Below are 72,089 nucleotides of genomic sequence, written 5' to 3' on the forward strand. Positions count from 1 at the left end.
TATGTGGAACAGTTAGGATTTGCTGTTTCCGAAATAATGGGCTCTGTTCGCTTTGCAGTACACATTTATCAGAAAATTTACTTTTGCAGTTTCACTATTAGAGATACAGCAGTTAATACAGATGCACGGCTGCGTATAGGCGCCGGCTATCTAGACTACAGATAGGGGCCGCACAGCAAAATTTAACATAAGAAGAGTCTCTATTTTAATTCTGGAGTGCGGACCGAGTAACAATAGTAAAAGACCTAGATGTAATTATATTTATGCGTTTATTTGGCTGCATTTTACAATGACCAGCTGATCTGAATTGGCATTCGCATCAACAATCACGCACTCCCTTATGTGGAATTCCCAGTGGTGCCGATCAACCTCGCCCCCAACTGGAGTTATGGGAAATAGTACGAGAGTACAGCATCATCATTTATTAACGTCAGTTCATAGTTTGCATTCTGTAACAACATCAAGAAACACATCGACTCAGTCATTAGTACAGGAATGAGAAGAATCACGCAAGGATCCGACGAGGATGTGCTTTATTGCCCACTCTGTTTAACATGTGTATGTGACGGACACTGGCGATAAATGACAGAAAAAATAGAAGATTGCTATACACCAAGGTGCCCAGGTTATACTGGTGGATACGAAACATGGCCTTCAACGAGCTGTATGTTCCTTACATTCGCTTGCAAAATAATATAATTTTACCCCATCCACAAATAAAATTAAAGTTATGGTAATTTGTGGAAAAGAACATCTTAGAATTAAAATTGCAATGGAGAATAACATGCTAGAACAAGGCTACATGTTCAGCTACATTGGCTCTGTTACCTCTTGGCCTGAAAAGCAACCACAAAGATACATAAACATATTACGTACAATTTATAGAAAGCTCCTGAACAAAACCAAGGTGTGTGTAGGCGCTGAATACGGCCTGTAAGGCTGACTGTATGAATTTCCTCTCGGACGCTGTTTAATTCTAACAAAAGATCATAGAAAACAACGACAGCTTCACAATACAAGACGTATCCTTTTATCAGGCCGTACTTGAAATGATGTTTATTGGCGTACAGCGCATATTCAGCTGCTCTTGAAGAGTCTTTTGATGAAGGTCTTACAACCTATATTTTAAGCAATTTTAATAAGGTCAATGGGTATTGCTATTTTAATACCTACAACTGTAAAGCTGTGCTAACAAATCTTTTTATGTATTTCATATCATTATTGGTTCATCGGCTACTAAACACATGCACAGTTGTAATCGCAGCGTTGTTTCACTGCTCGACATTTAACTGAAAACAATATCAGTTTGTGAAAGTTACGACGTGTTCAAAATGTAGTAAAAATCTGACAATGAGTTAAGGTTTAACATGGATATTCGCTCCTGTCTCCCAGCCCCGCGACACCGCCTCCCCCCCCCCCTCCCCCCCCAAATCCAAAAACGGACGGTGTGGCACCGGAGAATACCTGATGCAAAGTAAATGGATCGGATGAATCGTCCTGACGCCTACGCCATGTACGGAAATGTGTATGGGCTCTCATAACAATAAGGGAAATGGATTACACAATCCAGCCTCTAAATACAGTCATCAGCTTCTCTTTGCAGGCGATGAGCTGTGAGATAGTTTTTGTTTATGACAGTAAGCGCTTCACAAGATAGCTGTCACAACGACTCTCCGATATCACCGGCAGCGCTACCTAACCAGCTTGATATTTTGGACTGTCACTTCCTGAATATGCTTCTCCGCGATATATCTTTTGTCGCCGGAAGTGGATAGGAGTTATCTGACAGCGCGCAGGCGAACGAGCGAGAGCACTGTTGCTAGCCACTCAGAAGGAAGAAAGGAAGGTTAGGGTTTAACGACCTGTCGGTGACGAGGTCGTTAGAAACGGAGCACAAATTCGGATGCGACGAAAATGGGGAACGAAATGGGTAGTCCAGCGCTTAGTCACCACTCCACGCACTTGGTTGCTCACCCAGGCCTTTATGTTAATTCCCATGGCTTGTCCAGTCGGAACACTCGTTCGACCTATACTTGAGTATTGCTCATCAGTGTGGGATCCGTACCAGATCGGTCTGACGGAGGAGATAGAGAAGATCCAAAGAAGAGCGGCGCGTTTCGTCACAGGGTTATTTGGTAACCGTGATAGCGTTACGGAGATGTTTAATATACTCAAGTGGCAGACTCTGCAAGAGAGGCGCTCTGCATCGCGGTGTAGCTTGCTCGCCAGGTTTCGAGAGGGTGCGTTTTTGGATGAGGTATCGAATATATTGCTTCTCCCTACTTATACCTCCCGAGGAGATCACGAATGTAAAATTAGAGAGATTAGAGCGCGCACGGAGGCTTTCAGACAGTCGTTCTTCACGCGAACCATACGCGACTGGAACAGGAAAGGGAGGTAATGACAGTGGCACGTGAAGTGCCCTCCGCAACACACCGTTGGGTGGCTTGCGGAGTATAAATGTAGATGTAGATGTAGAATGCCAAATCATTGTTTTAAACGACTTTTTTTGCTTCAAGAGCAAGATGGGCTACCAGACGTATAATTTTAGGACTCCATTAGAAATATAAGTAACAGAAGTTATTAAATTATTTTGAGAAAGAGAATGTTTGCTTTTCATGTATTAAGGAACCCTATGGCTTGTAGTCCAACTTAAAACTCCGCAAACAGTCAGACTGCCTCTATGTAGTATGAGAACAATTGGGTCAGAAATTCGATAAATTCGATGGAGGTTAGGTCACAGTAATGGGGAAAGACTCAAAGGGAAGGAAAATAAGGAACATGTGAATGAGTGAGTAGGTGGTTAAATCCGGTATGGGCAATGCACATGGGAGAGTATTCTGTGGTTCGGGACTAGAGGGTCCCAGTTGCGCTGGCAGAGGATTCAAACACTAAGATTCAAAGGCTGGAGTGATGTAGATGCGGTGGTATAAAAATGTGGTAACTAGGCACGGTTAGAATAAGGGAAGAAAACAAACCAGTTTGGATGTTAAGTTTACAGCAGGTAAAGATAGTTCGTAGATGTTCAGCTTAGAGAAGGCCGAAGAGAAATTCGATGAGTTGGTAAAGGATTTCTTTTGGGGTAGGTAATAGCCAATAGGATTCGTAAAGTAATATGCAGGTAATGTCCTTCTGGGATTTGGAGAAACTAATAACTTTCTGCAAGGGAGGGACAGAAGTTCAAGAAAGAATGGTGTAGATAACGATCAGTGAGATCAAAGATACATAGACGTTCAAGATTGATGCTATTCCCTTGTTCTGCTGATTATTAGTTGTAGTAGTTTTACCCTACTGTTATCTTTCTGTCGAAAGGTTTGTAGACGGAGGTTCCAATTTAGCTTACGATCGTGGTTTGTTCACAGGTATTTTAGCGTGTTATTTGGATAGGATGGCTGAAAGTAAACGTTTTCCCTGTATGTTTCGGTTCATCATTATGTTTGTATAATTTCTCGTTTTTTTTTTTTTAATTTTTATTATGTGTCTCACGTCGAGGCACAGGCCACTTCGGACGAGGAATGCCAGTTGGAAATTTAGCGTTTGTTACTGCCTACAAATCACCTCACACACTGTGAGAGTTAAGGCAGTTAAATCGCTTTCAACTATTATAAGCCACAAGGAAATACCAGACCCTAAACTGATATGGAAACCTCCTGAAATACTACATATCCTTGCCGCGCCTGATTAGCCGAGCGGTCAGTTCGGCGCTAGCGGCCGTGCGAAGCGGAGGTCCGATATTTCCGCCTGTGCGGCGCGTGCGAGTGTTTGTTTACTTGTGGACTTAGACTGCGCGCGAGCTAGTAACAACGATCATGGCGAACAAGTACAGGAAAACTACATTACGGTTCAATTTCTGCAAAGACTACGAACGACCAAAGGCTTTAGCAGTGGAACGATTCATTCGAGAGGACGTCAAGATCCCGCCAAACGATATTGTTGGAATTCACCTGTCCATCGTTAGTCCCACGGTGTATGTTAAGATGGTAAATGACGCGGCGTGTGAGAGAATTCTACAGGCGACAAAAGCAGGTCTCCGATTTTGCCATAGTGACGGGAATGTCGGCACGGTAACTGTAGAACATGCTGGTCTGGGTGTACGGACAATACGTGTGTTTGAGCTGCCATTTGAGCTCCCGGCTGACGAAGTTATCGAGGCTTTTAAGCCATACGGCACGGTACATGGTCACACAGCAGAACGCTGGACACAATTCGCCACGTACCCTGTTCTTAACGGAGTGCGACAGATCACTATTGATCTTCAGAAACATGTACCGTCCTATCTGACAATTGGTGGTTGTCGGGCGGTGGTGATTTACGATGGTCAACCACGTACATGTTCTGGCTGTGGCCAGGAGGGACACCTCAGGTCGAACTGTATGCAACGGCGGATTACGCAACTGCCTTCAGGTGTGCGGGAGCCGTCGCCAGCGATGACAGTACTACCGATCACCTATGCCAAGGCCCTCACTGCGTCCACTGATGACCGAAAGGACACAGCCCCGGTGGAAGATCAAGATGGCACTCTCCGAAACCTTGTAGCAAACGTCGGGATGACAGAGGATGCTACTCCATCGAGCTTACACTCTACGGCGACAACATCAGATGAGACCGAACTCCCACCAAGCACACTGATAGTAAACGAAGCAGTTCCAACCACTACGGATGCTGTTCCGTCTGGAACGCACTCTGAGACGACAGCATCAGTTTCGACCGAACTCCCGCCGAGTACAACGATGGGACTCGAAACACTTCCTGTTCCTACGGATGCTTTTCTGTCGGGCAGCCGTGATTCCTTACAATCTGAGGACACGGAAGGAAGATCACGCAAACAACGTTCCCCGAAAAGGAGGAAACGGCGTCGTCGCACGACATCTCCTAGGGATGACTCCCCTTGCCCCGACGACGATGTGCCTGTGGACCAAGACGACACAACAGCCTCTACGAAACAGGATGAGGCAATGGAAACTGTTCGATCAGACCCGCAGCGGTCTCTCACATTGCCGATACCGGGACGTGGTGACGCTGAAGAGGAAGCACAACCAGTTGGCGCTCCAGACGCAGATGATGTGGCAATGGACACGAACATATCACTGCCTGCAAAGATGTGGTATGACGATATTGAGGAGGCGCCGGACGTCATACAGAGGCAGCCGGCACTCACAAAGACAGCCTAATAATTGCTGAAGGTGAAGGGAGATGGGCGAGAGAACGTCTTCTAACTCAGCCCCCAGCGCCGATGCAGGGAGATGTTTTTGCGCGTCGACAGAGTGGGATTCAACGCCATGCGAACCGTATTGCGACATTAAATATAAATGACGTGCGTTCACCGGCCAAAATACACCTACTGAAGGAAACGATTTGGGCATCTGATGTGGATATTGCTTTGCTGCAGGAAGTCCACATAGCTGCACTCCCATACATCGCAGGCTACCAATCCTATTCGTCACATGGAGATCACAATGGGAGTGGGGTGGCAGTTTACGTGCGAGATGGATTCCCAGTGGAAAACGTGTGTTACCTTCCGTCGGCCAGGGGAATGGCTTTCACGACGTTTGGGACACGCATCATCATTCTTTATGCACCGTCGGGAAACAATCGGCGGCGGGAAAGGGCACGATTTTATGCAGAAGACATTGCCCCACTTTTCCATGGACGTTATGAATGTGTAATAATTGGTGGAGATTTCAACTGTGTTCTCAGTCAGAAAGACCAATGGCCGCAAGCAAACATCAGCCAGGAGTTGCGAATCGTTGTCAACGACCTTGTACTTAGTGACACGTGGGAATTACGACATGGAGATGCACCGGGATACACCTATGTGACCAGTCATTCGGCGAGCAGGTTAGATCGCATTTATATCTCGCGGGCTCATGCAAATGATGTCCAGGACGCGGAACGCTGGCCATTGCCATTTTCGGATCACAGCGCTTACATCTGTACGGTGCTTCTTCCCCGTAGAGAGGTGTGGAACAGTAAGGCCCCGTGGAAATTAAACATTCAACATCTACATGATCCTGAATGCCGTCACCGGATCATTGAGACATGGACGATGTGCGAGCGAAGGGTTGGAAGGTATGCGACGAAGCTTGATTGGTGGCTGACTTGTGCTAAACCGGCGCTTCGCCGTACATTCATCTCATATAGCAGGGAGATGGCAGAATGGCGCCGCCGTACGACCGACTTTTATTTTGCAGCACTGCGCGACCTGGACGATGGCCCACCGGGACAGGACGTCTGGATCGAACGCAAAAGGATAAAAGCTAAACTAGTGGCTTTAGCTCGGAAACATCTTCAGGGAACCATGGTGCGCGCCAGATGTCACGATACGATAATGCACGAGATTCCTTCCATGCACCACGTCGTGAATGAACGAAAACACCGACGACGCGTTTTGGTACAGGAATTAATTACCCGCGAAGACCGAAGAGTGACGCGTCAAGCGGACATTGTCTCTGCATTCGTCGACCATTACCAACACATCTATCGGGAAGAAGCAGCCCCTGTCGATGACCTCGACCGTATAGCCACGTACGTCTCCCGTACACTGACGGTGGAAGCAGCGGGAACCTTACTGGAAGCCATTAGCTGTGAGGAAGTACATGATGCGATCGCAAAGGGTGCGTTGAATCGGTCCCCAGGCATTGATGGACTTCCTGCTGAATTTTATCGAGAATTTCGCAACGAAATGGCACCGCGATGGACGGAAATGTACAACGAGATGTTAAATTCCGATGCGCCTATTCCACCGGCTTTTATGGAAGGCCTCTTGGTGCCAGTACATAAACCGAAGCCAGGAATTACGGTCACACATTATCGCCCCATCACCCTGCTTAATGCCGACTATAAGATCTTTGCACGGCTGCTAGCGTCCCGATGTCGTATGTTAATTCGTAGCGTTCTCTCTCCAGAACAGACGACACCGGGTGGATCGGTGAATGTGCAAACAGCTACTGCCGAATGCCGTGATGTGATAGCGCTAGCGGAGGAGTGCCGGCTTAAAGCGGCGATGGTGGCGGTTGATTTTGACAGTGCTTTTGATAAGGTGCGCCACAACTATCTGTACGCTGTACTGGAACAACTGGGATTTCCAGACCGTTTTACTGGTCTCATTAGAAGGATTTATGGGGGCGCACAATCCTTGGTACAGGTTAATGGGCGTATAGCAGGGCCCATTCAAATTCGACGATCCATTCGCCAGGGCTGCCCTCTTTCGATGCTGCTGTTCGCGATAGCGTTGGAACCATTAATTGGGAGGCTAACAAATTCTCTTTCTGGGATGGAACTGCGGGGCTACACCTTCAAATGTCGTGCCTATGCGGACGACCTCCTGCTGCTCGTTCGTTCTGAGGAAGAGGTGAAGACTGTCCTTGAACTGTTGTTGGACCACAGTGTGACGGTGGGTAGTGCAGTGAACATGAACAAATCGGCAGCAATGCCGGTTGGAAGGGGCCTTACGCCGGAAGAAATCAGTCCGTTTCCTTATGTGCAACGATTCCGCTATCTCGGCATAGACTTTACCTCATCTGTAAAACATACTGCGGCAGTTAACTACCGACGTATTTTACAGACAACACGTACCATGGTCCGACAACATCTCCTACGGCGCCTTGATCCTTTGCAGCGAGTCGAATATCTGAACACATATGTGGTTTCTCGAATGGTGCATATTTCGCAGATCCTGCCCCTACCACTCACGCTCGGACGTCGACTTCAATCAGCACTAGGCTATTTTGTGATGATTGGATCGCCCCTCAAGGTGCGATACGCAACGCTCACGCTCCCTACGGACAAGGGGGGACTCGGACTTACAAATGTTCACTGCCGAGCGACGGCGCTCCTTCTAGCTACGATGTACAAGCAATGGCGTAGCGGGCGTGATTCCCTTACATCCCGCCTACTGGATCTGCTAGTTCCAGCGTCCCTCACACCTCCGGTGCCGGTGGGCAACATTACGTCACATTTTGCGCATGTATCAACATTTAGCGTGGAACTTAGTTATATCAGAGACGAGCTCCCGCGCACGAGACCACCATGCGCGAAGGATTTTTATGTTTGGCTGCTACGAAGGATAAGTCGTAATGTCATTGAACTCAAACACCCCAAGTTGTATTGGCCGAAGATTTGGAGACATGTGCACCAAAAATTCCTTCCTACCTTCGTTCGGGCACTGTGGTTCTCTGTCACCTGTGGAAAGTTCAACACCAACCAACGACTCCATGCAATTGGACTAGTGGACACTCCACTATGCCCGAAATGTCGCCAAGTGGATGACGACCATCACCGCTTAACTTGTATCGCGGTGGAGGAGGTATGGCTCCTAGGAAGACAGATGGTGGCTTGCTACCTCCGTGTGACCCCGCAACATATTACACCTGCTTCCTTCTTACATCCGGAGAGTGACTACTTTCCGGCGACTAAATCACACTCGATCTGGGTCAAAGGTTGGACGATCGCGTACCTCTATGGGGATGCTGCCAAGTCGCGACTCGACTTTTGGTATTTCTTGCAGCAAGCCCACAATGAGGTTCATAGATGGTCTCAATATCGGAAAACCTTTGCCAATTATCTTCAGGCAGTCTTCCTCGACCCCCCACGCAGTTGGGAAGTGCCGGGTGCAGTCAGTGTGCACATTTGACAGCTGATAATGAACCTCACGTTTCTCTCACCGCTCCATATATAATGCACAAACTATACCATGAAATGATCTACATGTTCCTTTTAACAGAGTGATCTTTATGAAAAATAAATAAATAAATACATAAAAATAACATCCCTGTATCCCTGTTCCTTTACATTTGTGATTTGTTTTACAATGATTTTTTATTTTTGTTTTTTTTGTTTTTGCAGAGGATGCATTTCATTTAGTGTTTGTAAAAAAAAATTAATTTCTTATATATAAAAAAAAGTGGAAAAAAAGTGCATACATCGATTCTCGTGAGATCACCGAAGTTAAGCACTGTCGGGAGTGGCCGGCACTTGGCTGGGTGACCATCCAGCTGCAATGCGCCGTTGCATTTTTCGGGGTGCACTCAACCTCCCGATACCAATTGAGGAGCTACTCGACCGAATAGTAGCGGCTCCAGTCAAAAATAAAAAAAAAAGCGGTCTAAGGCGCTGCAGTCATAGACTGTGCGGCTGGTCCCGGCGGAGGTTCGAGTCCTCCCTCGGGCGTGGGTGCGAGTGTTTGTCCTTAGGATAATTTACGTTAAGTTGTGTGTAAGCTTAGGGACTTATGACCTTAGAAGTTAAGTCCCATAAGATTTCATACACATTTGAACATTTTACATATCCATGTTGGGCAATACTCTACAACAACGACGGCCAACCTTACCTACGTGACTTTCTGTCTCTAGGTCGGCGTCGGCCAAGAACTGGGATCGCGAGCCATGCCGTGGCACGAGTGCCATTGTGCTCGTCCTGTCTAGCACACTTACCGCACTGCCACACTGTGCTGTCTGAGCGAGGGGAGGGGAGGGGGGGAAGAGGGGAGAACTGTAAAAGCGCCGCATTTAGATATCCATGGAGTCGCACTGCACACGACTTGCTTTTATGCATTATTTTTGGCGATCAGAAAGGCTTAATATAACTTTTATCTGGCACAAACTGTCGGCATACGGACAGACGCAGACAATTTCACAGAGTTTCACGCTCAGGTTGTCACATAATCATGACTTATTTACTTTCGTAATCGAAAAGAGGTCTTTCACACACATATGTTGACCGACAAATTATTGCACTTTTGCAACCTCGTTAAGGAGAGGTGGAAACTCTCCCTGAGGACGACCTGAAGAATTTTAACGTTATGGGATTTCTCACTGAACTGGGAATTACATTGCAGATCAATCAGTTACGTCTGCACATGCACATGGGCGCTTTCGAGTGAAATGGTAAACGGTTTCGAAAACAGATCGAAAAAATAGTAAGACTGCTAGTGTCCTCAAAACGTTTAGGAAACTATCCTTGTAAATCTTAACTCCACAATGAATTCTTCACACCTCGCGATTTCTTCAATGACAACGAGTTTAGGGAACTGGACTGTGATTGTCATAATGTGTCCCTTGTACAAGGCAATTTTTTTTAATGCATTGCCATCGAATCAGGAAGAAGTTGTTTCTCACCTTTCAGTGTCTTACTGTGGACAGTGTGTAGTCAAGTCCACTTGAAATGCAAGGTCTGCAATCCACTGCATGTCTGGAACTATTTTTGATTTAAAACCCGCTATTGTTTAGTTTATGAGGCAAAAAGGAGTGCAGAAACGAAAATAGAACATCTGCAGTGGATTGCAGACCTTGCATTTCAAGTGGACTTGACTACACACAGGCCACAGTAAGACACTGAAATGTAGACTTGACTACACACTGCCCACAGTAAGACACTGAAATGCAAGGTCTGCAATCCACTGCAGATGTTCTATTTTCGTTTCTGCACTCCTTTTTGCCTTATAAACTCAACAATAACGGGTTTTAAATCAAAAATAGTTCCAGACATGCCCCTTGACTTAAAGAACGTACTTTTCAGTAGTATGTAAAGACTCCATATTCTCCAGTCAGTTCCGTCGAAAAGTGTCGGAACTGACAGTGGAATAATGCGAACGACTTCAGAATTTTACTGTTTGTACCACCAATTTCTTCGCTTGCTGCGTGCCTGACACTTTAGTACAAAGGGCATCTTGATGTACAGAACAATGAATCTCAATTGTCAATCCTTGCAATTTTTTGTTCTTTCAGTATCAACCAAATGTTCAAATTCTTCCTGCATGGTACTGTAATGTCGTTTCATAGCAAATTTACAGTAACCGTCGCTTATGCGACTGCATAATATATATTGCGAATTCTCATGTCTCTCTTATATCATTCCCATTCATTTTTAAAGGCTTGTGATGATTTACCGCTGGACATTCCTTTTTGCGCAAACGACCGCTGAACCTATGAACGTCCTTCATACCAAGAGCTAAAACGAAGGGTAAATAGCGCTGATACCACGATTCTACCGAACTGAAGAGAATAAATAACTATATCTGTGACCAAGACGTCTCCAAGAATTTATTACATGCCAAGTCTGAATGGTCGTATACCTTAACTATATACTCGTACCTAATTTGCATTACCACGTTAGTCAATGTTATTATTCAAATTTTGCCGTCGTATGGTTTATCGAAATGAACAACGAACGTCAGGGAATTAGTGAAACTAGAAGACGAACCTACGCAGACTAAAAACAGAAAACATTTCCGCTAAGGAAGAAAATTGCGGAACGAGACCTCGAGATCCGGAAGGCATTGGCCAATAGTGTTGCTTACTTGTTCTTTACTTCAGAGGGGTTGAAATGAAAGGTATAAATGAGTTTTGCTGCCACGCTTTCCCTACCAGCAGCTTAGAAGACCTCACCACATGGTCTTTTGGATCGTGATGGCGTCGCTTTCTTCTTCTCGTACCGCAGGGATTTCGATTGCTGATTGAGATTAATTGATTAGTGGAGAGAACAGGGCGAGACTTCAGACCAGTAATAGACATGTAAAAGAAGAGCAGATATATTCTTGTAAACACATGGAAATGAGAGAAGCCCGCCCCGGAGGCCGAGCGGTTCTAGGCGCAGGCGCTTCAGTCCGGAAACGCGCTACTGCTACGGTCGCAGGTTCGAATCCTGCCTCGGGCATGGATGTGTGTGATGTCCTTAGGTTAGTTAGGTTTAAGTAGTTCTTAGTTCTTGGGAACTGATGACCTCAGATGTTAAGTCCCATAGTGCTCAGAGCCATTTGAACCATTTGGAAATGAGAGGTAGTGTCGATACAAAGAGATGATTTGTAGCCAGTCCACATCTACATCTACATCTTCATCTAAATCTACATGATTACTCTGCAATTCACATTTAAGTGCTTGGCAGAAGGTTCATCGAACCACAATCATACTATCTCTCTACCATTCCACTCCCGAACAGCGCGCGGGAAAAACGAACACCTAAACCTTTCTGTTCGAGCTCTGATTTCTCTTATTTTATTTTGATGATCATTCCTACCTATGTAGGTTGGGCTCAACAAAATATTTTCGCATTCGGAAGAGAAAGTTGGTACTGAAATTTCGTAAATAGATCTCGCCGCAACGAAAAACGTCTTTGCTTTAATGACTTCCATCCCAACTCGCGTATCATATCTGCCACACTATCTACCCTATTACGTGATAATACAAAACGACCTGTCCTCTTTTGCATCCTTTCGATGTCCTCCTCCGGCCGCGGTGGTCTCGCGGTTCTAGGTGCGCAGTCCGGAACCGCGCGACTGCTACGGTCGCAGGTTCGAATCCTGCCTCGGGCATGGATGTGTGTGATGTCCTTAGGTTAGTTAGGTTTAAGTAGTTCTAAGTTCTAGGGGACAGATGACCACAGCTGTTAAGTCCCATAGTGCTCGGAGCCATTTGAACCATTTGATGTCCTCCGTCAATCCCACCTGGTAAGGATCCCACACCGCGCAGCAATATTCTAACAGAGGTCGAACGAGTGTAGTGTAAGCTGTCTCTTTAGTGGACTTGTTGCCTCTTCTAAGTGTCCTGCCAATGAAACGCAACCTTTGGCTCGCCTTCCCCACAATATTATCTATGTGGTCTTTCCAACTGAAGTTGTTCGTAATTTTAACACCCAGGTACTTAGCTGAATTGACAGCCTTGAGAATTGTACTATTTATCGAGTAATCGAATTCCAACGGATTTCTTTTGGAACTCATGTGGATCAGCTCACACTTTTCGTTATTTAGCGTCAACTGCCACCTGCCACACCATACAGCAATCTTTCCCAAATCGCTTTGCAACTGATACTGGTCTTCGGATGACCTTCCTAGACGGTAAATTACAGCATCATCTGCGAACAACCTAAGAGAACTGCTCAGATTGTCACCCAGGTCATTTATATAGATCAGGAACAGCAGAGGTCCCAGAACGCTTCCCTGGGGAACACCTGATATCATTTCAGTTTTTCTCGATGATTTGCCGTCTATTACTACGAACTGCGACCTTCCTGACAGGAAATCACGAATCCAGTCGCACAACTGAGACGATACCCCATAGGCCCGCAGCTTGATTAGAAGTCGCTTGTGAGGAACCGTGTCAAAAGCTTTCCGGAAATCTAGAAATACGGAATCAACTTGAGATCCCCTGTCGATAGCGGCCATTACTTCGTGCGAATAAAGAGCTAGCTGCGTTGCACAAGAACGATGTTTTCTGAAACCATGCTGATTACGTATCAATAGATCGTTCCCTTCGAGGTGATTCATAAGCAATTTGAGTTGCTTCGCAGCCCCTAAGGTATCAACTTGTAAGAAACTCATGCTAGCAACTGTTCGTGTTTCAAATTCTGGAATATTCCATTTTTCTTCCTTGGTGACGGAATTTCGGAAAACTGTGTTCAATAACTCCGCTTTAGCGGCACAGTCGTCGGTAACAGTACCATCGGCACTGCGCAGCGAAGGTATTGACTGGTCTTGCCGCTTGTGTACTTTACATACGACCAGAATTTCTTCGGATTTTCCACCAAATTTCGAGACAATGTTTCGTTGTGGAACCTATTAAAGGCATCTCGCATTGAAGTCCGTGCCAAATTTCGCGAGCCAGTAAATTTTAGCCAATCTTCGGGATTTCGCGTTCTTCTGAACTTCGCATGCTTTTTCCGTTGCCTCTGCAACAGCGTTCAGACCTGTTTTGTGTACCATGGGGGATCAGTTCCATCTCTTACCAATTTATGAGGTATGAATCTCTCAATTGCTGTTGCTACTGTATCTTTGAATTTGAGCCACATCTCGTCTACATTTGCATAGTCAGTTCGGAAGGAATGGAGATTGTCTCTTAGGAAGGCATCTAGTGACACTTTCTCCGCTTTTTTAAATAAAATTTGTGGTGTCACCGGCAGACACCACACTTGCAAGGTGGTAGCCTTTAAATCGGCCGCGGTCCGTTAGTATACGTCGGACCCGCGTGTCGCCACTATCAGTGATTGGAGACCGAGCGCCGCCACACGGCAGGTCTAGAGAGACGTCCTAGCACTCGCCCCAGTTGTACAGCCGACTTTGCTAGCGATGGTTCACTGACAAATTACGCTCTCATTTGCCGAGACGATAGTTAGCGTAGCTTTCAGCTACGTCATTTGCTACGACCTAGCAAGGTGCCATTATCAATTGCTATTTATCTTGTGATGCGTGTACCGTCAGACCGATGTTCACCAATTGTGGATTAAAGTTAAGTATTCCAGAAGCTACGTACTATTTTTGCTACTATAAAGACCTTGTCCTGTTCCAGACCTCACGCCATCCTGCGTGAGCTTAAACGCATGCCCTTCGGCCTCCCGTCCTAGTGGATTGGCTGTCTTGCCAGTCCACAAAAGTTGACGACGAGGATTTTGCGTTCGTATTGATATTGCCCTGATTTACTTGTGTCATGGCTTCGCCACAATCTCCAGATGTACTGTCCGAATTTTATCGCTTACAGAATCAGCAGACACAGGACTTATTGGATGCCCTTGGACAGCTCGTCCAGGGTCATCGTGCAACGCAAAACGATGCGGCAGCCGCAGCTCCACCGCTACTGCAGCCACACCACGCTGTTGCACCACCCTTTCGTCCGATTGATGCTGCACTGGAAAGCTGGACGGAGTGGTCACGCCAATTTGGATTCCATCTCGCCACCTACAGAATTCAAGGTAATGAGCGGCAGCCTTTTCTCCTTTCTTGCGTTGGAGTGGCCACGTACCGTGTGATAGTCAAATTATTTCCCCGACGCGACGTAGCAACTCTGTCCTACGACGAAATTTTGTCTGCATTAGATGCATATTTCAAAGAATCAGTCAATGTAGTTGCAGAAAGGTATACCTTCTTTCATACAAAACGTACGGCCGGTCAAACTAATCGGGAGTGGGTTGCAACCTTGCAAGGCCTTACTAGGGATTGTGCTTTTGAGTGTGAATATGGACTCTCTTATTCAGATACTATGGTACGTGATGCAATTGCACAGAACGTTTCTGATGTTCGTATAAGGAAACAGATTTTGAAACTAGTCAATCCCTCACTTCAACAAGTGATGGACATATTGGATCGGCAGGACACACTTGACTTTGCTCAGGAATCATTTGAAACTTCACCAGCCATGTGTCACATTAACCGGCCCGCCGGGCGAGCTACACGGAACAGTAAACAGCCCTTGCGCCCGTCCGCGCAGTTGCCGCCAAGCTCTCCGCCACGTGTGCCGCGCAAGCAAGCAAATGCCAAGGACACTCAGGCTCGTGACACTTCGCCTGTGGACATTCATGTCGTTCATTCCACTCCGCCCAGTGCTACTCTCTCTCACAGTGACTGTGTTCCTCCCACAAATAGTGTGCGTCGACATCGTCGGAAATCCCGTCAAGTTGCAAGTGCTTCTGTACCAGAGTCAGTTCATGTTGCACAAGACAGTCGCTCTTGTCGTCAACAGGACAATAAACTTTTTGTAGACTTGGACATTGACGGCAAAGTGATACCATTCCAGCTCGATACCGGAGCTGCAGTTTCATTGATCAATCACGACACGTACAAACAGCTGGACACACCTCCGTTGCGTGCCGCAAATGTTAAGCTAACTACATATTCAGGCCTCGGGCTCCCTGTGTTAGGACAGTGCAGCCTTCTTGCCACATACAAGGGACAAACAAAACTTGTGTCATTTTACGTCCTTCATTCTTCTTCTGCTGTGAACTTGTTTGGTTTCGATTTATTTCAGTTGTTTAACTTGTCTACAGTCAATCAGGTCCTCTCAGTGAACCAGACTATGCCTTCAGATAGTGTTTCTCGTCTCTGTCAAGAATTTGCAGACATTTTTGCCCCGGGCCTCGGTTGGGCTAAGAACTATAAAGCACATTTGGAACTGAAAGTCAACGCGCAATCGAAATTTTTCAGAGCGCGCAATGTTCCCCACGCATTGCGTGATGAGGTTGCAAGAACATTAAACGATTTGGAATCACAAGGTGTGATTGAACGTGCACAGGCTTCTCTCTGGGCATCACCCTTAGTAATTTTGCCACAACCTTCCGGAAAATTGAGACTTTGTGTGGACTTCAAGGCAACAGTGAATCCACAACTAGTGATTGCAACTTTTCCTTTACCCTGCCCAGAAGATCTTTTTGACAAACTATGCCCGGGTAAATATTTTTCGAAGTTGGACCTAGCAGATGCGTACTTTCAAATACCGGTGGACGAAGAATCCCAGCGCGTTTTGGTGGTTAACACGCATCTTGATTTGTACCGATTCAAATGACTGCCATTCGGGTGTGCATCTGCCCCCGCATTGTTTCAGCAATATTTACAAACTGTTTGTGCGTCGGTCCCTACTGCAGCAAACTATCTGGACGATATTGTGATCTCCGGAAAGACGGAAGAAGAACATTTAGCCAATCTCAGAACATTATTTCAGGTCTTGCGACAAAATGGTCTTCGCTTGCGGAAGGACAAATGTGTGTTTTTTGCTCGTGACTTACCCTACCTGGGACATGTAATCAATGCCAAAGGCATACATCCCAGTCCCGAGCACCTCCGTGCCATACAAGACTTGCCTTCGCCACAGAATTTGAAGCAGCTACAGAGCGTGCTGGGAAAAATCAATTATTATCATCGCTATGTGCGCCACGCCTCTTCCATTTCAGCTCCGCTTCATCACTTACGCCGTAAAGGTGTTCCGTTCGTCTGGACGACGGAATGCGAACGCGCCTTTCGCCAGTTGAAATCGGCGTCGCTTTCCAATACATGCCTTACACCATTCGATCCCCAGAAACCCCTTTTGTTGATGGTGGATGCATCGGATTTCGGGATCGGTGCTGTGCTTGCGCACAAAGATGGATCACATGATCGCCCTATTGCCTTTGCGTCCAAATTGCTCTCGTCTGCGCAAAGAAATTATTCACAGATCGGGAAAGAAGCTTTGGCTCTCGTCTTTGGTGTTAAAAAGTTTCATGATTTCTTGTATGGTCGTCGCTTTACCATAATCACAGACCACAAACCTTTGACATCGCTTTTTCATCCTAACAAGCCTGTACCTCCACGTACATCGCAGAAATTCATTCGCTGGTCTATTTTCCTCTCGCAGTACCGCTACGATATCTTGTATCGGTCCACTGCTAAGCACGGAAACGCCGATGTGTTGTCCCGTTTGCCTGTTGCTGAGGATAGAGCATTCGATTCCTCCGAACTTGCTTGCATGTTCATTGATTCGGAAACCGATGACGTGGTCGAATCGTTTCCGATTGATTTTCGTCGTGTAGCTACGGCCACAGCTGCTGACCCTGTCCTTGCTACCGTTCTGCGTTTTGTTGCTACGCAATGGCCCTTGTCAAAGTCACGGATCGGGGATCCGTTGGTTCGCCGATTTTTTGCTCACAAGGAGAGACTTTTTGTTCGACGTGGTGTTTTGCTGTTGCGTTCTGATAATGATCAGTCCAGGTTCGTGGTCCCACACTCGTTACTGTCCTCTGTCTTACGGCTTCTCCACCAAGGACATTGGGGTATAGTGAGAACGAAACAACTTGCTCGTCAGCACTGTACTTGGTTCAGAATCGATGCCGCGATTACGAATAAGTGCTCTTCTTGCATGGTGTGTGCCGAACAACAATCAGCACCACCGCGGAAATTCTTTGTATGGCGAAAAGCCACTTCCCCTTGGCAACGCTTATACATCGATTTTGCTCGTCCATGCTGGAATGCTCGATGGTTGGTTCTGGTCGATTCATTCAGTAATTTTCCTTTTGTTGTCCGAATGTCTTCCATGACGTATTCTGCCACCATCCAAGCGTTATCTGCTATCTTTTGCATTGAAGGTCTTCCACAGACTATTGTTTCCGACAATGGCCCACAATTCATGTCCGCAGAATTTCAGTCATTCTGCAAGGCCAATGGTATTCAACATCTGACGTCCGCGCCGTTTTCGCCACAGTCAAACGGTGCCGCTGAACGTTTGGTCAGGACTTTCAAGTCACAGATGTTGAAGCTGCAAGAGTCGCATTCTCGGCAGGACGCATTATTGCTCTTTTTGTCTTCGTATCGCTCTCAGCCCCGCGATGGTCGCTCGCTGGCTGAGTTGCTTCACGGTCGCCCTCATCGAACCTTGATGTCTTTGCTACATCCGCCGCATCAGGTTCCTGTGCAGCGGCAGACACCTGCTTTTGCCCCAGGCGACGTTGTATACTATCGCAACTATCGAGGTTCACGGCGTTGGCTCGCAGGGCGCATTCTTCGCTGCCTCGGCCGCGCTATGTATCTGGTTTTGGGGGCCTCTGGTGAGGTGCGTCGGCATCTCAATCAGCTGCGCCTCTGTCGTCGCACGGGTTCTGCCGCTCCCCGTCTGCTTTCAGCGACGGTGCCGTCCGGTCAGCGCCCTGGGGACCCATCTACTGGCTCGCCTCATCCCCAGGTGTTACCGACGCTGCCTTCCATTTTGCCCCATGGCGACGCGCCGCCGCCTGTTCTCCCGCCGGCGACGCCCGCAGTGGACGCGTCGCTGCAACCGCCGGGCGCCTCCCTGGGTCACGCGCCGCCGATCGCTTCCCGTGACCAGCTGTCCTCCAACATGGAACTCTTGCCCGCTCCGGACCACATGGCGTCTTCGCCCGTCGGGTGCCCCGACCCGATGGAGGTCGACCCTTCGGCCCCTCCTGTCTCTCTACGGGCGATACACCGCATGTTGGCGTGCACCCTGGAGTAGGTTTTCAGGCGTTTCCTAGCTCCCCTCGGGCCGAATGGCAGGGTGCGGGTGGCACAGCCTCGCCTGTTGTTAGGCTCCCCACCGCGTCGCATACTTCAACATGGGGTCCTCCCCACGGCGGGCGGAAGCCTTATAACACGACCGTTCGCCGATTTGCGGGGGAGGAATGTGGTGTCACCGCCAGACACCACACTTGCTAGATGGTAGCCTTTAAATCGATCGCGGTCCGGTAGTACACGTCGGACCCGCGTGTCGCCACTATCAGTGATGGCAGACAGAGCGCCGCCACACGGCAGGTCTAGAGAGACGTCCTAGCACTCGCCCCAGCTGTACAGCCGACTTTGCTAGCGATGGTTCACTGACAAATTACGCTCTCATTTGCCGAGACGATAGTTAGCATAGCTTTCAGCTACGTCATTTGCTACGACCTAGCAAGGCACCATTATCAATTGCTATTTATCTTGTGATGCATGTACCGTCAGACCAATGTTCACCAATTGTGGATTAAAGTTAAGTATTCCAGAAGCTACGTACTATTTTTGCTACTATAAAGACCTTGTCCTGTTCCAGAAGTCACGCCATCCTGCGTAAGCTTAAACGTGTGCCCTTCGGCCACCCGTCCTAGTGGATTGGCTGTCTTGCCAGTCCACAAAAAAATTATTTTGCGTTTGTTTCTGGAGGATTTGGAAGAAACGGTACTGAGCCTAGCTACAACGACCTTGTGATCACTAATCCCTGTATCAGTCATGATGCTCTCTATTAGCTCTGGATTGATTGTAGCTAAGAGGTCAAGTGTGTTTTCGCAACCATTTACAATTCGCGTGGGTTCGTGGACTAACTGCTGGACATAATTTTCGGAGAAAGCATTTAGGACAATCTCGGAAGATGTTTTCTGCCTACCACCGGTTATGAACAGGTATTTTTGCCAACATATCGAGGGAAGGTTGAAGTCCCCACCAACTATAACCGTATGAGTGGGGTATTTATTTGTTACGAGACTCAAATTTTCTCTGAACTGTTCCGCAACTATATCATCGGAGTCTGGGGGTCGGTAGAAGGAACCAATTATTAACTTAGTTCGGCTGTTAAGTATATCCTCCACCCATACCAATTCGCATGGAGTATCTACTTTGACTTCACTACAAGATGAACCACTACTGACAGACACAAACACTCCACCACCAATTCTGCCTAATCTGTCTTTCCTGAACATCGTCTGATACTTCGTAAAAATTTCTGCAGAACTTATTTCAGGCTTTAGCCAGCTTTCTGTACCTATAACGATTTCAGCTTCTGTGCTTTCTATTAGCGCTTGAAGCTCAGGGACTTTCCCAGCACAACTACAACAATTTAAAACTACAATTCCGACTGTTCCTTGATCCAAGCACGTCCTGTATTTGCCATGCATCTTTTGAGATTGCATCCCACCCCATGCTTTCCCGAGGCCTTCTACCCTACAAAAACCACCCAGTCCACGCCACACAGTCTCCGCTACCCGTGTAGCCGCCAGCTGAGTGTAGTGAACTCCTGACCTATTCAGCGGAACTCGAAACCCCACCACCCTATGGCGCAAGTCAAGGAATCTGCAGCCAACACGGACGCAAAACCGTCTGAGCCTCTGATTCAGACCCTCCACCCGGCTCTGCACCAAAGGTCCACAGTCGGTTCTGTCAACGATGCTGCAGATGGTGAGATCTGCCGTCATCTTGTTAGCAAGACCGGCAGCCTTCACCAAATCAGATAGCCGCTGGAATCCAGAGAGAATTTCCTCAGATCCAAAGCGACACACATCATTAGTGCCGATATGTGCCACCACCTGCAGCTGGCTGCACCCTGTGCTCTTCATGGCATCCAGAAGGACCCTTTCCACATCAGGAATGACTCTACCCGGAACGCACACGGAGTGCACACTGGATTTCTTCCCCTCCTTAGCCGCCATATCCCTAAGGGGCCCCGTTACGCATCTAACATTGGAGCTCCCAACTACCTAAGCCCACTCTCTGCGATTGCCCAGACCTTGAAGGCTGAGAATCATCCTCTGAAACAGGGCAGGCAGCTGCATCTGGCTCAGCCAGAGACAGTACCTGAAACCACAATTTTGGTCTACAAAGGCGATCCGCAGACTTGCTGCTGGCCAAGCCACAAATATATGAAAAGATGTAAAATACGAACAAAGGTAAGGACAACTATTCCAGTCCATAGAGAGACTTAATAAAGCTTAATGAATACGAAATTTGGGATTTGAATCACATACTGCGGTAAAGAACCACGGGCAGAAACACGTTGCAGGCACACGGGCGCGGGCAGCACTACAAAGATAACCGATTAAACATGGACAAAGCAATGGGGCTAATCCCTCGCGATGCAAGCCGATATTTGCATCTTCCACTCAGTGCGCTTTGCCAAGCGCTTTCTGCCACGTATGACTTGGTAAAATCTGAGTGCAACTGGGCATGGTTGCATCCAAGGCAGTGAAAACGAACACGTGAATCGCTTGCTACCGTGCGACTGCTGTTCACGAAGTAAAGCCTTCCAAGAACTGCCACGAACTGAGGGCTTCTCTCAGTAGTTTTGTAAAAATAGGATCCTCGCACGCTATGTGTTTCCTCCGACAGCAAGGGATCCATACTGCCAACATGACTGGGGGGCGCGAATGCCGACGGTCGCTTTGGCTTTCTTCCGAGGGACCGTTCGGTCTCTCCACCCATAGGTTGGCGTTACTGGTTCGGTGCCAGGCGCCTGGCCATCGGCGAGGCCTAACTGTCTTCTTGCAACCGTCGCCTTGGCGTGAATTTTGTGAAACCAACGGCCAGTCGGCGAAAGAAATTCATGCGGTTTTACTCAAATGTGAGAAATATATGAATTATCAGATAAGTGAACCAAGAAATTTCTGCATCCGCACTATTTGAAAGTCCTCTGCTCATGGAAGCTATCTGTGATTAGCAACCCGAATCTGTGTTTGGAGCAGTAGTTTTGGTTTTACTCTCTCTCTATCTTTGTACAGAGACTAAGCTAGACCACTATATTGACTTCGACACGTGTTCTAAACGTCTCTGGAAAGTCTCTATGTTTTAATAGCTTCCGCAATGAGAGAGAGATTTCCGTTAATAATCCTACTGTTGAAAAGAAAGGAGGAGCATAGGAAGACTGAAGAAAAAAGAAGCGTAATGAAGCAGCGCACCAACATAACAATCAGTCAAATAATGGTGAGTACTAATTCAAAAATAATAATGGAAAAGGATCAGAGAGATGATAAAATCGAAACAGAACTAGCCTAATTACACTCCTGGAAATGGAAAAAAGAACACATTGACACCGGTGTGTCAGACCCACCATACTTGCTCCGGACACTGCGAGGGGGCTGTACAAGCAATGACCACACGCACGGCACAGCGGACACACCAGGAACCGCGGTGTTGGCCGTCGAATGGCGCTAGCTGCGTAGCATTTGTGCACCGCTGCCGTCAGTGTCAGCCAGTTTGCCGTGGCATACGGAGCTCCATCGCAGTCTTTAACACTGGTAGCATGCCGCGACAGCGTGGACGTGAACCGTATGTGCAGTTGACGGACTTTGAGCGAGGGCGTATAGTGGGCATGCGGGAGGCCGGGTGGACGTACCGCCGAATTGCTCAACACGTGGGTCGTGAGGTCTCCACAGTACATCGATGTTGTCGCCAGTGGTCGGTGGAAGGTGCACGTGCCCGTCGACCTGGGACCGGACCGCAGCGACGCACGGATGCACGCCAAGACCGTAGGATCCTACGCAGTGCCGTAGGGGACCGCACCGCCACTTCCCAGCAAATTAGGGCCACTGCTGCTCCTGGGGTATCGGCGAGGACCATTCACAACCGTCTCCACGAAGCTGGGCTACGGTCCCGCACACCGTTAGGCCGTCTTCCGCTCACGCCCCAACATCGTGCAGCCCGCCTCCAGTGGTGTCGCGACAGGCGTGAATGGAGGGACGAATGGAGACGTGTCGTCTTCAGCGATGAGAGTCGCTTCTGCCTTGGTGCCAATGATGGTCGTATGCGTGTTTGGCGCCGTGCAGGTGAGCGCCACAATCAGGACTGCATACGACCGAGGCACACAGGGCCAACACCCGGCATCATGGTGTGGGGAGCGATCTCCTACACTGGCCGTACACCACTGGTGATCGTCGAGGGGACACTGAATAGTGCACGGTACATCCAAACCGTCATCGATCCCATCGTTCTACCATTCCTAGACCGGCAAGGGAACTTGCTGTTCCAACAGGACAATGCACGTCCGCATGTATCCCGTGCCACCCAACGTGCTCTAGAAGGTGTAAGTCAACTACCCTGGCCAGCAAGATCTCCGGATCTGTCCCCCATTGAGCGTGTTTGGGACTGGATGAAGCGTCGTCTCACGCGGTCTGCACGTCCAGCACGAACGCTGGTCCAACTGAGGCGCCAGGTGGAAATGGCATGGCAACCCGTTCCACAGGACTACATCCAGCATCTCTACGATCGTCTCCATGGGAGAATAGCAGCCTGCATTGCTGCGAAAGGTGGATATACACTGTACTAGTGGCGACATTGTGCATGCTCTGTTGCCTGTGTCTATGTGCGTGTGGTTCTGTCAGTGTGATCATGTGATGTATCTGACCCCAGGAATGTGTCAATAAAGTTTCCCCTTCCTGGGACAATGAATTCACGGTGTTCTTATTTCAATTTCCAGGAGTGTATATCAATGCGTGGCGTCTCTTCTTTCGGACATGTCCGAAAGAACAGACACCACGCAGAATACGCAGCTGTCATACATTATATCGTAAATTGAAAGCGGACAGGGGTAGAAAGGAAAGAAAAGGGAGTGGATCAGTGCTGGCAGCTGCATCAGGACATTACGCGGAATTAGCGGCGACGAGTGAAAATGTGTACCAGACTGTGATTCGAATCCGGGACTTCCTGCTTACTAGACAGGTGGGTTAGCTATTGCGCACTATCTCGGCACGTCTCAGGACCGACCCACACTCCCATCGAGCACCACCTATCCGCACCCCCTGTCCATTTTACACGGATTCGCTACTTAGTGATTCCCTGGATGGCGCAGTGGTTAACGCACCTGCCTAGTAAGCAGGAAATCCCAGGCTCGAATCCCAGTCCGGTACACATATTCGCTCGTCTCTGTTGATTCCGCTTAAGGTCCACGTGCAGGTGAGAGCAATGATCTCCTCCCTTTCCTTTCCTTTCTTCCCCTCTCCACCTTCAATTTACATATGATGTATAACAGCTGTGGATTCTGCGTGGTGAGAGTTCTTTCGGACACCACACTTTCATACAATTTGATCTGCCTAGCTGGGCAATGGACCCACCTTCTTCAGAGCGGATGCACAAATACGTCCGACCTCCAGTGGGGGAGCGAATATGGAGGAAATGGACAGGGGCTGCAGATAGGTGGCGCTCGATGGGACGTGCCGAGGTAGTCCGGGCAGGTGCGATAATGCTATGTCCCGAATGGAGCAGTGCTTAACACAGCTGCCTAGTAAGCAGGAATTCCCGCTTTAGAATCCCGGTCTGGTACGTATCTTCGCTCGTCGCCGCAGATTCCGCGTAATGACCCGATACAGCTGGCAGCAGTGATCCCCTTCGTGTTCGTTCCTTTCTTCCCCTCTCCACCTTCAATTTGCATAACAACTAGTCTCATACAATGTTGAAGTAGTTTGTAAAATCAATACTCCAATCATAAAAACCAAAGTTTTAGAAATGTGGAAAGTATGTGGGATTTACAACGAAAGTAGCAATTTAAACCAAAGTGAAGTGTGAAAATATGAAAGAGTAAAGTCTATGTTTGTGTGTAAGTAAGCCATGTAAAGAGAGTCAGGCGCAAGATGTATAATCACGTTTGTGAATAAGAAACCTGTTTGCCACAGTAGAACTGTATAAATAACCCCACCCCTATATGCATATGATCATTCTCTAAAATAGGTTTCCTACATCTACATCTACATACATACTCCGCAATCCACCATATGGTGAGTGGCGGAGGGTACCTCGTACCACAACTAGCATCTTCTCTCCCTGTCCCACTCCCAAACAGAACGAGGAAAAATGACTGCCTATATGCTTCTGCACGAGCCCTAATCTCTCTTATCTTATCTTTGTGGTCTTTCCGCGAAATATAAGTTGGCAGCAGTAAAATTGTACTGCAGTCAGCCTCAAATGCTGGTTCTCTAAATTTCCTCAGTAGCGATTCACGAAAAGAACGCCTCGTTTCGCCCAGAGACTCCCACCCGAGTTCCTGAAGCATTTCCGTAACACTCGCGTGATGATCAAACCTACCAGTAACAAATGTAGCAGCCCGCCTCTGAATTGCTTCTATGTCCTCCCTCAATCCGAGCTGATAGGGATCCCAAACGCTCGAGCAGTACTCAAGAATAGGTCGTATTAGTGATTTATAAGCGGTCTCCTTTACAGATGAACTACATCTTCCCAAAATTCTGCCAATGAACTGAAGACGACCATCCGCCTCCCCCACAACTGCCATTACATGCTTGTCCCACTTCATATCGCTCTGCAATGTTACGCCGAAATATTTAATCGACGCGACTGTGTCAAGCGCTACACTACTAATGGAGTATTCAAACATTACAGGATTCTTTTTCCTATTCATCTCATTAATTTACATTTATCTATATTTAGAGTTAGCTGCCATTCTTTACACCAATCACAAATCCTGTCGAAGTTATCTTGTATCCTCCTACAGTGACTCAACGACGACACCTTCCCGTACACCACAACATCATCAGCAAACAGCCGCACATTCCTATCCAACCTATCCAAAAGATCATTTGTGTAGATAGAAAACAACAGCGGACCTACCACACTTCCCTGGGGCACTCCAGATGATACCCTCACCTCCGATGAACACTGACCATCGAGAACAACGTACTGGGTTCTATTACTCTCCCCTTACTCCATATTCCACACCATTCACTTTACCTACTTATGAATAACAGTCTGTCTTACACACACACATACAAACACACATACACACACACACACGCACATGCACACAAACCAACAAACAAACATAAACAAACATGCCACACGAAAGAAATGAACGCCATACAGCCATAAGAACACTTAATGGGGGAAGAAACTCCGTGGTTGGCGAATACACCGTAGAAAATGTATATGTAACGACAACAGAGACGGAAATAAGCGCGTTACCACGACACAAACAAAGAAAAAAAAACACCACAACATCAAAAACTGCAAGCAACAGGCTAAATAATCCGATATACGAGCATAGTGATTCACAATCGGAAATGGATAATATACAGAAAGTAAACAAACGTTTTGCTGTTTACAGGTATCAAGTGGTAAACAGTGTATATAGTACATCTAAAGCTACCACATAAACAACCAATAAATTCATGTGTAAACAAAGGGATACATCAACGTAATTTCGAAATATACCTAAAAATAAAACCTTTAGACACATCGCAAATGAACAACACAGAATGCCTCAACCCACTGATACATTTCTCAACTCTGTGCTTATGGACTCTAATGCAATATGTTTGACAATAATTATTCATTTTACGAATGTAAATACTTTGTATCAGAAGTTATTTTGCAGAAAGAAAATAAACAAATAAGCCAACTAAAGATAGCACAAAAAGTGCTGAAGCATGTTTGGGTGAAAACAGAAGTACAAACACAGTGTCTTGCATAATGTGCAATTACTCTCCAACATGAGATGCAATCTAAACATCACCCACGTTTAACAACTGTGGTTCTAAGCGGAAAATCGATCTATTAGGAGACATTTTCACTGCGGTCTTGTTTCTGTACGGCTACTTCCACCGCAACAAGTTTCCGTTTACCCTAATTTTGGCTCTGTTGGCGACAATATTTGAGAATCAATACATACGCACAGCGTAGTCAACGTCCAGAAAACTGGTCAAATCCTCAAAAACATTTCTGTTATCTCTTTTTTACTTATATGTTGGCAACACGCCTTCCGAGGAAACATTTAGTTATCAACAGCACCTCCTGCGCCGGGACGGGAGGGTTCATGTTGTTCAACAAAACTGAGGACTATGCTGGCGTTATCGTAGGTATGAGAAGGGTTAACCAAGTTGAACAGGCGTCGCTAGAGATGTCACATCAGGAATCTGGAAGGGGCAGACCGATCACGCCGCATAGTGAAGCCATCGTTCCTAAGCAAACCTAAGAAAACTTGCCAGCCCACGAGTAGTGATGTGATAATTCTTACTACTGGTCTTACTCAAGGAAGTTCCAGGAAGCTTATAATCGACTATCTGAAAGAAATAATACACCGTCAGACGAACAATGCAAACGAAAATGTCTACGAATTGTAACATGGAATATTGGAAGCTTATACAGACTGAAAGCGGCCAGTATGATAGTTTTAGAAATACATTGACGAGAAAGGAAGATGTTACATCACGAAGGACCGGTCCGTTTTTAATAAAATTTTATGTAGATATTCATCACATGATGGGTGTTAAAAATTATTAGTTTTATCCTATTCGGATTTGATGTCGGTCATCAGCATGAGATGTAAGCCCCACATACATGAATACCCTCTTATATTCATTGTTGCATGGAAGCAAGCAGTCTCCGCATGTCATTTTGAGTGATTTATTGCCATGCCCGAAGTATATGCTGCGTCCTATCATGAAGGCTAATATCAAAGTACATCTCTTTAGATACCAGACATGTTTTGCGGGTGACTAATCAGAGGGCTTTGGAGGCCAATCGAGTACATGCTGGAATACGCCATTTGGTACCCTGGTCATGAAGGGTGTACCAGCAACAGTGGTAGCTGTTGCAAAATTTTATCAGCGTGCTATAATGTGGTGGCCTATAGCCATTTGACTTACAGGGGTGAAACGTCCCTTTTGAATGTAAAGAATGACTGTGCTGGTAAACTACGTTATTTGATTTTCAAACAGCTGAGCAAAACTCAACGTACTCAAACAGTTTTCTCTTTACTTATTCTGATCGTCACCAAACTGACACACAATATTTTTAGCGTAACGCAACCTGACTTTCAATAATCTCTACAAAAGAATGGCCCTGACTAACAATAACCTATACCTTTCATGAATCACTTACCTCACAAAAATCTTCGTTACTCGAACTACTGCAATACAGCGAGAGCCAATACGGCCAGCTAAATAAAAGATTCTAACTACTGAAGGCACTAACTACTGATAGGCATAGTTAACAAATGAAAGATTTTGATAGAGAACAAACAATGTATTTACCTTAATAATGTTCAAAAGTCTTATAGTAACCTCTCAAAACTCTGGCATCTCTCTCTCGACATCCACCACTGCTGGCGGCTGACCTCCAACTGCCCAACGCTATGCGCTGTTCACATCCAACTGCCCAGCACTACACAGGCAAATATTCCAACAATGAGTCCAACCAGCCACAGACTGCAGACAGCGCAGTCAGCGATTTTCATACAGAGCACTACGTGGCATTACCAACATAAAAACCTAAACGGCCTACTTACAAGGGCAGTAATAATAACCAAACTGAATATATTAACTTTACTTACATAAATTGAACTGTTTAAATATATTTAAATTTTGTAATTAATCATTTAATATTTTGAGAAAACAATGATAGCAGTGGGAATCGAACCCAAGCCAACGATTTTGGCAGTCAGTGCATCTGACCATTGGCTTGGGACTGCCATATGAACTGTTGCTCGAAAGTCCCTTATACTCTATGTGTAAATCTTTAGAGAACTTAAGTGCTATTGATGTGTTTACACGTCTCATCCACCAACCCACCAACCCTCTCACTCTTGCGGAATAGCTACTTCCATTTCCCGGTGAATAAAAATGTTTCGAGTATTTATCGTATAACATACGTGCCTCTTTGTGTGCTATTATTTGTAAAAAAAAAAAAAAAAAAAAAAAAAAAAAAAGTTTGTATATCTTGAACTGTTTATGAAATATGACGATTGTTGTGACCACATTATTCTCGATGCTCAGGGACAGAAATAAGCATACATGAAATGAATTCCCAGTTGCGAATATGGACTCCCTACAGTTGTATAATGGAACGGCGACAGTGAAAATCTATGCTGGACTGGGACTCTAACCCGGATTTCCAGCTTATCGCGAGTGGTCGCCTTACCATTTGGCTATCCACGTGTAACTCATGGCCAGACCCAAACTTCCATATGCCATCAACTAAGTGTCCACAATCTCTACCTGTACATTCATTATATATATTCATTTACAGGGGTGACACTTTACTTGAAAGTCGCTTGCCAGATGTCGACGGATAAATACGATATATACAGGATGACAATTATTGAACTATATAAAAGAAAAGTAAATTGGTTACAGACTACGGCGTGCACACACTTTACTCAACATGTAAACGTCACTACAGGTATTCGGATTTACGTTTTGGAATGTTCGATATGCTTGCCACCATTGGCGACGATTTGGCGCAGACGAATAGCGAAATTCTGCAAGAACCGCTAAACTGTCAGAACATCGATGCTGTCGATGACCTCCCGAATGGCTGTTTTCAGCTCAGCAGTGGTTTTAGGGTTATTGCTGTACACCTTGTCTTTAGTATAGCCCCACAAAAAGGAGTTGCATGTGTTCAGATCCTAAGAATATGGCGGCCAATCGAGGCCCGTGCCAGTGGCCTCTTGGGTCCCCAGAGCCAAAATACCATCCTGAAAGTGTTCATCCAGAACATCAAACATTATCCTGCTTCGATGGGGTCGAGCTCCGTCTTGCATGAACCACATCTTGTCGAAATCAGGGTCACTTTGGATAATGGGGATGAAATCATCTTCCAAAACCTTCATGTAGCGTTCGTTAGTCACCGTACCGTCAAGGAACATCGCACCAATTATTCCGTGACTGGACATTTCACACCACACAGTCACTCGTTGAGGGTGAAGAGACTTCTCGTTCGCCAAATGAGGATTTTCAGTCTCCCAAATGCACCAATTTTGCTTATTGACGAAACCATCCAAATGAAATTGGACTTCGTCGCTAAACCAATCCATACAGCACATACTAACTCCCATCATGCCTCGCGGCCAACCGTGCAGGTTGAACGTCCTAACGAAAACCGTTCAGGTGTTATGACGATTTTAATTCATACAGTTCAATAATCGTCACCCTGTATACACATTTCGTACACAGCAACGTATGTGCGAAAATCAACTACACTCAAAGTTTATGCAATACCTTTCTTGTCTGGAAACTCTTTAAAATTTCGTGTAATGCTTTACGTAATTTACGTAATTTGATGCAGCACAGTAGTAATGACGAATAACTAAAATAAATGCAGTTCTTTATCGTGTGCAGATTTCAAACTATAAGCTCTGCAAAAATAAATTTTTTTCACTGAATTGTTTTCTTAAGATCGGATAATGAGTACGTCATAGCGGCCACAACACCATCTCTCAGCGCAGGTAGCAGCATTAGGCGAGCAGTACAGTGAGGCAAATCCTCTCTCAGCAGGGAATGCAGAGAAAACATCTGCAGAAATGAGAGGGTTAAATTTTATATTTAATAGTTTAACACTGCGAGGAATAAAATAAAATGAACAAAGGAGAAGATGATGGTAGCAGCAAGACTCGAATCCAGCCCGACAAGTTGCCAGTCGGTGCACTTGGCCTCTAGGCACTGATATGTCAGCTGCTCCTATAAAGTCTCCTGTACTCTATGCTTGAACAATACATGCAGAGCTCAAAGAAAAATACTGACCTGGTGTCATGAGCAACGTAACACCCTCAGTGCCACCAGGGATGACGTCACATGAGAGCTTGTTCAGACAGCAGTGTTCCTTTTCTGAGTCGATCGTAATGCAGCTGATCATCATTCCAGCACTTGATACTGGTTCCTAGTTATCGCAGAGAAAGGTCAACAAAACATGTTTTCGTCCATTTTATTTGCATGCCAGCACACATTCAAAGAGCATTAGTGTACTTTTCGTGCGATTGCTGGGTCTCATTTGAAGAGAAACAGTGTAATTTTACTGCCATTTCTGGCTACTGACACACTGGTGTCGATGTGACAGCCATAAACAGAAGCCTCCCCTTCCTTAACATTCCAGTTGATTCTGGCTCTACAGGAGGCAAGTTCCCAGAATATTTGGTACGGTGTCAGTGGTAAACAACGCATGGCAACTAGAGATATCAACCCAGCTTCCAGTAATGTATTACCAACGGTTCATTATGACATACTGCCTGCAACTACCACCCAGATTTCAGCCGTTGTCATCTGCCTGTCCATCAAAGCCAGCCGAACTGTCTTACTATCTTCTCATGCGATACTCCTTGTAGAAGGAGCTGTGCCTGCTCTTCTGGCTGTATTGTTCTCCTTACTTCATCACTGCTCATTCTGCAATCACCTCAGCACAGCCAACCCTCTGTGCATAGTATCGGTATGATGCTTCGTCATGCCAATGATCCGACCTTTCTCAAAGTCCAAAAGATGAGAATAAACTGCCTGTGCACATTTCGTAACGATGTCTCCACCTGAAAAGTTTCAGTCACGTTGGACACACTCAGTAGGCATCACGTACTCACAGCATTTATGAGCTGAAGGAATGGTTTATTCCTGTACTGAAAATAAGCTCGCATAAGAATTCGATTAAAATAGCTCATAGAAATGGAAACAATGGACACTCACATACAAACACATGGTCCAGTCACATTAAAGTGACCATCGCCTATATTCCATGTCAAAGTCAAATAATCACTCACAGACTGCAGGTAGCACCACTCGCAGTGGAGGGTATGTAAAGCGTGTGGGAGGGGGGGGGGGGGGGGGGGAGGGGCACACGAAAACAGTGCAGTCGTTGTCGTAATGCGAAAATGGAGTGATTTATCTGACATCCAAAAGGGGTTAATCATTGGTTTTCGGGCCAAGGATGGAAACGGCTAAGTTGTTGTGGTCTTCAGTCCTGAGACTGGTTTGATGCAGCTCTCCATGCTACTCTATCCTGTGCAACCTCCTTCATCTCCCAGTACCTACTGCAACCTACATCCTTCTGAATCTGCTTAGTGTATTCATCTCTTGGTCTCCCTCTACGATTTTTACCATCCACGCTGCCCTCCAATACTAAACTGGTGGTCCCTTGATGCCTCAGAACATGTCCTACCAACCGATCCCTTCCTCTAGTCAAGTTGTGCCACAAACATCTCTTCTCCCCAATCGTATTCAATACCTCCTCATTAGTTATGTGATCTACCCATCTAATCTTCATCATTCTTCTGTAGCACCACATCTCGAAAGCTTCTATTCTCTTCTTGTCTAAACTATTTATCGTCCATGTTTAACTTCCATACATGGCTACACTCCATACAAATACTTTCAGAAACGACTTCCTGACACTTAAATCAATACTCGATGTTAACAAATTTCTCTTCTTCAGAAATGCTTTCCTTGCCATTGCCAGTCTACATTTTATATCCTCTCTACTTCGACCATCATCAGTTATTTTGCCCCCCAAATAGCAAAACTCCTACTTTAAGTGTCTCATTTCCTAATCTAATTCCCTCAGCAACACCCGACTTAATTCGACTACATTCCATTATCCTTGTTTTGTTTTTGTTGATTTTCATCTTATACCCTCCTTTCAAGACACTGTCCATTCCGTTCAACTGCTCTCCAAGTCCTTTGCTGTCTCTGACAGAATTACAATGTCATCGGCGAACCTTAAAGTTTTTATTTCTTCTCCATGGATTTTAATACCTACTCCGAATTTTTCTTTTGTTTCCTTCACTGCTTGCTCAATATAGAGATTCAATAACATCAGGGAGAGGCTACAACCCTGTCTCACTCCCTTCCCAACCACTGCTTCCCTTTCATGTCCGTCGACTCTTATAATTGCCATCTGGTTTCTGTACAAATTGTAAATAGCTTTTCGCTCCCTGTGTTTTACTCCTGCCACCTTCAGAATTTGAAAGAGAGTTTTCCAGTCAACATTGTCAAAAGCTTTCACTAAGTCTACAAATGCTAGGAACGTAGGTTTGCCTTTCCTTAATCTAGCTACTAAGATAAGTCGTAGAGTCAGTATTGCCTCACGTGTTCCGATATTTCTACGGAATCCAAACCGATCTTCCCAGAGGTCGGCTTCTATCAGTTTTTCCATTCGTCTGTATAGAATTCGTGTTAGTATTTTGCAGCCGTGACTTATTAAACTGATAGTTCGGTAATTTTCACATTTGTCAACACTGTATATCATACATGGCAAAACGGCACTGTCCAAAACCGTTGACGAGTAACTTAGGTGCGAATGGGCCATGGACGACAGGAGTGAATGACGGCTGAGGAAATGTGTTCAGGCGAATAGAAGTACAATTGTTGAGCAACTGACTGCCCGGAAGGATCAAGGGGCTATCAACAATGTCTCCTCAATGACCATTCAGCAAACGCTGCTGCATATGGGCCTCTGCAGCAGGCGTGTGGTTAATTCACCCATGCTGACTGCTGCTCATCAGCGATGAAGGCTGGAACTTGCACGCCAGTACCGCGAATGGACATCCACTGAGTGTTGACAGATGGCCTCTTCAGATGAATCACGTTTTATGCTCTATTGGACACATGGCTGTTGGTGTCTACGGTGTGAAACATCTAAAATCAAAGCATTCAGGCTGTAGGAGGGAACGCTATGGTCTGGGGAATGTTTTCATGGCATTCCCTGCATGACATCATTATTCAGGAAGGCATAAGATCTGACCTCACAAGAGCATGCACACATTCGACGTTTTCGTCAGTTTTTGAAGCTGAAAATCTCCCTGAGCGACATTCATCTTCAACATGTTCTTGGCCTTCCAAAAATGATCAGCGCCAGCAAAAAAACTTATGCTCTTGATATGGGATGCTCATATCAGCCTGTTTCAACTTTTTAAAGGTCACACTCGCGTATTCCTCAAGTTTAACGTAATACGTGATGGGATAGCGTTACTCTAAACTCCGCGGTTCCATTTTCGTAACACAACAAAAAAACAACTTCACTGATGCCACTCTCAAAAATCACATGATGGTTGTATGGAGCTGAAACGCGGACTGTGCGTATGGAATAGACGAACACACCGCTCTACGCAAGGAGAACAACACAGCGTTGCCAGATCGCTCACAGTGTTGTCTGTCGCATTACTTTTCTCACACACCTTGTAGATGCGAGCTACTGAAGACTGAAGAACTTCACATTCGTAGAACAACTTGATAAACAAAGATTAGGAGATCTGGGAACAACGCAAAAACGTAAAGTCGTTGTCAGAAATGGGGCTGAATTCCTTGCAATGACAAATGGGAATATATACGTCAATGTGTGAGTAAAATGGAAGCATCCAAGAATGAAAAGAAGGACACCGCTGGTATTTTATGAGCATGATGCAGGCAACGGGAAGTTTTATTCAGGATTTTCATAGTGCCCAAATGTTCCCGAACTTAACACTGTTGAAGAATGGATACAGAAGTGAGTCACTGTGTAGAAAATATCGAAATGGACACACGCTCACAGTTAGAGAAACTGCGTTAAACAGATAGCGCACATGTTCCGAGCAACTGACGAATATAGAGGACGCAGAGAACAGTTTATTATATCTGCAACACATACACGAAGTGCAGTATCAAGTCACTGAGACGTACGAGGGTGAGTCAAATGAAAAACTTATATTTGTAATAACAAATCGAAATTTCGCGCCGTTATCCTGTAAGTTGGTAAGCGTGCTACAAACAGCGTGCAGAATGGCCTGTAGGTGGCAGCATAGTGCAGATGCATACATACCGTCGCAGTATCAGTATAAAGATGGCCGCCCCACTTGCGACTTGCACCAGGGAAGAACAGCGTTCTGTTATTCGGTTTTGCGTAGTGTAGGTGTGAAACCTATTGAAATTCATCGACGAATGTAGGTTTAGAACGGTGATGCATGTTTGTCACAGCAGCAAGTCTACGAATGGAGTAGGAAGTTCGCAAATTGTGTGACTTCAGTGGAAGATGCTCCTCGTCCAGGTCAGGCACAACGAGTTGTGACTCCACAGAACATCGCAGCAGTTGAAGCCATAGTGGAGGAAAACCGCCGAGTGACACTGAATGACATTGCAGCATGTATACAGATTAGTTACGGGTCAGCACACCACATTGTGCATGATGTGCTCCAGTTTCACAAAGTGCCTGCGAGATGGGTGCAACGGCAGATGACTCCTGAAATGAAAGAACGACGTGTTGGTGCTTGTGAAGAACTTCGTCGGAGCTTTGAAGGAGAAGGTGATGGCTTCCTTGCAAGAAACGTTGCTGGGGACGAAACTGGGTTCACTTCCACCATTCGGAAACGAAGAGAGCGAGCAAGGAATGGCGCCATTCCTCATCACCAAAACCAAAGAAGTTTAGAACAGAACCATCAGCAGGGAAGGTTATGCTGACTCTCTTTTGAGACGAAAAAGGCGTCATTTTGGAGCATTACATGTCTAGAGGGACCACTGTCACCAGTGCATCATACACAGATCTCCTAAAAAATCATCTGCGGCCTGCAATCAAATCAAAGCGACGTGGACTGCTGTCAGCAGGTGTCCTGTTTGCAACATGACAATGGAAGGTCTCACACTGCCCGTACAACAGTTGCAACAATCACAGACCTGCATTCTGAGTGTCTTCCTCATCCACCATACATACTAGACCTTGCCCCAAGTGATTTCCATATGTTTGGACCACTCAGAGACTCAATGGGAGGAAAGAAGTTCCGTTCTGATGAAGAGGTACGCCACGTGGTGCATGAGTGGTTGCGCGGACTACCAAAAGAATTTTGTTCTAAAGGAATTTACGCACTTTGTAAGCGCTGTTGGACTTGCATTGAGCGTGTTGGAGATTATGTTGAAAAGTGATACAGCTTTGTACCACTTATTCACAATAAATAATATTTAAAAAAATATTTTAGGCTTTCATTTGACTCACATTCGTATTTGAGAGCAGATATTAGAAAGCTCAAAAAAGGAAATATTTTGCGTTAAGACGTGTAAGGTTGAAGGTAGCAGGAGAGAGGCTGCAACGTCATGTAGATAGTTAGAAAATATATTACAGGTGAGATTCTGGCACGTATTTCAACAGGATGAGAATAAAATACATGGTAAAACATCAGAGTCTAAAGATTATTTCTAATTTCATTGCTATTGATACGAAAGAAACTAATTTCAAAGTTAGAGAAATCATTTCGAAGTAAGATCCTTTCTGATTTGTTCCTTCGTTACAATGCAGACTTTTTCCCCTTAGATATTTGCATGCACAATCCCTTATACATATTGCTATGGACAATGACTTATTTAAATACCAGAAATAATTTTCATTCTATTCGACTTTATTCCATTAACGTTTCACTTACTTAGAAATCAGTTTTACACGTGTTTCACTGAGTAATGCCAAGAATTATTTTAAATTACTTAATTTTAATGGCATCGTGTAGGGTGTTAGTAACGAATAGAGAGACTGCCTATATCTAAGTACGCGTAAAAGTCTCGGGAAAAAGATTTTGTATAATTGTCGTAATCAGAAAGATATTAATAACAACATAGTCATTCTGATAATCATTATTATTTCAAAGAATTTCCCAAGAAACGAACATCGTACGAAATCGCAGTCTGATTACTGATGCAAGATCATCACTGAATTCTTAGAATTACTAGACCTATTAACTGAATAGTTTAAAAGGTATTGTCTAACTGCTGAACTCCTAAAATCTTCATTTTGACGTTACAGGGACTTTAGTGACATAAGGGTGACGAAAAAGTGGTTTTCTTGTGTATCTAGCAGGCAAATATGTTCAGTAAGTGCAAGAAGTAGTACTGAATGGCTGAAAAATTCAGTTATCAATGCATTCCTCGCAATTAAAACCATTAACTTCCTGCCTTGCCTGCACCCACTTTGAACTGCTTCTGCAGCGACTAACTATGTAACGAGAGACTCAGATTAAGTGGCTGAATACGAACACGTGGCGCCAGAGCTGCTGTCTACCTCTCGTTTGTGCTGTGTCATCCCAGTCTGCCAGAACAGCTGTGACGCTGCAAGAGGTGCGGCTGACCTCGACAGACAAAAACAGCGACTACGCCTGCCTTTGCGGCCCGAAACGGCTGCGGTAGAGCTACCCAATAAGACACACTGTAGCACGAACAGAAAATGTGCTGAACATGTTAGCCTATGCGTTGCGATCATCTGTTGATATTCGGTTGTCAATCGCACGTCAAAATACAGGTATAAAAATCGCGTCGAAGGTTTGTAGTAAAGTCAGTAAGCAAGTCATTAGTATCAACAGAGCGGCAGAAACAATGTCAGCCAATCTTAACAACAATTACTTTGAAACTTTCTGGCAGAGTAAAACTGTGTGCCGGACCGAGACTCGAACTCGAGACAGTCTCCGGCCCGGCACACAGTTATACTCTGCCAAAAAAGTTTCGAATCAGCGTATACTCCGCTGCAGAGTGAAGATTTCATTCTGGAACAATTACTTGACGATTATTTCGTCCATAAATGACGGGAATATGAGGACTGCGTCTGCGCCAGTCACTTGTATGTTGTACGATAACTCGTTTCGATGACTGACACCATCGTCTTCAGGTGAAGAATTCAGTATTTACGTTCTTGATGTTAGTTCAGAGTACACGAGCGTGTTTCCAGCAGCAGACCAAATGAAAAACAGATTATGAGTCATCATTTGAAGTAAAGCAAAACAAAAAAGATGCTGTGAACTGCTGTTTCTTGTATGTAGTAATATTAGTATGTAGCATGTTTTTGGTTTAACTTAACCTAAAAAGAAAGCTAGATTAAGGAAAGGCAAACCTACGTTCCTAGCATTTGTAGACTTAGAGAAAGCTTTTGACAATGTTGGCTGGAATACTCTCTTTCAAATTCTGAAGGTGGCAGGGGTAAAATACAGGGAGCGAATGGCTATTTACAATTTGTACGGAAACCAGATGGTAGTTATAAGAGTAGAGGGACATCTAAGGGAAGCAGTGGTTGGGAAGGGAGTGAAACAGGTTTGTAGCCTCTCCCCGGTGTTGTTCGATCTCTATATGTAGCAAGCAGTAAAGGAAACAAAAGAAAAATTCGGAGTAGATATTAAAATCCATGGAGAAGAAATAAAAACTTTAAGGTTCGCTGATGACATTGTAATTCTGTCAGAGACAGCAGAGGACTCGAAAGAGCAGTTGAACAGAATGGATAATGTCTTGAAAGGAGGATATAAGATGAACATCAACAAAAGCAAAACAAGGATAATGGAATGTAATCGAATTAAGTCGGGTGATGCTGAGGGAATTAGATTAGGAAATGAGACACTTAAAGTAGTAAAGGAGTTTTGCTATTTGGGAAGCAAAATAACTGACGATGGTCGAAGTAGAGAGGATATAAAATGTAGACTGGCAATGGCAAGGAAAGCATTTCTGAAGAAGAGAAATTTGTTAACATCGAGTATAGATTTAAGTGTCAGGAAGTCGTTTCTGAAAGTATTTGTATGGAGTGTAGCCATGTATGGAAGTTAAACATGGACGATAAATAATTTGGACAAGAAGAGAATAGAAGCTTTCGAAATGTGTTGCTACAGAAGAATGATGAAGATTAGATGGGTAGATCACATAACTAATGAGGAAGTATTGAATAGGATTGGGGAGAAGAGAGGTTTGTGGCACAACTTGACTAGAAGAAGGGATCGATTGGTAGGACATGCTCTGAATCATCAAGGGATCACCAGTTTAGTATTGGAGGGCAGCGTGGATGGTAAAAACCGTAGAGGGAGATCAAGAGATGAATACACTAAGCAGATTCAGAAGGATGTAGGTTGCAGTAGGTACTGGGAGATGAAGAAGCTTGCACAGGGTAGAGTAGCATGGAGAGCTGCATCAAACCAGTCTCAGGACTGAAGACCACAACAACAACCTAAAAAGACTGCTATTTGCACAAGTAACAGATAGCAGCGTGCAATATCCTTTTGGGTTTTACAGGGTGACACACGGGAGACAGACGGTTTTTAATGAAATAATACTCATCCAACTTTAAAATTAATGCATATTTATTTACACAAAATCAAAGCTCATTATTTGCCATTTTAGTTATCAAAGTAATTTGTGAAAAATAGTATTGTCAAGGTGATGTCCATCATTTCGAATGCAGGACTCAAGTCTCCTCTCAAAATCCTCCATCACACGGACTAAAATCTCTGCAGGGATGGCAGCAATTTCTTGAATGATTGCATTCTTCAACTCGTCCATATTTCGTGGTTTGTTGTTATAGACACAGTTCTTAAGGTACCCCCACAGAAAAAAGTCACATACTGACAAGTCGGGAGGCCTGGGAGGCCAAGGAACATTGCCAAAACGTGAGATAGTCCGGCCAGGAAACATACGTCTAAGAACAGTCATTGAAGTGTTTGCGGTGTGCGATGTTGCCCCATCCTGCTGGAACCAAACGCGTTTTAAAGGAATTCGTCGTCTTCTTACTTCTGGTTTCAAGAATGTTTCAAGCATACGAATGTAACGAACCGAATAACAGTAACTGTGGCCCCATACCCTTCATAAAAACAAGGTCCAATAATGCCAACAGAGCCAAGAGCACACCAGACAGTTACTGTTTCTGAGTGTAGAGGACGCTGGTGGATAAGGTGTGGATGCTCTGGAGCCCAGTAACGTAGCTTTTGCTTATTCACGGTCCCTTTTAAATAAAAAAGAGTTTCATCGCTCATCAATGAAATTTCGTTTTCATTAGATCCCAAAATCACTTGCATTCTGTAAGCGAAGTCTTCTCGTACAGCAAAATCAGTTTCGGTAAGTTGTTGGACAATGAGCATTTTGTAGGAATGGAATTTTAATTCTTTATGCAAAATTCGTCTAACCGATTCACGATTGATTCGTAACTCACTAGCATGACGTCTAGCTGACCGTCCTGGGCTTCTGACTGCCGCTTGCCTTACCCTTTAAACATTTTCTGGTGTCATTACCCTGTGTCTCGGGCCAGGATGCTTATTATCCAGAATGTTTCAAGTTGATCTGAAGTTTTCCACCCATCTGAGGATTGTGTTACGGCTCGGAACAGCTCCATGTCGACCGACATTAAACCGCGCACGAAACAATCGCTGCGTAGCAATAACAGACTCACCACTTTTCACGAAACTGTCATCGACAAACACTCGACGTTGCAAGTCCCACTGCTCCTCAGTGACTGAGTAAATGAAATGGTGTGGATCAGAACTATCCCCACCACGACCACCTCCCACCACCGCGCCCTCAGTACCACACAGATCAAAACCGTCCGTCTCCCGTGTGTCACCCTGTACTTTAGCTTAAAAGGCGAAAAATAACCTGATTTACAGTTGGCTTGCTGCTGTGAATGCTGCTGTGAGATGCAGGTGAACCACTGAAACGCGCTGTGGTACAATAAACAAGTGACTGACGCATAAAACTGATATACTACACTGCTGGGAAAAAAATATTAGTTCACCTGGAAAGCACACGTCAATTTTGATCTGATGATGCCATATGCCACCTGGGGGATAGCAGATGTACTGATAATGGTTTCAACGTCGTCCGCCAACAGATCGAGTAGTGGCATCGCAACCAGTGCACCATCTGTGTCTACCCTTCAATAGGAAACGCTCACAGCCAGAAGCACCCACTGTGATCCAAACGTGTGAAGGAAGAAGGCAACCATGCCACGCAGAGCACTCTTGCTTCTTACAGCTAAAGGAGCGAGTTTGAAAGGGGTCAAATTGTGGCCTTCCAAGTCGCAGGATGATCATTTCGGAGAGATGCCACACATGCTGCGTCAGTTGAGCAAAGATATTGATTCAGTGGTCAGTTGAACATCCTAACACCCGTAGACGAGGTTCTGGACGTCGACGCAACGCAGACACCTAACAGGGTCGTCGTAGTGCAAGGGCGGCAGTGGCAGATCGTACAGCTAACACAACACAGATAAGAGCAGTTGTGAGCCCAGACGCGTCAACACGAATTGTTGCGCACCGGTTATTAGCAGTTGGGCTACAGGCACACCTCCAGCCTGTCTTTCACTCTCACCACAGCATCGACGTGCATGGCTCGACTGGTGCCGTCAGAGGATCACTTGGAAGATGGAATGAAGCGCCGTGGTCTTCAGCGATGAAAACAGATTCTGCCTGCACGCAAGTCATCCCGGTGGCGCATACAACGCAGACCTGGTGAGCGATGTCTCTTAGAGTGCATTCATCCAACGCACACTGGCCCCACCTCAGGCTTTATGGTCTGGGGAGCGATAACCTACAACTCTCGTTTGTTTAATGTATCTGGATGAGACGCTAACGTGAGCTCGATACGTGCAGGATGTTGTTAAACCTGTCCTTTGTTGTTCTTGGTTCAAATGGCTCTAAGCACTATGGGAAATAATATCTGAGGTCATCAGTCCCCTGGACTTAGAACTACTTAAACTTAACTAACCTAAGGATATCACACACATCCATGCCCGAGGCAGGATTCGAACCTGCGACCGTAGCAGCAGCGCGGTTCCGGACTGAAGCGCCTAGAAGCGCTCGGCCACAGCGGCCGGCCTGTTGTTCTTGCAAGAGGAAGATGATGTGTTGTTCCAACAGGACAATGCACACCCACACAATGCATGTGAAACGCAATGTGCTCTGCAAGATGTTGCAGCAACTTCCCTAGCCAGCATGATCTCCAAACTTGTCTCCAATTGAGCACATGTGGGACACGATTGGACGTGAAGTGACACGTGCAACACATCAGCCAACAACTCTTACAGAACTATGTGAACAGGTCGAGCAGGCGTGGCATGCGTATCCCGTGGCAATATTCCCCATCAGTATGATCGACTGGATGCCAGAATCAGCGCCTGCATTGCTACACCGTGTACTAATATGGGTGTTCAGTATGGGTCGATCTGGTATCAGAGAACTGCTTGTACTAGTGATCTGTAATTGTAATAATTTCATGTACACCATGTGAACTATTGTAGCAATAAATCTTGAGTGAATTGGAAACCTCTAAACGGATGTACTGATTTCTTTTTGGCAATGTATATAACAATGACTTTTCTTCTATAATTTTCATTAAAATACACTTTTAACTATTTGCAACATTGTACTCAATTGTAGAACGTGATCTTTAGAATACTCAACCGTTCATTAAAGGATGTACTCATGGGTTTTAGTGAACTATTGTTTTGCTCCAGTTTTAATATTGAACGAGTTCTATTTGGATACTGTCGGTAGCATGGTAGCGCATTTGTGGTGCAGCTGTCTGATTGTGACTTCTACAAGCCATTGTGCAAATCTGAAGAAGAGTATTGCTGGACGAAATTAATTAACTGGACTCATAAAATTGTATTAAACACTGCAAATAAAATAATTTGAAGAATAACCTATGAGCCGGCCGGAGTAGCCGAGCGGCTCTAGGCGCTACTGTCTGGAACCGCGCGACCGCTACGGTCGCAGGTTCGAATCCTGCCTCGGGCATGGATGTGTGTAATGTCCTTAGGTTAGTTAGGTTTAATTAGCTCTAAGTTCTAGGGGACTGATGACCTCAGAAGTTAAGTCCCATAGTGCTCAGAACCATTTGAATAACCTATGTGTTGAGGGTCATGCAACGATATGAAGGAATAACAATCATAAAGGACTAATAACACTCTCTAGGTCTTCTATGATGGAACAAACAAACTATCCATTGCGCAAAAGAAGAAATATTACATGTCAAAAACCAGAGTGGAGCCAGCATGCTCTATACTGTAGGTCGTGGAATGGGGCGGACAGGTTTTGCAAGTGTCTGTGAGGGATCGCATTCCAGGTTTCTTCCATTGATTACAAGCTCAGCTGCTGCAGGAGCAACATGACTTAAGAAATCAAAGACAAAGCGTATCATGTGAATGAGTAGGTCTATGTCTTTTGCCGTGCAGAGAACAAATTCTGAACATTACATGTGGCATTTGGGTAAACAGGCAGTTTTTTAATGACCTCACGGATAAATCTTGATGGATGATCAGTTGGTGGTAAGGAATATATATATATATAATCCATTGTTTATCAGTCGTTTGCAGTGGCCTGTCGTCATTATAGGCGCAACTTAATATGACTCTGATATTAGCTTTGCCTAATGCTCTAAGATCGTGTATGTTTTTTTATGTGTTTATGATTTACACTATGATTTTTGTTATTATGCTTTAATATGTCCAGATCTTTCACTGTCCCGGTAGCCCACGTATCACTGTTCCAAAATAACAAACATGAAAAGCAAAAAAAGTGCATTGCAGACATCACTCCTGCAGACCCAACTCTTTTCATACACTGTCTAATAAATTTCCTCTTGCACTCTTTTTTTTTTTTTAATTTTACCACCACCTACAGACTGTTGGCTTGCAAGGCTAGTAATCATAACTAAACTGAATGCGCTAATTTTGTTTATATAAAATGAACTTTTTAAATATATTTAATTTTTTTAATCAATAGTTGAACACTGCAAATAATAAAATAAAAAGGAAAAAAAAGAAAAGATAGCAGCAGCAAGAATCGAACCAAAGCCAACAAACTGCACCTGGCCACTGCAACAACACATCAAGTATTGCTACAAAAACGCTCATGCTCTACTAGTATATCTCTAGAGTGTGTTTTAATTTTCCTCAAAGCCCTTTCACTCGAAATGTTCTAGGTACTTGAAAATGCATGCACCAGCTTCTACACACACAGTTTGAGACAAATCAGTGAGCCCCAATGCATGCCCTCCCCTTGTTAAATTTCAACTTTGAGTAGGTCTACCTAACTTTTTAACTCTCACTTTCTCGTCTTTAGTCTACTGGAAAAGACCTTTCTAGTCTACAGAATTCGCCACGTTGCTTACAGTATAATTTACGTTCACTATCGTATAAAATACTGATCTGGTACTGTGAGCAACGTAGCACTCTTACAAGGGAACCTCCCCATCGCACCCACCTCAGATTTAGTTGTAAGTTTGCACAATGGATAGGCCTTGAAAAACTGAACACAGATCAATCGAGAAAACAGGAAGAAGTTATGTGGAACTATGGAAAAAATAAGCAAAATATACAAACTGAGTAGGCCATGTGCAAGATGTGCAACATCAAGGACTATGTGAGTTCAGGAGCGCCGTGGTCCCGTGGTTAGCGTGAGCAGCTACGGAAAGAGAAGTCCTTGGTTCAAGTCTTCCCGCGAGTGAAAAGTTATCCTTCTTTATTTTCGCAAAGTTATGATCTGTCCGTTCGTTCATTGACGTCTCTGTTCACTGTAATAAGTTTAGTGTCTGTGTTTTACGACCGCACCGCAAAACCGTGCGATTAGTAGACGAAAGGACGTGCCTCTCCAATGGGAACCGAAAACATTTGATCGCAAAATCATAGGTCAACCGATTCCTCCACAGGAAAACACGTTTGATATATTCTATACGACACTGGTGACAGCACGTGCGTCACATGACAGGAATATGTTGTCGACCCACCTATCTTGTACACTTGGCGAATGGGTAAAAAGATTCTTCTACCCTGCCCGATTTAGGTTTTCTTGTGGATGTGATAATCACTCCCAAAAAAGTGATGAAAACATAAGAGTTTGTCACATAAACTGCAACAAATGAATGCAACAGTTTACAGTCGCACAGTTTTCCCTGTGTTCTGTCAAAACGTATGTTTTTAACGTTTTCAAAGTTTTCCGTGTGTAGACCGTCAAATCCTGCATATGTCCAAACAAATCTGAACATGTCCTGGAATTTTGGAGAGCGAAGTTGATTATGTGTGAGTGCCTGAACTTTTCTAATTGCCTGAAAATAAAAAATTAAACTTCGACGGAAGACTTGAACCAAAGACCTCTCGGTCGGCAGCTTTTATTTTATTTTATTTATTTATTTTTTTTTTTTTTTGCGGACGTAGCAAGACAGCCTGTCCAAGTTCGTTGGTTGATCCTTCCACTCAGTTTTTTATTACAGTGGCCAATCCACTCTCTGACCGAACACGCTGAGCTACCGTGCCGGCGCTTCTCACGCTACCCACGGGACCACATCGCTCCTGAGCTCACATTATCCTTGATGTTACCTATCTCGCGCATGGACTACTCAGTTTGTATATTTTGCTTATTTTTTCATAGTTCCACACAACTTCTTCCTGTTTTCTCGATTGATCTGTGTTCAGTTTTTCAAGGCCTATCCACTGTGCCAACTTATAACTCAATCTGAGGGGGGTGCGATGGGGAGGTTCCCTTGTTAGAGCCGGGAGGGATGACGTCACATCAGAGCATGTGCAAACAGCAGCATCCCTTCTCCGAGCTGATCGTAGTGCAGTTGGCCATCATTTCAGCACTCAACTCTGGCTTCCAGTTATCACAGAGGGAGCGCTACAAAACATGTTTTCGTCCGTTTTATTTGCATACCAGCATGCATTCGAAGATAAATGGTGTAATTTTAGTACGATTTTCGACTCACATTCCAAGAGAAATGGCATAATTTTAGTGCAATATTTACATTTTGCTGTAGCACAGTGGCACAAGATTACTGGGCGCCACTGGTTATTAGCCTGATGCTTTCATGAGATTCTAAGAGTGATTAACGACAGTTGTACAGAAACTGCAATGGATTAAAGGCATATTCATATAGAATTATATAATAGAAATGCACAATACTGACCCTACGACTTCTCATAGAATATAGGTTAAAGAAAGGCAAACCTACGCTTATAGCATTTGTTGACTTAGAGAAGCTTTTGACAATGTTGACTGGAATACTCTCTTTCAAATTCTAAAGGTGGCAGGGGTAAAATATAGGGAGCGAAAGGCAATTTACAATTTGTGCCGAAACCAGATGGCAGTTATAAGAGTCGAGGTGTATGAAAGGAAAGCAGTGGTTAAGCAGGGTTCGAGACAGGGTTGTAGCTTATCGCCGATGTTATTCAATTTGCATATTGAGCAAGCAGTAAAGGAAACTAAAGAAAAATTTGGAGTGGGAATTAAAGTCCAGGGAGAAGATATAAAAACTTTGTTGTTTGCCGATGACATTGTAATTCTGTCAGAGACAGTGAAGGACTTGGAAGAGCAGTTGGACAGTGTCTTGAAAAGAGGATATAAGATGAACATCAACAAAAGTGAGACAAGGATAATGGAATGCAGTCGAATTAAAATCAGGTAATGCTGAGGGGATTAGATTATGAAATGAGGCACTTAAAGTAGTAGATGAGTTTTGTTATTTTGGCACCAAAATAAGTGATGATGGCTGAAGTACGTAGGATATAAAATGCAGACAGGCAATGGGAAGAGAAGTGCTTCTGAAGAAGAGAGATTTGTTAACATCTAGTATAGATTTAAGTCTCAGGATAGTTCTTTTTGAAAGTATTTGTAGTGTAGCCATGTATGGAAGTGAGACATGGACAATAAACAGTTTAGATTATAAGAGAATAGAAGCTTTTGAAATGTGGTGCTACAGAAGAATGCTGAATATTAGATGGGTAGGTCAGTACCTAATGACGAGGTACTGAATGGAATTGGGGAGAAGAGAAATTTGTGGTGCAATCGGTTGGTAGGACACATTCTGAGGCATCAAGGGATCACCAGTTTAGTACATCTACATCTACATTTACACACCGCAAGCCACCCAACGATGTGTGGCGGAGGGTAAAAATCGTAGAGCGAGACTAAGTGATGAATACAGTACGCAGATTCAGAAGGAAGTAGGTCGCAGTAGTTGCTCGGAGATGAAGAGGCTTGCACAGGATAGAGTAGTATGGAGGTCTGCATAATAGTCTTTGGACTGAAGACCACAACAACGACAATAGCAATGCTTGCGCAGGAAGCATGGAGAGCTGCATAATCCAGTCTTTTGACTGAAGACCACAACGACGACAATGACAATGCGAAGAATGCTGCCCACATCATCAAACCATTCTTGCTCTTGCATTCCCGATATTTAAATGCCATAACTTGTGTTTCACCCCCCCCCCCCCCCCCGCCCCCCCAATTTTCATGTCATTTGCTTCGTAGCGCAGTTTTCACAGCCGACAATGTATTAACACCGGACTGCATGTGTGTGAACTCTTGGTATCTGGGTCGATCTCAGTCGTGCGCAAGCGGGAAGATGAAGGAATTCACAAACCCGTTGAATGAAGCAGTTTGTTAATTATTTAAACCTTATGACGACGCTTTGGCGGTAAGAGGTTTCTGCTTATCCACACGCTATGTGTGAAGTTTGTCGATTATTCACAACTGAGGGAGATAGTGCAATGGTTTCATATACAAGAGGAGATTAAAGCTCCCATCCGATTGCCCTAATATTCAGGTTTTCCATGAGTTATACAACGCTTGAGGCAATCAAAGCGGTTTCTTAAAGAAGATCACGGTCGATTTTTTTCTCTTGTCCAATTAGAGTTTGTGTTCCGTCTCTAATGACCTCGACGTCGACGAGGAATTTAAAACTTAATTCATATCTTGCGTACCATAATCCACACGTAACCCAGAAATTAAAACGAACTGGGGAACACAGTCAGCGTTGCGCTGCTAGAATTTCAAACTGAGTAGCCACCGATGCAGTTTATTAATTTATTTACTTTTGAGTCATTAATCTTCTGACTGGTTTGATGCAGCTTGCCACTGAATTCCTCTCCTGTGCCAACTTCTTCATCTCAGAGTAGCACTTGCCCTCTACATTCTCAGTTGTCTGTTGGATATATATTTCAATCTCTGTCTTCCCTTCCAGTTTCAACCCTGTGCAGCTCCGTCTAGTACCAAGAAAGTTATACACTGAAATCTTAACACATGTCCTACCCTGCTGTCCCTTGTTCGTGGCAGTGGTTTCCAAATATTTATCTCCTCGACGTTTCTGGGCAGAACTTCCTCATTCCTCATTTCATTTAAAATACAGGTGTTTATGGTTTTCAAGGGAATCACTGCAAAATAATGGCAAGTTCGGATAACGATGATGGGGGTGGAAAGCGATTATGCGCCCTTCTCTCTAAATGAGACCACAAACGGTCCAAAATATTGTGATTTGGTGACGCTGGTGGCCAGGGGAGATGCGACAGTTCGCCCTCATGCTCAAACATAAAATCCTGGACTATAGGAGCTGCGTGAACAAGGGTCCTGTCGTCTTGGAACACAGCATACCACTTGGGAGCGAACACTGTACCACGGGATGGGCCTGATCAGTAAAATGGTCACGTAATCCGTAGCAGTAACGTGATCTTGCAGAGTAACCATGGTTCCCATTGAATTCCACGATATGGTTGCCCAGATCATCGCCGAACCCCCGCCCTGTTCCACTCTTAGTATGAATACTTGGTCAGAAGTAGGAAACAGTGTGATAGAAGATTCATCCGACCAGATGACTTTTTCCCATTGCTCCATAGTCTAGGCTTTATAGCTTCGGTACCACGTTTTTCGAGTACCGGCATTTGAATTGCAGCTCGCCCTCCAATTCAGTGCTTATGGAGCTCCCTTCGTGTTGTTTGTTGCTGACAGGGTTCGTGAGTGCGACATGTAGTTATGCAGTGACTTTGACGACTGGCGTTCTCCAATTTTTCGTTACAATCCTCATAAATGAGTCACGATTATTCAACACAATCTTTCGTTCACGTTGTGACTTAGCAGATAATGTTTTTACATTTCGCTTGTATGCGTTACAATTCTTAGATAACATGCCTCTTGAAAAAGCAAACACTTCAGCTCCCTTGGTTACGGAAGCACCCACCAGATAAGGACCAACAATTTGCCCACATTCGAATCCACTTAGGTCCGACATAACGCACTCAGAACTACACATAACAGTGGTTTGACCACGATAGACACTGGCAACGTATTGAGGGCACTGCACAGGTGCCGTTAGTGGTCGAATACGACAGCGCAACTTGCAGGCTTGGCCAACATATGCATGAATGTTGAAGCGTGCATTTCTCGCAGCGTTTCCACACTTTTGGCCAACCTCTGTATACTAACCGTCTTTCCCTGGAGCTTACTCCCATTTTTCTCGGAATTTCGAACATCCTGGTCTACTTTATACTGTCGAATGCTTTTTCTAAGTCGACAAATACAATGAATGTGTCTTCATTTTTCTTAAATCTTGCACCCATTAACAAGTGTAATATCGCAACTGATTCTCTGATATCTTTACCTTTCCTGGAGTCAAACTGCAGAGCACCCGTGGTCTGCCAAGTTTGACTCGTAATCGAAATGTCCTGGGTTCGAACCCAGCTAATGCTTAAATTTTAAATAAAAATCATCATAAATGGCGGCCAGAGACTTCCTGTATAAGGAGTCTCTCTCGTTCTGCCAACAACCTTATGAAAGAGGGTGGATAAACGGGAGGTGTTTCAGGATAGCGTCTTACCCTGGAGAGGGAAATTGCTCCTAAAGGTGGAAGAATTAGCAATGATTTTAGCTGGATTGCATCATGGACAGACAGAGACTCCGAAATCAGCTATTGGATTTTAAGGCACGCCCCGGAGATGATACAGACCGGGATCACAATTAATAGTGATGAAGAGTAGACTGAAGTTTAAGAGAATTGACCGGAAGAATCAATTTGGGAAGAAGGGGGATACTGAACTAAAGAGGAATGATGAGATACGTTTGATGTTCTCTTAGCCTGTAGATAGTTGATAATAAATACCAGAGTAGGTAGTTGAGTAGAAGGGGAATGGATCTTTAAGGGCAGTCACAGTGTTGGACAGACAAACATAAATGTGGGAAAGTGGAGTAAGATCGGGTAGGTAATACTCCAGGGACCTTCGGAGCTAAACTATTTAACCTAGAGGTTGTCAGATTTAGTAAAAATAATCAATCTTTGACTGGGTACAATATATTATTCCTGAAAAGCCATAGCATCCGTACTTTTTTTTTAGTGAGAAGGTCTTTTATACGAAAAATCAAATGAGCCGGTCTTACACCTCTAGAGGGGTAAGCGGGTGCACGCCTAACCTTATGAGAATATAGAAAAATAAGATTTTCAGTGCAAAAGCAGCAGAAATATTTATTGAAATATAATGTAGTTAACAATACTATTCAGAAAACTCACATGTGAAGTAACAACGCTCATCATCCGCTCCACTGCAGCTTTAGTGGGCCTAGAAAAGGCATTCTCCGCATTGAATTCAATCTTTCTCTTTCTTCTGAGTTTGGAAATACGTCGTCACAATACAAACAATTGAAAAAAAAAGAATCTCTTCCTTGACACAATTTTCTTATATATTTTCTTCTTTCCTATTAACTGTCGTTCAAATTAAGTTTTATATGTTAGGTTGTTGAACTGACAGTTTCCCCCTTCTATCACCATTTGTTTTTGTTTTCTTGTTTGCAGCTCGAGGTGGTGGCATTACACCTTTGGGTGATACAGCTAACACCAACGGTGTCGCATGGGTTTCACTCCAAAAAGCTTGCGGTTCCGAACTTTTAACTCTTGATTATCTAAAGGACACCGACGTTTCAGGTTTATTCTTTGTTTGTGGCGCAGGATTTTCTTTTGAACCAGTGTCCTCTTCTGAAGTGAGATTTTCCTGTGGAGGTAGGTTCTCTTTTAGAGTACGGCTTTCTTCTAGAAACAGACATTCTCCTGAAATTGTAGTTACTTCTGTAGGACAAGAGCTACCTGTGGTTACTGCAGGGGCAAAAAAGTGCTCCGGAAAAATATTGCTGTTACGTGGATAAATTCCTATTTTCTTGAACGCACTTATTGCGGTTTGTATTACTTCTGTTTTAAGGAAACCAACACTACACAATTTGGCTACCTGATGAATGGTCACAGCTCTTCCAAGAAGTTTTGCACACCATTGACGAACTTCTTGTTGGTAACAGATACTCAAAGCAGCCACAAGGCCGCGTCCAACGGCTGCATTCGGTAGCAACAATGTGATGGCAAGCACAACAGAGTAACAGTGTTTTCTCGGATCAAGTTGATCAGATCAAGCTCTTCAAATGTGTGTCATGTCCACCCAAAATCTAAAGAATTGGTTTATTTGCGGATGGCTTAGAAAACTCAATAAATTTTCGAAACCAGTACACAAAAATTTCAGTTCGCATACATCCAGAAGGATGATACTGAGGAAAGGTACCTGGTGGTTCTTCATCCCTCTTTCGAGGGAAAATAAACATTGTTGCCATAAAGTTGCCGGCTGCGCTCATGAAAAAATTCAGAAGTAACTAAACAGAAGCATGCATTGCCACAATCATCCTTTAATTGTCGCTTCCTTAGAAGCTAACTGATTTGTCCTAATCTTTTTTAATCTGTCATCTAGGGTACTTTGTGGAAAAATGAAGACTCCTGCTGCTTTCAAATAACCCATCCTATCCGACAGCAACCGAGCGAGGTGGCGCAGTGGTTAGCACACTGGACTCGCATTCGGGAGGACGACGATTCAATCCCGTCTCCAGCCATCCTGATTTAGGTTTTCCGTGATTTCCCTAAATCGTTTCAGGCAAATGCCGGGATGGTTCCTTTGAAAGGGCACTGCCGATTACCTTCCCAATCCTTCCCTAACCCGAGCTTGCGCTCGGTCTCTAATGACATCGTTGTCGACGGGTCGTTAAACACTAACCACTATCCGACAGCACTTCGTCTATTGCCCCTTCCATGCTCTCTTGGCTCCTTGATTGTCTATTTCCCTTCCTCTGCTAAATTCTCGGCATATCTGAACTGCAGAAAAAAAAATGCAGTGCGGTACTATAAGATAGGGCAACACCGGGTACTGACCGGTTAACAAATGGTTCAAATGGCTCTGAGCACTATGAGGCTTAACTTCTGAGGTCATCAGTCCCCTAGAACTTAGAACTAATTAAACCTAACTAACCTAAGGACATCACACACATCCATGCTCGAGGGAGGATTCGAACCTCCGACCGTAGCGGTCGCGCGGTTCCAGACTGTAGCGCCTAGAACCGCTCGGCCACTCTGTCCGGCTGACCGGTTAACAGATTATAAAAAAAGAAGCAAAGCACGCTATTGTTGAATCAGAGCCCTATTATTTGCTAATGTATAATACTAATCATCTAATGCAGGACTATTACAAATGATTGAAGCGATTTCATAAATTCACTGTAGCTCCATTCATTGACTTATGGTCACGACACACTACAGATACGTAGAAAAACTCATAAAGTTTTGTTCATCTGAAGCCGCACTTCAGGTTTCTGCCGCCAGAGCGCTCGAGAGCGCAGTGAGGCAAAATGGCGACAGGAGCCGAGAAAGCGTATGTCGTGCTTGAAATGCACTCACATCAGTCAGTCATAACAGTGCAACGACACTTCAGGACGAAGTTCAACAAAGATCCACCAACTGCTAACTCCATTCGGCGATGGTATGCGCAGTTTAAAGCTTCTGGATGTCTCTGTAAGGGGAAATTAACGGGTCGGCCTGCAGTGAGCGAAGAAACGGTTGAACGCGTGCGGGCAAGTTTCACGCGTAGCCCGCGGAAGTCGACGAATAAAGCAAGCAGGGAGCTAAACGTACCACAGCCGTCGGTTTGGAAAATCTTATGGAAAAGGCTAAAGCAGAATCCTTACCGTTTACAATTGCTACAAGCCCTGACACCCGATGACAAAGTCAAACGCTTTGAATTTTCGGCGCGGTTGCAACAGCTCATGGAAGAAGATGCGTTCAGTGCGAAACTTGTTTTCAGTGATGAAGCAACATTTTTTCTTAATGGTGAAGTGAACAGACACAATGTGCGAATCTGGGCGGTAGAGAATCCTCACGCATTCGTGCAGCAAATTCGCAATTCACCAAAAGTTAACGTGTTTTGTGCAATCTCACGGTTTAAAGTTTATGGCCCCTTTTTCTTCTGCGAAAAAAACGTTACAGGACACGTGTATCTGGACATGCTGGAAAATTGGCTCATGCCACAACTGGAGACCGACAGCGCCGACTTCATCTTTCAACAGGATGGTGCTCCACCGCACTTCCATCATGATGTTCAGCATTTCTTAAACAGGAGATTGGAAAACTGATGGATCGGTTATGGTGGAGATCATGATCAGAAATTCATGTCATGGCCTCCACGCTCTGCCGACTTAACCCCATGCGATTTCTCTCTGTGCGGTTATGTGAAAGATTCAGTGTCTAAACCTCCTCTACCAAGAAACGTACCAGAACTGCGAGCTCGCATCAACGATGCTTTCGAACTCATTGATGGGGACATGCTGGGCCGAGTGTGGGAGGAACTTTATTATCGGCTTGATGTCTGCCGAATTACTATAGGGGCACATATCGAACATTTGTGAATGCCTAAAAAAACTTTTTGAGTTTTTGTATGTGTGTGCAAAGCATTGTGAAAATATCTCAAATAATAAAGCTATTGTAGAGCTGTGAAATCGCTTCAATCATTTGTAATAACCCTGTATATATGGCTACAAAGAGTTTCTGTAAGTGTAATGACTGAGAAACAATTGCAGTTTATAAACGAAAGAACTTTAGGTAGTTGATACTGTAAGCAAACTTACCTTCACAGACGCGTTGAACAGAACAGCAAAAACACGCCAATATGGTCGCTCTAACTTCTTGACTAGAGCAATGTAATTTTGTATCTCTCTACCAGAGGGCATTAATACACAGAAACACGGTACCCGGTTTCATCCCACTAACCGGTCTTACGCCACTTTCCTCTACAAGGAAGGTAACTTCGGAGAAATCATAGGTAACAGGAGAAATACATCACTTGATGAATAAAGGACGATTTACAAAGATGTTCATTGAAAGACAGGAATGCAGCAGTAGAAGTCACTTATGTATAGTGCAAAAAGGAAGTACAGGATAATTAAGGCGAAACGGCTGCGGGGAAATGTGAAGCAATCTAAAAAGAAATGGTCGTTGGAAGGACTGATTCAGCATATAGAAAAGTCAAAATAATCTTTGGTGAAACTAGGATCAACTTTAAAAATTCAGTGGGAATTTCACTTTTATGCGCAAAGGAGAGAGCGAATAGGTGGAATGTATGGTCTATGAAGAATAGACATATGACCATTACGTGCAAATATTTGGTAATAAGGGCGAGGTTGAAATTGGCCAACAGAAAATAAAAGTATTACTTAAAGCGAGTCTCAGTGGAAACATGTCCCCATTCAATCAGTAATTTACAGAATTCATTTGTGGCTGGATGTGTTTTGTATGTAGTGTTCTGTTATTACATTTTTGTTCGTTAAAATGTTTATACACCCATTATTTGAATTTTGTTTGGATTGATCAGATAATTTAGATCGAAGCTCTGTTTCGCGTGCTAGTTATTTTATAATTAAGAAGGGTGAGGTGTGATCAGTTTGCACGCCATCCAGTTTCGAAGGCATCGTAGCTTTCCTTATGGACAACAGATGTTCCTCGAGGAAACCATGAATATGCACCAGCAAAATAACGGTGTCTCCTTCTCCACACCGCTTGCAGGGTTGCAGAGTTCAAGTGGAGATATAAACTTGTCTAGATGAAACTAATTCAGCGATCATCATAGCAGTCAGACTACTACTTTTTTATGTTAATGTAAGTTATTGAGTACACGCGAACCGCTGAAACCTTACCAGGCGTAAGAACTGAGTGCACATGCTATAAAAAATCGTTATAATAATTTTTGTAATAGGAATGTATTTCACCTTGTTCGAAAATTTTATACATGTAATTAAGTATTCGACGGTTTTGGATCAAAGTCTTATTACATTATTTACCAGCTCCGTTTCTTTTTATTCGGATGTCCTTGACAACGCCAGTGTAACTCAAGCCAGAATGGACGATTACACAATGAGGTCATCACTGTTGCGTCCTTCGCTTCCAACATGCTAAGAGAGCAGTTTGTTGACATGGCGCCAACTTTTTTCTGTTAAGAGGCGCGGTATTTGATGACAAAATCTTTGCAGTCTTGTTCTTCGTACGGTATGTGGGATATCCTCTAAAAGAGAACTGGAACCCTCGCTAACACGTAGAGAACTGGATTCACTTCAAATCGGTCTACTCCATGCATGTTTCATTGCACAAAATTTTTCTATAAGTTAAAAGATAAAATTGTTGTGTGTTTGAAAACTTTTTTTATATATACTTTTTCGTCACCTTCCTGCAGCTTTATCCATTTTAGTTTCGCACTTCAAAATTCGAAATGGTCCTTAGGCTTCTTTAGGCCCATATTACTCTTAATAAGTCTTTTATTGTATAATCGTTTGTGCTCCTTCGTTCGGAGAGGCTGAGCAGGCTAGGAAATAAAGTTCGATTGATACAGTTTCAAAAAAACAAAAGAAATAAAAAAAAGCATTTACCCCAGCGTGTAGTAATGATTCTCAGAAGTGCTTCATGTGCAAATTCAAATTCCAGTAACTCATATTATGCAGATATTTATTTCATCAGGAGAGATCGGTAGTAGCTGTTTTTCACAGCAAGCGATGACTGGAATACAAAGCCGTAAGTAGAAAAAAGCGTCCAGGTTCATGCCGTGCCCTTTGACTTCATGAACGCGTTTGACACAGTTTCCAGAGTCATTCACGAGATGGGAGACTTATACAGTGGTACGAGATGTAACCTCTGCCATACGCCGTCAAATAGCTTGCTCAGTATAAATTAGATCATCTAGATTTGGCAGTCACCCTTCCGCCTACCTGATGATAAAAATGAACCATATCCCAAAGATGCGTGAAACAAAAACAAAATAACATCATAATCGAAAGTGTTCAATGTGTTCTTTACCCTCATTTATGCTCCTTCGTTCGCACAGGCAGAGCAAGCTGGAAAATAGCAAGTGCTTTTATGCAGAAAGAGGATAACAGAAAGAGCAAAGATGTTCAACGCTGCCTGGACATAAATATTTACCCACAAACCTTAAGTGGGATGTATGTGTATAGGAATGAAAAACTGCTTCTTCGACCAGACACGTGACTCGAAGATTGCTTTAAATGCGTAGCGTCTTAATGGTGTCTGTGGTTTTGTTTCAGGCGGAGCAACGAAATTTACAAGCTTACAGAGCATTACGATAAACAACACACTTCGACCCTATTTTAAACTACAGAATTCTTTGACGCTTAAAGCAGCTCAGAAGTACAATACTTTATCAGCAGCAGTTTATAATTGGCACAAAATTTCATTTCATGCTTCTGGCGACTATTTCAAGATACACTATGTGATCAAAAGCATCCGGACACCTGGCTGAAAATGACTTACCAGTTCGTGGTGCCCTCCAACAGTAATGCTGGAATTCAATACGGTGTTGGCCCACCCTTAGCCTTGATGACAGCTTCCACTCTTGCAGGCATACGTTTAATCAGGTACTGGAACGTTTCTTAGGGAATGGCGGCCCATCCTTCACGGAGTGCTGCACTGAGGAGAGGTATCGATGTCGGTCGGTGAGGCTTGGCACGAAGTCGGCATTCCAAAACAAAACGACAATCAATGGAGTGATGCCAAACCCACCTGTCCTCCGAAGAAATAGTTCAAAGCCGCACTCTCAGCTGGTACAGCCGCAATCTCAGCTGGTAAAGTCGTAGCGACCGTCTTCTGGAACTCTGAGGGGTTATTCTGTTCGATGACCTCCCTCATGGTGAAAAGATCGCTTCTAAAGTGTACTGTGCTACCGCCCGGAAAATGAAGATAAGACTTCAGTGCGTTCGTCGCCGCAGTATGCAAACTAACTTCACTTTCTCCATGACAACGCAAGGGCTCACACAAGTCTGCCCACCAGAAAGGAGCTCACAAAACTTCAGTGGACTGTTCCTTCTCATCCACCCTATTGCCTGGGTCTCATATCTTCCGATCTCCATTTGCTTGCCCCAATGAAAGATACACGCCACAGGTAGCAGAGCGTTTGATGGTGGGGAGTTTATTGATGTAACAAGACGTTTGCTCCCATGTCGACCAATAGATTAGCACCATGCGGTCATACAGGCCCTCCCAGTAAGATGGTGTAACGCTCTCGCATTGAACGGAGATTACGTTGAAAAATAGTATTTTGCAGCCAAAAGAGTGAGAGTAACATGGTGTAGTAGAATTCTGAATAAAACCAACCTGCTTTCAGAAATAAATGTGTTGCATTACTTATTGAACCTTCCTCGTTTATATACAAGGTACATCTTAACGGTCATGACTAAGCAACGCCTGTATTCCTACATATGAATTGACCATACACCTGGCTTTCTATCTGAGCTCGCATCACATACGTAATTCGGAGGAGTCCTCCGTCCAAGCAATTCGGCCTGTTTAATTAGTTTTAATGTTGAATCATTTTTTGCAAAAGTCCAGCTCCTGGATTCTTTTACAATAATTGGTAATAAGTCTCACATGGATATCACTGCTTTGTGTCGAGACGCTTACACCCATCTATTTTGTGTCCAGCTGTAAAATGTTTCGAGCAGACAGACGTCGTCGCCATGGGTGGCCTTCTCTTTTCCCGAGTTGCCAATATTTTTTATGGAGACCTTTGAGGAGCGAGCGCTTGAATCAGCGATTTTTGAAGCAACTGCATTTTGGAAGTATGTGGACCATACTTCCATAGTGTGACCTCATGCAGAACGCAAGTTAATGGAGTTTTTATATCGCCTTAGCTCTTTTCGTAAGAACATCCACTTCACTATGGAAACAAAGAAAGGTGGTTGGGCCTTAATTTTGTCGTAAGCGCTTTCAAACCGATTTGCACTTACAGTCGTCGAGTTGTTATCACCCGTCACAAATTATGAAAGTGTTTGAAACACTTGCACACATATCTCACACGGTTTCAGATCCAGAAAGTTTGCTGAAAGAGCAGGCCCACTGGAAGATAGTCTTCAGGGAAAACAGACATTCTACCCCTTAGATTAATAGGTCTCTATAAATTAAAGCCAATAGCCTGGAAGTTGATAAAGAATAGTGCACGCCAGAAAACTCCTTGCCCCTTATTGGCAGTATTTCGTTCAATTGGAATTCTCCGGAAATTTCAAGCGGAAACGATTGTACGCACCAACTAAACTGCATCCCTTCTCGGATCAGTGAAGGACGATCTGTTACTGCGGAAGGCTGGAATTTACAAGATACCTAAACAATGTAGTTTGACTTCCATAGGACAGATCATGCGGCCTGTGCAAGAGCGCAGCACCGAACGTTAAGGCTGCACTCGCCTTTTGCAACCAATCACATCAGCTATTGTACCTATAACAAAAACCAAACAACAGCCGTATTTCAATCAGTTCTTATTTATTTCCCTTCAAGCTACGAGTTTCGGCGCTTCCCTGGTGCCATTCTCAGGCTCCTGTACACGAGAACATCAACTAGTATACAACTTAGTGAATGTCTGCTGTTTAACATAAGATAATAACACAAATACAAAAGAAGACCGGCAAAGGTCTCTACACTACACAAATGTAATGTAAAGGGATGTAAAAAGTCAAATGTGCATGCAAGCCACACTAAAACAGAACATTTTCACATACTGGTTGGGTCTGCAGCTCGTGGTCTAATGACTAGCGTTGCTGCATCTGGATCACAGGGTTCCAGGTTCGATTCCCGGCCGGGTTGGAGTTTTCACTGCCTGGGGACTGGATGTTTGTGTTGTCGATCATCATTTCATCATCATCATCATCATTCATGACAGTGGCCAGATTGGGCTGTGAAAAAAATTGGACTGTGTAAAAAAGTTGGGACTTTGTACGGGCGCTGATGATGGCGCAGTTGAGCGCCCAACAAACCAAACATCATCACATACTGGTTGGCATCTGCTAGAAAGTACAAAAATATGAGATGTGAATAACCAATCAAATGCCTCAAATGATCATAAATTGAACGCATATTAGTACTGTGTGTGTGTGCGGAGGGGGGGGGGGCTTTTGTTCTACGTACTCATATATATATATATATATATATATATATATATATATATATATATGAGGCACATTGGAATCACCTTCATTCATGTAAGTTACAATTTATGAAAATAACTGAAAGCAGTCATACCGTCAAAGAAAACATATTCAGTGGCAAGTCCAACAGTCCTCACAGTATTATGTGAGGGACGGTATACAATGAATTAACGTGGAGGAACTCGGATTTATGACACCATGACTGATATTTCACATATATATGCCCCCAGTATTAGTATGTGTTTTATTTATGATTTTTTCCTTGCATTTGATTTGTCATGCCACATCTCATAATTCTGTTGCTTCTAATAGATGTCTTTTATGTGTAATATGTTAGTTTATTGATGCCAACCAGTGAATGAACATGTTCTGTTATAGTGTGGTTTGTGTGCACATTTAGCTCTTTTATCCTTTAACGTTACGTTTTGTAAAGTATAGCGTCCTTTACCGGTCTTGCTTTGTATTTGTATCATTTATCTTGTGTTATACACCTGACCTAAACTACATTGTGTACTTGTTGATGTCCTAATGTACAGTGGCCTGAGGATCTTACCTGTGAAGGGCCAAAACTGGTAGCTTAATGGAAAATAAATAAGAACTGGTTGAAATACGGCTGTTGATTGGCTTTGGTTCAACATACTGTTTGATCAGCCGCTGTCCCGAGTCGATGATGGATCCAAGATGTCAGGTGGTGGTGAACATTTATCTCCGCATGACATTCAGTGGACTACGATAAAACAATAATTTTGGTCACAGGAAAATATTTTTAATCTATTATAAAAGATCCGTGAAGCTACGCATGGTGGAAAATCTGATGACCCGTGACAGCCGGTATCCATTGGATAATACGTGCAACTCTATTATCTCCTCCATTTGCTCTAATCGAAGATGACGGAGTGCATCGACAGCCGCGGCTAGGAACACCCCAAGGACAGCTGAGTTCCACAATTCCACCAGCGACGACGCTGCACGCCGGGTAGTGTGGATAAGGCCAAAATTACACTATCATGTTTCTTTGTCAAAGTTGATACGTCAAAGCAAGCAAGCAAACTGCATCACATAATAAGCTATTGTTGTTCGGCATCTTGAAATTTGACGAAAACTAAGACGACAGTCTAATAGCTCTATTTTAGCTCCACGTGAAAGATTTTTGTCAAAGAAATTTGACGAATATTTGATCATATTTCTTGTCGAAGAAATATGGTGGTGTAATACCGACCTAACGTGTTACCACGCTCTTAACGCACGCGCAGAATACATACGGATCGCTGATAAATTGCTGAACGGGGCAAGTCCTCGTCAGTCATCGATGACTCACCTCAGAATGAGTGGCAGGTGCTTAGTCGAAATAATACGGAGTGCGGTAAATTCACTCTTTTGCCACATATCTTGAAAGCCATGGATCAAGGCCGTCAGGTAGATGCAGGGTTCCTAGACTTCGAAAGGCATCTGATCAGTACCACAGATATGCTTATTATAGAAAGTACCGTAATATGGAGTATCAAGCGAAATTTATGACTAGAATGAGGATTTCTTGGAGGGTAGGATACAAATATTGTATCAAATGTAGAGTCATCGACAGATGCAGAGGTAACAACAGGTGTGCCCCAGGAGAATATGTTGCGACCATTGCTGTTCATTGTTCATTAATGGCCATGCAGACAACATCAGTAAGAACCTCAGAGATGTCGCAGATGATGAAATTATCTGTACTGAACAACTGTCTGAAAAAAAGGCTTCACAAGTATTGAACCTGGTCTTGATAAGGTTTCAAACTGGTAGAAAGATTGGCAACTAGCTTCAAATATTAAGAACAAAATTTTGCACTTCAAAACATGAAAGAAACGTAATGTACTGTGACTAAAATATCATTGAGGAACAGTTAGAATCGATCAACTCATGTAAATACCTCTTTGAAACCTGTAAACTGAATGAGCGAAATTTCTTGTAGTCCAATGCATAATTTTAAGTACATTGCATGTATGTATGACATAGGACAACTCCATAGTAATCTATTAATTGCCGTTTAGTTGTTAATAACACAGACTACAAGTTGAATGCAATCAAAGTAAATAATAATAAAAGGGAACATAACACAGTGTGCTAATATGATTAATAATGTCTGCTAAATTAGATGTTCTTATTACGATGTGACAGAATCCAAACACAGAGTAGAAGCAGTGGTCAAGCAAGAACTGTCTCAGTTTCACGTTCAGTGCATTTAATGTCGATATGTTATTTAATAATAATTTATATTGTTGAATAATGTAACTCCAGTATGATACACTCCTCTTATGCATATATTTGTAACCACTATATATATGTGTAGATTATATTTCTTTAAAGATATTTTATTCTTTTAACACACTCCTTTTGTGTAGATTAGCATTTTATATATTATATGTACAAACAACATAGAGGCAATTTTTAATTAGCGATCAACAGAGCCCCCTCCATTTAGCTTATTTTACCACTCTGACAGTTTCTTTGTATATTATAAATAGTTATATCTCTGACTGCTGAATCTGTCCAAAAAATAATTCCACATATCAGTAGTGATAGTATATGGCCATGTTACATTGTCATTAATGAAGAGCACTTTCTATTTTGGATGAGAATTCCTGCAGAATATGTAAATATATTCAGTTTTTTATTTAGATTGTTAAGGTGCATCTCCCACGTCAAGTTTTGTGTACGTATGCCTGAAAATTTCATCATTCACCAGGTTTTGCTGGATGGAGTTTTTGTGTGATGTGGAAATTAACTGTCATATTTTTCGGAATTTTGATGAGCCTGTACGTTCTGAACTGCGGTGTTAACCTCCACATTACCAGTTTTACAGTTTCCTGTGGATTTTCCTCACTGTGTGATCTAATTAGAATATTTGTGTTGTCTGAAAGAAGAAGTGTGGTCCCATCAGTTATCTTTTCTGCAGAGTCCTTTACATACAGCAGAAACAGTTCCAGAGCTGACCCTTAAAGGACCTCCTCACAAATCCATTCATTCAAATAAATCACAAATTGAATTACAAATTCTGTTTGTTTCTCTGTCTCTGTACGTTATATATGTAAGTGCTGACGATCATCGAATTGTAACTGGCTGCATCCATTAGCCCAGCTTCTAATTCCATAGTTCTTTAACTTATGGAAGACCATGTCATGATCTCTAACGCCAAAGGCTATACTAAAGCCAGCAAATGTAGCAAATAAATGCTGCTTATCATCCGTTGCTGACAATATTCCATTTAAAGAGACAAAAATTGCTCACTGGGTTGACTTTCCAGCTTTGAACCTACGCTCTGAATCATTTATTAGCTTCTCTTTACTTAACAAGGCAACACTTAGGGAACATTTTGCCCATAATTGTTCTCAAGCCTCAGTAAAATGGATACTGACCTATAATTAGCGATCTCATATTTGATAACCTTCCTGTGTAGTAGCACTATCTTTGCATATTTGAAAACACACCATCCTGCTTTGGATTCCACAATAAACGATGTACTTGATATGATGATAACATTGGTATGTCATCTTTATCCACTGAATATTTATTTGGTAATTCCTTTATAATGGTAAACACCTCCTCAGGTGTTTCTGGATACATGAATAATGTCATTGCACGAGAATCTGCATCCGACTTTACTCTTTTACAGTCTGATTGCTTATCAGATCCGTGTTTGTCAACCACTATGCTAAGCTTAAGAACTAACAGCTGAAGGCACAGGCAGTTATTGTGAGGTTGGCTAGTTTTTGTGTGTTTTTCAGTTAGTTCTATTCTGCTATTGTTAAATGATCACTCACCATTTTTCTTTTTACAACCTGATAGGTTGTTTAATTTTACTCCTAGAATTGCGTATTACTCTTAATTTTCTAGATTTTTGCTTTTGAAATAATTTGTATTAGTAGCTATTACGTTTACATCACATTTTGTTGGTCGTCTACCATGGATCACACATCTCCTGGGATATGGAGACAGGTCGAAGATGTACATTTAATTTAAGTGCAAAACAGTGAAACGATGTTATATTAATGTATTACAGTTCTAATGCTAATTATGCATTTACCTAAAATATTAAATACAAGAATTCCTGTAGAGATACTATGAGAGATTGCAGGTCACTCTCACTTCTGATACGGTGTTATGCTGCAAAATGTTCTTAGGGAAGTTGACCTTCATTACTTGGTTGCTATACCTGGACACGATCTGACTTCATTCATATGATGAAATGGTTGGCAGTAGTTAACGCCCTTTCTTCTGTGCTCTAGTGAAGGAATAGCAGTAAGCTTTACCTGCTTTAAAAGGAAGAGGGTGCCAATTTAAACGACTGCAGTAAGAGCATACGGCGGCTGAGGGCTAAGGAGAGCGTTTTCTCTGCCAAACCTGGGTGAAAACGTTTGCGGACTGCCCAGTTCCTCGGACTCATTGTGCAGAAACGTTGGATGGAGCCGGTCGGTCGGCAGCCGCTTCCAGGTAGGCTGAGTGGCACCGTGGAGTCGTTGCTGCTATGGGCAGAGCATTGTAGACAGGCAACAAAACAGAGGATGGGCCATTGTTAGGCAGGAAGCCGGTCAGATGACTGTTTCTGCGAATTTCCGTGGGACAGGTCAGTGGCGCCCAGGCGGCCAGATTCTGCTACAAAACATATTCGTGAAGCCACGAGACTTTTAGCGAGTTTATGGCCGTTCTTTGGAAAGTTCTAAATGGATGCAACAGGGAAGATGACGATCTTTTTATGGAAGGCTGTGGCTTCATGTTTTTAGCAAACACACAGCGTGAACATGTGGGAAAGAGGCCGCGAAGCTGATTGTTTTTTCCTTTTATCCCAATTAATTTTTAAAGTCGCTGGTTGATCAAATCTGTGTATGCAGAGCAAGGGGCGGCCTCCCAGCTTGGAATACCACGCTCCAGCTCGTGATAGGCTTGTGCTAAAGTGGGAGTAGTCGAAGATGTAAATGTGCTAGGCTACCGAGCTGGCAGGGAAAGTGAGGAGAAAGAGAAGAAAACACTCTTGTACTGACACTTTGCTAGTAAAGAAAGGCAGGTCTTTACCTAAACAGTGAGACCTGTGCCCTTTGCTACTGTGCCACTTAGAGCCTGTGCCAATCACCATCTGAACCGTCGGAGGTACTGCTTCCTGCATCATGCACACAACGAGTGATGCGTGGGTGTACTAATTTGTTTTGAGTCGGCCGTCTAAACATTTGACTTATTCCATCGTGCATAGTCATGGCACGGAGTGAAGTTGGTTTGGCAGATCAGCAAAGGGGTCCACCTACACACTGCAATCTACCGGGGTTTCAGAGGCTCATAGAGAAGTACCTGCGTTCCGAATTAGCCAAACGCGAGACCGCGTACTTGAATTTTTTTCGGGCGCGCGCCATTAATAACAGATGACTGCCGCCCGTGACTGCAGTCCCCGAGCGTATCGTGGTGTGCCGCCCTGACCTGCAGAAGGGTAAAGTATTCGCTGCGACGGCGTATGGCGCCAATATATGCTTCTCAGCACCCTTTTCTTTGGAACCATATTTTTTTTTATGGAATAGTAAAGTATAGATGCTTGATAGCAGCGTAGTTTTTGGGCCATACCACGGATTCACTTGTATGAAGTCAGGTAAAGCGATTGGTTATGGTTAGTGTCGTGTGTTGATGCCCAGCTGATCATTTTATGCACCATAAACCCATATTAGTGAAAGCGTTTGTCAAATAAAAATGTTTGTTTGACGTTTCTTTAGCCGTTGTTTTGTCTTGTGATGTTATGAATGAAAAAATCTATTGTTATTTAGACAACAACTCATCCCAGTGTTCTGATTAACATTACCTTTGCCATTTTTATTAACGTCATGATAGCAATTGAAAGTAGGAAGCTTTCAACTCTTCTGTGGAGTAAAAGGAGTTGCCCAATGAAAAGTTCTTTCACTCAGTCTTAAACTCCACTACATTATCTACATGACATTTTATATTGTCTGGAAAATTGCTGAATATACACTGGTGTGAAAGTTTAAGGACGAAAGTAACTTCTGCATGATGTGTCACTAACAAGTAACTAGTTCGATGAGACTTGGAACAGACATAGAAAGAACTGCTACAGTACAATTCCATATGAGCTTTTTTTAAATTTATATAGTTTTATTAACATTTGCTGGTGCTACTTCCAGTTACTTAAAGTTTTGTGTAGTGACAGTTTAATATATTCTCTTGATTCTTCAACTCAACAGCTTACCCCTAGTTTTGCTGATACATTTAGAAACTGATTATTAAAAATACTTGCAACTTGTGAGCTATCACCGAGAAGATTGTCATTTAGTATAATCGTCGTTTAATTTTTTACACGGGCTGGCTGTACTGTGTTCCATTCCACACTATGACACCCCGCGCAGTCTTCGGCGTCTTGTCACGGTCCGCGCGTCTCCCCCCGTCGGAGGTTCGAGTCCTCCCTCAGGCATGGGCGTGTGTGTCGTCCATGGCGTAAGTTAGTTTAAGTTAGATTAAGTAGTGTGTAAGCTTAGGGACCTATGACTTCAGCAGTTTGGTCCCATAAGACCTTACCACAAATTTCCAAATTTCTGCATTGCTAATTTCAGTCAGGATGTGCAATTTCAGAGTACTTTAATGATTTTCCTTAAAATCTAGCAGTATTTTTTGTAGAGTAGGTAGGGTACAAGTAATGTCTAAACCTCCCTTATTCTGTCCTGTATGTACGTAGATTTTTCCTTTTCGTCTTACGCGATATTTTAATATCCTTAGTTATCCATAGCTTACGCTACATTCAGCTATTGACACAAGTTTACTAAGAAATGTAGTGAATTTCACATTAGCATCTTTTCCTGTATATACCTCATCACATAATAACTCTTTTAACTTTCTTAAAACACTGTAACCCTTTCTAATCAAGAAACCTTACTGTTTTGTATGAACATGACTCGGAGTTGTAAGGTGCTATAGTATATATTTCCATTGATTGTGCATCAAGAGCAGATCGTCCATTAACTGATGGGTGCACATTAATTGTCTTCGCCAGATCACTCACTGACTATAAAAATACTATCAGTCAGGTCCTGTTATCTTGCTGTATGCGAGTTGGAAAATTTACTATTTCTGAAATCAGATCAATTTTGGATCAAGTTCGTTTTTCCTATCAAAAAATTTTACGAAATCTACATTGAAATCTCCACAAACTACTGTTTATTCTTGTCTGATAGGTAGCTCAATAATGGATCAAAATTTCTCATGAATAGTTGAATTTTAAGGAAAATCATTAAAATACTCAGAAATTGAACTTCCTGAGAGATACAATTCCAGTAACAACTCACAAAAACAGGCGTCTAGGTTCTGATCTAGACAAAAACTGCTTATTTCAATATTTTGACTGTGTGTCTAGCTTTTACATGTTTTTTAACTCTTTCTTCTTTCATCTTCACTCTACATGAAAATTATTCTAGTCTCTAGTCCCTTATCTGTAACTTCTCTATCACTGCAGTTGCACTGGTGTTCAGACACATATAGAACATCTATCGTTTCAGAATTTTCGACGTCTTCTAGATTTACAAGAGACTCATCTACCTTGTTTTTCTGCCTCTTAATGTTCTTACGTATCAAACTAATTTTACTTTTCTGGCAGCTGTCACATACCTTATGGTCAGGTTCTGTTCTAATTTAAGACTGTCTATAACCTGACACTAGCCTAAAAAATGTGCCCTCTGGCTCCGGTAATTTTGCCTTGTGTGCTTTTAGCCCCCGTTTCACTCTCTGCAAGATGCTCACCAAATCTGCCCTTCCTCCTCCAAGTTCAGGCTATAGCTTGTGTATCCCCATTTCCAAGTTGCAGCGACAGGTACAGCACAGATATGAGACTATTTCAATCAAAAGCAATTCTTCATCTTTGTTTACTTAGGAAGCAACTGTATTAACTTAGGGCTGGTCATGGAGCCGCAAACCCCCACAAATCCTACAAGCGTGTGCGCTGTTGCTCCTCCAGATATTCTATCTTACTAACCAAGCTATTACTTGCTCTCTCGCTCTCTCTCTCTCTCTCTCTCTCTCCCTCCCCTCTCTCTCTCCGCGTCCTATCACTTACAAGCTCCTGGCTCAAGTCACAAACCTAGTCCCACAAGGGAAAAAGTAGTTCGGAGAATACAAACATTATTTGACGGTAGAACATAAAACAACTGTACTGTAAAATACTGCATGCTCTGTTCTAGGTAAAGTGTATCCACAGCATCCATCGAGTTTCCTACCACGTTCAAAGGACGCATGTGGTACTCATGTATGTAGGTTTAAGAATAACTTCCTGGCATATGTAATATATCCATCTCTCCTGCCTTGTTCTCACAGCCACTGAGTACCTTGAGTCACATATCTTTCATTTAGTGATGTTGTCCAGACAGATTTTGTTCTTGGAACTGTGCCCCCGTATTCAGCACCGTGGAAAACAACGTTGGTACGTGCGCTCGGTTACAGTACTGTTACCGCAAAGGCACAAGCTCCATGTCTCCGATCCTGCGTCGCAAAACGTAGGTGCACGTGCCGTACCTAATTCGCTCCTCTTTAGACTTCCATTTGCATGGTCGTGCTACTCGCTCCCAGACGTCGCGCAGTTACTATTAACAACAATCATCATCTCCAAGCCCAGATAGTTTCGAATGGCGCGGCGCCTGGCACGGCATGTAATTACGTAATCGTGTATAAGGCCAGTATATTGCCATATTTTTTCGCTGTTGACATGGTGTTTCGATCATCAACTTTCTCCTCCGAATACGAAAATATTTTGTTGACGCCGACCTACGTAGGTAGAAACTACCATCACAATAAAATAAGGGCAATTAGAGCTCGCACGGAAAAACATAGCTGTTACTTTTTCCGAGCGCTGTTCGAGAGTGGAATAATAGAGAATTAGTTTGAAGGTAGTTCAGTGAACCCACTGCCAGGCACATAGGCGTGATTTTGCAGAATAGCGATGTACGTGTACATGTTGGTATGGTATTATAACTGTCGAAGACATTCCACATTACAGCGAGAGGCCGCAATTATGACCCAAGTAACATGCAAATATCCAACTACACAAAACAGATAGTGGGAAGGCAAAACCCAATAACTTTTCAAAATGTTCACATTTAATATAAATGACAAGAAAATTGAAGTAGTAACGACACAATAATGCTTGATAATGATACAGTGAAAAGATAAATCAATCGAGACATTAATTCTCGTAAAATTTATTTATTTTTGTTTCTAACTAGTGTCTGGGTGCCCTAAGATTTTTATTTGTGTGAGGCATTTAGGTGAAGACCAGCGTGATGGAAGATACAGTTCATCTTAGTTCAGCGCAGATGTCAAGCGGCTTACAATTTCTTCAAATGTCTTAGAAAAAAAAATCACTGTCGTCCATATAGCAAAGACATGGAGTCCATTTAAGGTGTTGAAGCAGACCAAAGACATAAATTTGAAGCCATATAAAGGAAACAGGTGCTACGAAAGCAGTTTCTTCTCAGTAATCCTCGTCAAACTCGATGTCCCTGTAGCAATCCACGTATACATAGCGGACAAATATTTCGCTCTCTTTAAACACTCCAAAGTGCCATCAGTCCGTAGCTCTGGGTATATATCCATTTCATTTCTTCAGACGCTAGTAGTCGACGCAGAAACACCAAATGCCTTCTTTCTTCTTCACGTGAACCGCAGAGGAGGACCAAGAACTTCCTGATGACTAAATGTTGTTTTATTTCGGCGCCATCTCCATTTCGATTTGATTTATCCGTCGTTCAGCCGACTGATGAAGCTATGACCACAGGTGTTGACATAGTTTTTCACATTGGGTCGTCTGCTCTCCGGATTTTATGAGGTGCCCGAAAATTGATGCAGAATGGCCAACAGTCACTGACGTTTCACGGTCGAGCTGAGCCTATTGCCAGCTAGACAGTAGATTCCTTAGATTCCTCCGATGGGCAGTCGCTAATGGCAGTGTAGCACGATTCTCCATCGATAGCACTTATCTGACTTTCCTGGACTGGTTCGGCTGTCCCTAAGCATATACCATTAGGGGCGACTTGCGGCTATTCACGACGTCTAGCAACCCCGACCTCTTCTTGTTCGCTTATGATGATACGATCATCACTGGCATGTAAATTTCTTTTCCAGGGAAAGTAGACATCGGAGACTCTTCTTTATCTACAGTGGTTCAGGGAATCCACAACGGAAACACAGTGGCATGTTCTCCGTTCTTCAGCTGTCGGTCGTCTGTGCAGTGACCGAATTGGAGAGGTAGAGAATTTTGAAAGTTGTCTGCCGGTTGCGCCGCTATCCAGGTATCTGGCACCCAAGTAATCAACCAGTTCCTGTTCGCATTTACTGTAGCGCATCACTCCCCCTCACCTGCCTTCATGCCACACGGCACTCCTCTCACGAAGCTGGGTGAGTCAGAAAGTAAGATAACACAAAGCGTGTCCCCCCCCCCCCCCCCCCCCCCCCCGCACCTCCCCGATGACCATAGTGCCTATGGTATGTTCTTCTGGTTTCGTTCATCAGAAAATTTCATTTCTATTCCGACAATTTTGAAAATTAAATTTTAGAACGAAAATGTTTGATACACTCAGAGCTGTACTGATTATTTCCCTGAACAAATATTTGACTTCATTTGTTGTGAACTGGAGACAGAATCGCTTTAACCTCAACAGTTCTTGTCAGAGGAAACTAAAATTATAGATTACCTATTTAAAAAGAAATTCCCTATCAACTTTCTAGCTTTGAATTAAATTGTGGCAAGCATAAATGTCGGCAAATGTGATTATCTATCTTTTGAAAAAGCATCTTGAAATCTATTCACACAATTTAATAACAGGTTTAGCCAGTTTTCTACACTTGAATCATTGATTGTGTTTATTGATAATCCATTCGTTTCAGTTAACATTACTGAACCAGCATCCGCCCCCTTAGCCGGATGATCAGTGCATATGAGTGGCAGGCAGTGGGCCCAGGTTCTATTCCCGGCGGGATGGGAGATTTTATCCGCTCGGGGACTGAGTGTTGCGTTGTCCTCAACATCATTTTATCATCATCGACACCCTTAATGCCATACCATTCAAAAATGTTCAAATGTGTGTGAATTCCTAAGGGACCAAACTACTGAGGTCATCGCTCCCTAGACTTACACACTACTTAAACTAACTTAATCTAACTTACGCTAAGAACAACACACATACTCATGCCCGAGGGAGGACTCTAACCTTCGGCGGGAGGGGCCACGCAATAAGTGACATAGCGCCATACCATTATTTCACTTTTATTTTATTCACTGAATTTGTCAGTAGGATAAGTGAGATCTTCGGAACCTGTTATCTTGAAGAGCTAGAAATGGAAATTTTAAATCTTTAAGAAGGTATATCTTTGAAGTCATGTTTTGCAACTTCAGGCAGCTTCTGAACTATGATGGAAAGTGTGGTGTCGCCGCCAGACACCACACTTGCTAGGTGGTAGCCTTTAAATCGGCCGCGGTCCGCTAGTATACGTCGGACCCGCGTGTCGCCACTGTCAGTGATAGCAGACCGAGCGCCACCACACGGCAGGTCTAGAGAGACGTACTGGCACTCGCCCCCAGTTGTACAGCCGACGTTCATAGCAATGGTTCATTGACAACTACGCTCTCATTTGCCGAGACGATAGTTAGCCTAGCCTTCAGCTACATTTGCTACGACCTAGCAAGGCGCCGTATTCAATTGATAATTAATATTATGAAGCATGTACCGTAACGAGAGATGTTCTACAATTATGGATTAAAGTTAAGTATTCCAGAAGCTACGTACTTTTCTTTATAGCATTCATTACGTATCCTGTTTCAGACCTCACGCCAGCCTGCGTGAGTTTAAGCGCGTGCCTTTCGGCTTCCTCTCATTGTGTCTAGGCTGTCTTGTCTAGACACAACAGAAAAGAATAAATATCACATGATCGATTGTGTTGCCTTGAGAGCTTATTCTTATTTCAGCTCGTGCTATCTTTGCGACGTCTCATTTTCATCTATGAACATCATCAAGTATAAACAGCGATCCAGCCTGACAGACTCACATCTAGATGACGCATTAAGAACAGCTAGTTTAAGGTACACAACAGATTTTTCTGATATTATAGCGAACACGCAGTGCCAGACCTCACATTAATTATGTTAGTCATAAATCCAAGCAGCTTTAATTATAATTCTTCGAAATACTTTACAGCATTACGGGTTTGCAGTAGTATCTGTAGTACTAGCAGTAATACTGAAACAGTGATTGTGATGGTGGCGGCGCATAAGTTAAATCTACCCGAGGACGTAAATAACTTGTACACCACTGACATAAAATAACATCTATTAGATAACCTCTAATACTAAATGTAACACTAGCTCAATTACGGTACATGAAGTCTGCTAGATATTGTACAGTATAAGGTTATTGCGGAAGGGAAGAGGGGGGGGGGGATGCCGATGTGTTCAATTTAAGGTTTTGTGACGCCAGTATTCGACTGTTCACTTATTTTCGGTGTGCTCATTTCGAAATTTGCTTGTTGTAGCTATCAGCTTAGTCATTTATATATTCTAGACGAAGTTTTCTTTATGTTTACAGAAATGTGTGTGGTTCTGCAGTATCCAAGACATTTTTCTATTTTACAATTTTATTCAAAAATTGAATGACAGATTATGTTAATTTTTTGTAACGTTGTAACATTTTTAAATAACCATTTCACATTCAAAATGATTTCGTAAATCAGCAGTACTAAAAATAAATATTTAATTTTTTATGGCTTTGATCTGTAATATCTTGGCTATCGAACAGCTTTGTACAAATTTTGGTTTTATAAGAAGTATTCAGTTACTAGACATAGTTGTGAAACGCTCTGGATTGAAATGCGTTGTGGCTGGAATAAACGTGTTCACCAGATCAAAATTAGTGTTTGTTAAAAACTTAACCTTGGACTTAGCTCTTTGTTTCATCTGAAATATGTAACTAGCATGATGCATGCGGATCCGCAGATTCCGAAAACATGAGGAAGCCATTTGAGCACTGGCTGACGATAGCAGTGAGATCAATGAGAGAAGAAAAAAATTAACTGTATAGCTTGTTAACGATTATTTTTTTAGATTCTCCCAAATATTTGTCTTATTGGAATACGACGTACTTAGAACTGTTAAATTTTATGTTTAGGAGAGAACGAGTAGGTTACAATTGTCACGTGTTACTCCGTAAGTGAAGAGGCAAAGAAATAAAAAAGAGATTACAGTGCAATTTAAACGAATGCTAGTGGGTGAGGAATGCTTGCAGAGTACTGCTTTCTCGGTAAGCATTTCGTTGCGTGCGTGCTTTATTGAACGTGGTGGCGCAGTGCTGAGGACCCTGAACCATAAAGCTGATATCTCGCTGAAGGCACTCGTTTCGTAACGTTTTGAATTTTTCATTGCAGGAAGTTTCCTATGTTCCGAAACATGGTCCATATTGTACCAGTGAACATGCTGGACCAACCAGTTCAAGTGGTGGCCTATAATACATGATAAATGCAAAAATTGTTAATGGGTCATTGGCACAAGATTAATTATGAGGGAGAAGATGTGAGAACAATTTTTTTATAAAGCGTTAGAACGTTGTAGCCAGAGAC

This window comes from Schistocerca americana, chromosome 3 (assembly GCF_021461395.2).
Source record: "Schistocerca americana isolate TAMUIC-IGC-003095 chromosome 3, iqSchAmer2.1, whole genome shotgun sequence".
Lineage (NCBI taxonomy): Eukaryota > Metazoa > Arthropoda > Insecta > Orthoptera > Acrididae > Schistocerca > Schistocerca americana.